Below are 50565 nucleotides of genomic sequence, written 5' to 3'. Positions count from 1 at the left end.
TGCACACCACCACGTTTCTCCTGCCAGCTCTGTTTTCTAAAAATCCATCAGGGTGGCAGCATACCTCCCTGCCACCCTGTTTGCCCCATTGTCCAGATGTATCAGCTAGAAGTAGCTGATGCACCTGCACACGGCAGCAGGGGCGTAATGATGGGGGGGCAGGCAGGGCACGTGCCCTGGGCGCCACCCCGGAGGGTCACGTGGGGGCGCGCCAAAAAGTGGCATCCCCCCGCCACCCCTGGATCGCCCACCGAGTGTGGGTGGCGGGCGGTGGTGATTCGGCGGTGGCGGGTGGCAGTGGTGGGTCACCCGCCGAGTGCGGCAGTGACTGGTGGCTGGCGGCGATTGGCTGTAGTGTAGCGGCCCGAGCGGCGGTGGATCGCTCGCCGAGGAGTACAGGCAGAGCAACGCCGAGGCCTGCCGCCTGCTGCCTGGGCCGCTACACTACAGCCAATCGCCGCCAGCCACCAGCCACCGCCACACTCGGTGGGCGACCTGCCGCCCGCCATCGCCGAATCGCCGCCACTGCCGCTGCACTCTGCGGGCGACCCGCCGCCGCCCACAACCGCCAAGTACATCCTAACAACGGGGCAGCAGGGAGGTACTCTGCCGCCCCGATGGACTTTTAGAAAATCGAGTGCCAGCAGGGGAAATGTGTGTGTGTGTGTGTGGGGGGTAAATGCACCCTCCCACGCCTTTAAAGTTATTCCCACCACCACCGTTGAACCAGCATAACCGGTCACGCCGATACCGTGCACATCCCTAGTTCAGCTCAGAGGATGAACTACTACCAGAACAGGCCTCTTCAGGCATGGCTTCAGCAACCTTTTGCTCAAACCTGTGAGTTTGCTGCTCATCTGCATAGTGAAAGCAGAGACTCACTACAGAGTACAGAGTCTGCCGGTGATTCCCTCCACAGGGCAGGGAAGCAAAGCTACCTCTGATCTGATCCAACTCCAGTCCTCGATTCGAGACTCATCATGCCTGCCTGATGCCTGCAATGCACACCAGCATTGGACTCTAGCAATACACACATCCTTTGGCCACGTCCAGATCTGGTAATCATGCCTTTGCTGGAACAACCAGCCTCTGCCTTCTCCTCCTCCCACTAATCCCTGGCACTCTACTATCCTTTGCCTAAAGCCTATCCTTGTTGCTTCCCCTTTCCTCCTCCTCCTCCTCGACTGTCTAGTTAGTTTAACACTTGAGTACACACACACACACACACACACACAACACATTTATTAGTTAGGATCTATGCACTACACTTAGAAACATTATTGACCTGATAGATATGCCTGATTTGCTTGATTGCATTGAAAACCAATTTGCCTTTTAATAAAGCCCATTCAACTATATGAGAGTATCTGTCTGTCTTTCTACCTCCATGTCCAGAACATACATGACTAATGTATCAAGATCTTGAGCCACAAGGTGGCAAGCATGAACAAGCCTCATTCTCATTACAGTATGAGTCAGGCTTGGGTCACAGCATAAGTCACACCACCACCATCACCCCTTTAGGTGTCATTTGGGCAGACATGCAGTTGAAGACATGGCTATGTCACTGTTGCGGGTAGTCTAAGAAATTATCATTCTGAAACATCACTGTTTTAGAGAGGGCTGGCCCTATTATTAGGCAGAATGAGGCAACCCATGTCAGGTAACAGATTTTGCAGAGCAATAATGGGCAACAAGTTGTCAATAATTTCATGTAGTATTCTATTTCTAACACTATTAAGGGTTTCTATTTGCATTTTATGTCTCAGGAACCAGGATGTCTAGGTTGTCTCAAGTTTCTCAATAAATTGGGACAGATCAGTGAGCACTTTTCTGATGCAAAAAAATTAGATTTTATTATTTAGGATTTGGTTGTGATATATCCTCCTGCAGACCTTCGCTTCCAGCACTTATGCATGTATATTCCTCCCACAATCAGTGTGGCCAGAGCCACGGGAATTGCTGCCAAATACCAAGACAAACGAGGCTCTGAAAAAACCAAAAGACAAATAAAACTGTTTTTTCTCCAAATGAAAATCAGCCAAAAAATCAGGTACCAACTTTTGCACAACCAAAATCAAGAAGCAGAGATCTTATTTGCCTCCCCCTTCTCTCTCCCTCACATACAATATTCCACTATCAGGAAGGTCTGGGGACTTTGCTGACTTTACTTCCCCATGGAAGGACATATCACCTAGATTTACATGAAGTTCCTGCGGGCTATTTGGGTAGCATTCCATACATGATTTGTGTTTTTCATTGTGCATTGATGCTTAGCCCAATTAATGGCTAGAAAAATTTACTGTATGTGTGTCAGGTTTCTGGGGCAAATTCAAAATATCTGATATGACCTGTAACATGCAGTAAACCCGGTGTAAAGCCTGCTGTCTGGGGTACCTCCTGGTCACATTTTTAAAAACAAGAAGACATTTCTGTGTTTGCAGAAAGAAATGTAGTTCACATATAGAAGGCTCTATATCCATCTTCAGATAATGTAAGAAGTGTGAACATGGGATGCCATTTCAGCTCCCCAAGAGTGCCCTCTGAAGCCCACCCTCCCCATGGTTCAAGGATTTATCTGAAAAGACAAATGTTTCACTCTTAATCCAATTCTTCCCGTGATACGAACGCTAGATTGCCCCAGGGTTCATGATCATGGGAAGAATCTGACCACAAATACAATGAAAGGAACAGCAGTATTAGCACACAGACTGGTACCTTCTTGCTTGATCTGTACTGCTTGTACATGATGTCCACGAGTATTACTAGCAGCACATATGAAATTTGTATCAAAATCTGCTTCTTCAACAGGGTCAAAAATCAATGGCACCTCAATGTAATTGTCGTAATTTTCTACAAGTTCCCTATAATGTAAAAGAGGAATAGTTTTTCCTAATGCTTCTAAAACATTACAATTCTGGCTATTTAGATTTATCAGTCATAGCACTGTAAGTAAAGTAAAGTTGTGCCGTCAAGTCGGTGTCGACTCCTGGCAACTACAGAACCATGTGGTTGTCTTTGGTAGAATACAGGAGGGGTTCACCATTGCCTTCTCCCACACAGTATGAGATGATGCCTTTCAACATCTTCCTATATTGTTGCTGCCTGATATATAGATGTTTACCACTGGGTAAAAATGTAATTGTGATTGCATCATTTTTGCCTTCATTATGCTGTAGCATACCAAAATTGTTTAATATTTTGTACTCAAAACAGAAGGGAAAATTGAGTTGGCAGAACCTTAATGCTCAAAGCAAAATCTTTTGGAACTTCCTTCATACATTACAGTGCAGCCAAGTTAAAAGGGAGAGCCCCAGATGGCCTTGGGCGCCTTAGAAAGGCTAGGCTCCAATAAACATAACAGGACGAGTAGAGGATTAAGCAGTTAGCAGTTGAAGAAAAGGCCCTTAGCTGCTCAGAAGTGCCAAGAGAGGCCATATATTGCTTTCCCTTTTTACTTCAAGAGCATTAGGATTGCAAAACATGATGATGATGTTCAAAACATTATGAAGTGTTCAACGATTGCAGTTTTAGGATGGTAGTTTGTGGGGGCAAGCTGCAAGGTAGCTGTCACTGAACAACAGGGCGAAACGAGATGTGACCACAGAAAGCCTATTTGTTCGTTCTTATTTGCAACAGACCCATGTTAAGAAGGCACCAATACCTTTTAAACAGAGCTGCACAACAGGCAGAGATTCAAGAGCTAAAGCTTTTTCCACTCTTGAATCCCCATACTGGGGAAAGGTTCCACCTGTTGCATGTTTGTCTGTCATGCCACTCTTAAAGGCTGCCTATAAAAATGTAGCAATTCCGGCCAGTGTCCTTTCATTCTCTGTTTCCACACTTGACATTTATGAGTTCTTCACAAAGATACTTACTGGAAGAAAGTATTGCCTAGTACAGTGATCTTCACTGTTTTTTCAAGAGGAGGCCACTTTGCCCCCACCCCCCCAAAAACCTTCATTGTGAGAGAGTCATATCTCACTGTGCTGACTTACCCACAGTACTGTGCTTTTCTCAGTCCTGCGGGGGCTCTCTTAAGAACTCTATTGGGAAAGTGCTAGAAAGGGCAACACTTCCCAGCAGCACTCTGTACATGCCTTCCAAAATGGTGCAGGGGTTCCAGAGTATGCAGTTTCTCTTGAAAGACCCCTCCCCCAGCCAAAGCTGGGCAAACCACAGCACTGCATAGTGGGAAATATCTCTGGTGCCAGGGGAACTGTGCAGAGTGTTCTGCTTCAGCCAAAGCTTCACACTGGTCCAATAAACCATTAGTCAGAGCACCAAACTTAGGGTTGATGGGGACCACCACTGACCCCCAGGCCTTACATTCAAGAACACTGCCCTAGTATGACATTTCAACAATACTTACTCACGCTTTCCTTCTGTAATTCTACCTGTTGGGTAAATCTCATCAATATAGGTGTTGTTGACTAGCCACCAGACTTCAGTATTGAAATGGCTGCTTTCTCCAACCAACACTTTACATGGGATGGTCAGTCGTGAACCTATTTCACAAAGAATTATGAGCATCCAAAAACACAACAGCATTGAGGTTATGATGAGCAGTGATGAAAACCACCATTCCTTAATTTTAAATATGTTCCACTTTGATCTGACACTCAACAGCCAGGACTAAGCAGATGTTGAGCAATTTTAACAAAGTTGGCTGTTTTGTATTTATTATATTTTAACTATTACCTGCCCAGAGACTTTGGAAGGATGCATGTTATAAATCAAACAAAACAAACTATAAAATAATTCTACCCAGAGAAAAAACCAAGTGTTATTGAATTGCTGTTGAACAGAAAAGGGTGTATTCCTCATATAGCTTCCTCTAAAGTAGCCCTGTTGGCTTCAGCATAGTTAAAGGGTTTTAAGTTTAACAGAATCTAGTTACAACCTACTTTCAATTCCAGTATTGGGGGCTCACACTAGTGGCCAAAATTACAGAGCTAGGGCCAAAGCAGAACCAAACTCCAACTGTGCTCCACAGATGTATCACCAAGACTGCTTGGTTAAGAGAATCAAAGTACATAAAGATCTAATAGGATCCTCACAGTGCAATTCCTACATCCCCTCGAAGCCAAGACGATAAGCCAAAGCCCAAAGTGCAGCCACAGTGCTAAACCAAGGGCAAAAGACAGAACAGGTCAGGAAGTATCCAAAGAGGAAATGACTGGCATTCTGCAAAGCAGAACACCAGTGTTAGGGACCTGCCAGGGTTACTGCACATGTGTCAGAGGCAGCCTCAATGGTGTGGCACAACAGGTCAGTTGGGCAGCCACTTAAAACAGCATCTGTGCAGTTGTGCAATGCTACTTCCATTGGAAGCAAGGACATAGTGCTGTGCAACTGTGTGGACATGGTTTTAAGGAGTTGTGCCAGTGTACTGCTGCACAACACTGTCGGGGCTGCCTTCCATGGGCACCACAGTCCCGGCAGGTCCCTCATGCCAGTGCTCCACTCAACGGCATTGCTAGGGGAGAGGGGGCCTGTGTTTGCCCCTGGCAGCCCCTTGGAGTGAGGGAGATCATGAAGAAAATAGGGACGATTGGAGCTGGGGGGGACCCTCAGGAACTCGGGTGCCCAGGTTCTTTGAACTCATCTGCTCAATTATAGTGACACCCTTGGTTCCGCTGTGTGTCAGCCAATGTTTCCAAGGTCACATTACCTATAGTAGCAGTTGGGAAACAGTGGGTAGCTGGCAACTGGGCTGGGAAAATCAGCATCCAAATTTGAAAATTTGATGGCAGACTGAGTAGTGGTGGACTTGAAAGTCCCCATGTCTCTTATTTGATTTAACTGTGCAGTGTTTGCCCAGACAAACAGAACTAACAAAACAGGGTCAAGTTGACTTAGCTAATCACCATATCCGTTTATATCAGTTAGCAGCACTTGGTTTAACCACATCCTTCTTGAAACAGGCCTGCATTCCAATGCTCCAGAATGCTGTGAGTCAGTGTAATTGTTTGCATCTGGGAATATTTCATTGCTGCAAAACAATCTGTTATGACGTCAGTCTAACCACATTCATCAAGAGGGTTGGCTGGAGTCAGTTCTGGTTAAAACGTCATCAGGTAGGTAGAAAATTACAGTAGCATATTTGCAGGGGGTCTTATAGGTCATAGTGTCCAACCCATAGCTTGATCTAGGAAATGCATGACTAGCACATCCTCGGCACCCTATGCTTGAAGAACTCCAGCAAGGGAGAGGTGTTCTGCACCCTACATAACAGGTTCCATTTTCAAACTATTCTTACCATTAAGAAGCTTATCCTAAAGTTCAAATGACATCTGCTCTCCTGTAACTTAAACCCATTACATTAGACTGGAACAGCGTAATTCTAATATAACCCATGAGAGTATTGACACTTTTAAGAAACCTGAACTGAGTTTAAGTGGAGCATTTGTCCCATATTAATTCTGTTTTCATTCTCTCATTGTGGAAAGGAACAGTTTACATTAAACCAATCACCACTGCGAACCCCCTGCTTTGCTGCTGCTACCGCCACCAGGCCAAACTGCTGATCTTTGCTAGTATGCTAGCCTCCGCCGATCTTTGCCAGTATGCTAGGCCGGGGGGTGGGGGGCAAACCTGAGGAGGCCTCCCCCCATGGCAGGGCAGAGAGGGAACTGCGTCTGGGCTGGCCATCCACCTCAGCGCCGCTTGAGCGGATGGTCAGCCCACCGGCCACTCCTGCTCTGCCCACCACCGCCATGGGGGAAGGCCTGCTCAAGCTCACCCCACCCTTCAGCCACGCACATGGTGGCTAGAATACTTGCAAAGAGCAGTGGTTTGGCCTCGCAGCAGCAAGGGGGGGTTTCATGAGGGTGAAAGGCGCCCCCCGGGCCTTTGGAGGCCTCCCCAGACTCCCCTGGAGGCCACAGGCTTGGGCCCCATGGTCCAGGAGTAAGAGTGCCTCTGTTTATACCACCCTCCATAAGATCTCAGGGCAGTTTACAACTTAACCCAAACAACTAAAACCTAAAAATCACGTAAGCAAACTTTAACACACCATAAACTAAATACCTGATAGGATGATGTAAACCACCCTGAGCCATTTTTGGAAGGGCGGTATATAAATTAAATAAATAAATGATGATGTTGTGCAAAGAAAGGAATGTCTATTCCAGTCTAGTTCTTTACCCCTGCTAACTGAGCAGAGAGGCACCTTTTAAAGTGGCAATTATCTTCTGTTTTGCCAGGGAGAGCAAGTGGCCCATTTCAACCCCATCAAAGCATTCCTCCAGTGGTTGTTGCTGCTGTTTATCTTATGTTTCTCCTTAAATTGCGAGTACTTTGGGGACAAGGAACCATCTTATATATTTCTATTTATTCATTTTTCTACATAAACTGCTTTGAGAACTTTTGTTGAAAAGTGGTATATAAATATTCATAGTCGTCACCTAGCAAAAGATGTTGATACATTGACCACAGGTTGCCCAATGCCTTGCACAAAGGGTTATACAACCATGTATGTGTCCCAGAGAAGAACTTCTACTAGTGGTTACACAATACTGCTTCGTGTGGCTCCACCACCATCTTAAGTGCATGCAACTTATCGCACTGTACTGGTGCAACATTGGTCTGGATGTCAGCCATTGTCACATTGTTTTAAGGAACCACTAAAATAAAGTATTGGCCTTACCGAGAGCTGCTAATGTAATCCTCTGTTTTGGGTAGACAATCACAGGTCTGCTTTTTTTCTCTAGGCCTATGAAAATTCAGAGTGGGGGGGGGAATATTAGATTTCTGAAACAACACTCTACAATCTACAATCACCCAAGATTGCCATTCTTTTCTATTTACTAGAGGAGAAAATACCTCTACAAGTGGACACAACATTATGATCAGAAGTAAAACAGTCACACTTGACTTACAATGGTTAATCCTAGGTAGAATTTTCAGGCATTTTGTCCACATGTTGCTCTGGGTTGAAATCATGTGATATGGTCTCACACAGAAGTGAGTGTGAGAGAGTGTGAGTGTGAGAGTGTGTGTGTGTGTGTGTGTGTGTGTGTGTGTGTGTGTGTGTGAGAGAGAGAGAGAGAGAGAGAGAGAGAGAGAGAGAGAGAGAGAGAATGTGTGTGTGTGGAGATCCTCTGGAAAAGTGTTGTCTTTACTCAGTAAAAGGCTGGCACTGCTTAGCAGAGGAGAGGGAAGCAGTTGGACCTGAACCCTAGAGTCCGAAAGAATGGCATTGATATCCTGGGGAAGGGAGTCATAAAGTGTCAATGAATGTGTATTGGGGAGAGGTGGTCTTCTGAAAAGAGCTATAGAAACACAACACACCACCACAAAACTCCACAGATGAGGTCCTTATAAAATATATGGTGAATATAGCCATGTGATAGTTTTACAGCATGTACATATAACCCCTTGGTAAGTTGTCTGAATTGTCCTGCCAAGAGCTGAGAAGAATTTTACTCCCCCCTTGCTTCACCAGTTTTTCTTATCAGATTGTTAGCACTGTGTGACTCCTAAGTGTTTTACATTTGGAACCATTGTAAAAAGTATCACTCCCTAGGTCAGTAAACTGGGTGAGTTGTGTATGGACACAGTGTGCTTATCCATTCAAGGTTGGAAAAAGAAAAAGAAACACACACCCAACTTTCCCCTCACCCTCAAAACACAGCCAGCGACACAGGCTGTACATATTCTATACATCAGATAGGACTGGGAAATTGGGAAGCAGCTGTCTACTTGTTTCACTGTGCTGGGTCAGAAATAGACTCTGACAAAACACATACTGGGGGTGCAGTCTACCCACCTGCCCCCCCCAGGGTTCTTTAAATTGTGAAATAAATGCCCTTTCACCCTCCCTTATGGGAGGACAAGGGGACTGAGCTCTAAGAAAGTGTTTCTTCTAAGCCTAGTTCCTTATTTTCTCAGTGAAATTCTCACATTTCCTAACTCCTTTAACACAAATTAAAGAAGATAGAACAAAAATGGGTTTGTACTACATTTTAATAGACATATCTGACACACTACCCCCCTCTGCTGACCAACATGTGTACAGACAGGAATCAACATATTAACTAGGTTTATTTATTAGTCCAAATGTGGGCTGAGTTTTTAAAGAGAAAGTGGAATGGATATCTATGTCTATCTTTGCCACTACTAATTAAATATTATGTTTCCCAAGTTGTTTGAAGTTGCTTCCAGCAGCTCTTAAATGGCAACTTATTCAGTGTTGTAGCCAGGGGAATTTAAAGCACAACTGGTCTACCTCCCACAACAGCAGTGAAGTCCCCACACTGCCTTGACTGAGAGTTTAGTTCTTGGTGGCAACTATTTCAGACCATTATCTGAAACAAGTAGCAGGAATTCTGTGCTGGGAAAACTCATGCCTTTGGCAGTTGACAGCTGTAATGCTGAGAAACTAAGTGTTTATTTCCCAGGTCACTGCCAGAATCCATTCTAGGAACACTATTTATAGTCAGCAGTGTGCATTTTGATACACACGGATTATTATACCCCAGAAATTCAGTATTAGTAATCGGCACAAAACCCTACAATCTAAAAATCCCTCTCTCTTTCCCTCTCCTTTGAAATGAAGTACGGTAAGCATCGAGAGAGGTTCCCAAATATGTGACCACTGGCATGTGAAATCTTTGGAGACTCAGAGCGGGACACTTCAGCAGGCCATCATGCCACTATTTCCTGGACAGTTCCTTATCCTTCCCCATATCAAGCCAAGGCAGAACATATTATTCAAAGTTAACAAAATAGTCAGTTTTGCTTGATTTGTCCTGGATGAAATGATCAAGTTTCCTTGATACAGAATTTGGATTAAAATACAGATTATAACAGACTCATTAAAGTTACAAACTCTAGTATCTCAAAGAATAAATGCCTGATTACCAAATATCTGTAGGTGAACGGTTCTGGTGATATTATATTGTGCTCCTTCATGTTCAAAGGATGTTTGACAAGTGTAGTAGCCTGAATCATCTGATGACACAGAATTTACAATAAGATAATCCGTGCCCTTCCGAGCTGTGAACTTTTTATTGTCTATAGCCACAAGTGTGGAGCCCTGAGAAAATAAGATAATCACCAACACATTTTGAGTATACAATAGCAGATGTGATATGAGTATACGAGAGAAGATAAGTAGTGCCTCAGTTCTTGCTTTTCTGGATAATTCGGCCTTTATCCTTGGCTACTTAATGTCATTGAACTTGTTTAATGTCTGTAGAATCAACAGCCATGACCCACTGGAAGGGAGAGACCTAGATGGGACTTTTATGCAAAGCAGGTTTTACCACGAGTTTACAGGGAGGCTTTACTGTGAACTCGAAATTGTCCCAATAAACCACCGCATATAGTGCACCCCCCCCACCCCAGATATAAATCAGGCTACACTCTAATGAGCAATGAAAAACCCAAATTGCGTATGAACTGTTCCCCAATAACGTGCAGGGACTTCGGGGTAAATTTAGCTGGTATGTGAATGCATCCCCTTCATTCCGGAGGAGATGCAAATTAAAGGGCTTCAAAAGCCCCATGTGAAAAGCATCCTGGGGGTCTAATTTGTGGCATAATAGGTTTGCTGTAACAAACTTTGTGCTACTTCCAAGCAAAGCAATATCTCAGTTCAGCTTCTTATACTGGAGCTGGGGCGGGCAGTTACAAACCTACTCTGATAAGCCACACACAGCTAAGCCTGGGTAACCACAGGTAGCTGGGCAAAGAGCCACCTTTTAAATGTAGTGGTGGCATTTTATTTTAGCAGGGGGACATTTAGCAGGGGAATAGCGAACATCTCTGTTCAATCCAGCATAGCATTATTCCCATGGCTATTGTGTCTGTTTTCAGACTGTGAATGCTTTTGGGACAATAAACCTTCTTTTCATTCATTTTGGTATATAAACTAGATTGGGAGCTTTGGAAACATAGTATAATAATCTTGATAACTACTACAAGACGACCAGAAACAAAGGGGGAAAGGGATTCTATATCACCAGTAGTCCTATACAAAAGGGAAGTTCCACAGCCCTTTTTCTACATAAGCTGCATCTCATTCCTCCATTAAAGTTACAGAGATCATGTCCTTCTTTACCTGTTGCTACTCTAGGGTTCATGAGCGAAAGCATGTTCTTTTGAAGGCCTTTCTGTTTTATTTGCAGTATGAATGGAGACTTTTTTTTAGTTAGTTATTTGATTTATATACTGACCCTTCCAAAGGTGGCTCAGGGCAGTTTGCATTAAAATACCAAACAATTAAAATAAAAAACCAATTAAAAGCAGATTAAAATTACAATTAAAAGAAGATAACATTAAAACTAAATATCATTAAAAGCCAGTCTAAAAAGATGGGCATGTGATACTGCAAAATTTTCCATTGTGCCTATCAAAGTGAGTCTCTCCATAAGACTTTGGGGCTTTGCTTTCCAATACTAGTGAGTTAATACTACCAACTACTGTGTGTGGTTTGGCGGAACACTGACAATCCCATCACAGGAGAGCAAACTCAAGAGAAACAAATTGTGACTGGGGGATGGGTCTAGCTACAATTGAGCAAGAGGGCACAAATGCCCCTGGGCCCCTGAAGAAAAGTATGTGGGGGGGTCAACCAACTGGATGACAGCTTGCTCTTTGCTTTCCCCATCCCACTGCACCACACTTCTCTGAAAAAGAAAAGGAGGGACAGGAACCCATCTTCACTTTCTGTTCCAAGGCCCCCTGCAACCTTGCTCTGCTCCTCAACAGGGGTCCAAGATTTTTATTATTATTATTATTTCTTGTTTACACAGTCAGACAGGTGTTATTGACTGGTTTGTTTTATCCAGACACCGAGTCCTTCCCAAGGACCTGGGATGGCTGAATTTTATTGTCAATTGTTATAAATATCGTCGCAGAATATAGGCTGTTCCCAGTAAAGCTGATTTTTGTAATTGGCTGATGGTGATTTCTGTGGCCCCTATGGTGTTGAGGTGCTCTTCAAGGTCTTTTGGAACTGAACCCAGGGTGCCAATGACCACTGGGATTATTTTGGTCTTTTTCTGCCACAGCCTTTCAATTTCAATTTGTAGATCTTTGTATTTGGTGATTTTTTTCTATTTCTTTTTCTTCTATTCTGCTATCCCCTGGTATTGCTATGTCAATTATTTTGACTTGTTTTTCTTTCTTCTCAACTACAGTGATATCTGGTGTATTGTGTGGCAGATGTTTGTCTGTTTGTAGTCAGAAGTCCCATAATATTTTTACATCTTCATTTTCTTCAACTTTTTCAATTTTATGGTCCCACCAATGTTTGGCTACAGGTAGCTTGTATTTTTTGCAGATGTTCCAGTGTATCATCCCTGCTACCTTGTCATGCCTTTGTTTGTAGTCAGTCTGTGCGATCTTTTTACAACAGCTGATGAGGTGGTCCACTGTTTCATCTGCTTCTTTACAAAGGCGACACTTGCTGTTTGTGGTGGATTTTTTGACTTTTGCTCTTATTGCATTTGTTCTTAGTGCCTGTTCTTGCGCAGCCAGTATTAAACCCTCTGTTTCTTTCTTCAAGTTGCCATTCTTAAGCCATTGCCAGGTCTTGGTGATGTCTGATTTTCCACTTATATTGTGCAAATATTGACCATGCAGTGGCTTATTTCTCCATTATTCTACTCAATTCTTGACTTGTTCTTTCTTGTAGGCCTGCTTTCTTTCATTGGTGTTGAATAGTTTCTCGTTATTGACCATTTTAAGTGCATCTTCTTCACTGTCCTTTATATATTCTTCAAGGCCTCTTTTCTCCTCCTCTACTGTTTGATGGACTTGCAGCATTCCTCTTCCACCTGAGCTGCGAGGGAGGTATAGTCTATCTACATCACTGCGTGATGTAGAGCATGATTGATGGTCATTATTTTCCTGGTCTTACAATCTAGTGTCTCTAGCTCTGCCTGAGTCCAGTCTATTATTCCTGCAGTGTATCTGATAACAGGTATAGCCCAGGTTTTATGGCTTGTATGGTGTTCCCGCCATTGAGTTTGGACTTGAGGATTTTTCTAACCCTCCTGATGTATTCACTTCCAATTTTTCTTTTAACTTCAGTGTGTGAAATGTTATCAGCCTGGAGAATGCCCAAGTATTTGTAACGTTCTTTCTCTTCCAGATTCTTGATCTTGCTTCCATTGGGCAGTTCTATTCCTTCTGTTTTTGTTATTTTCCCTCTGTTCATTATTAATGCAGCACACTTGTCTAGTCCAAACTCCATTGCTATATACTGAATATACGGACAGTGCTTAGCAGTGATTCGATTTCTGACTGGGACTTTCCATACAACTTCAGATCGTCCATGTACAGCAGATGGTTGATTTTACTTGATGTTTTAGATGTTTGGTATCCGAGGCCTGTTTTGTTGAGTATTTGTGAAAGTGGGGTCATGGCGATTACAAACAACAGAGGGGATAGTGAGTCCCCTTGGAAAATGCCTCTTCTAATGCTGACCTGTCCAAGTGTCTCGCCATTGATTGTTAACTGTGTACTCCACATGCTCATTGCTTTTTTTTATAAATATCTGAATGTTTTTGCTGGCACCAGTTGTTTCTAAACATTTTAGTATCCATGTATGAGGCAATGAATCGAAGGCTTTCTTGTAGTAAATCCATGCAACACTTAGATTGGTTTTTCTTCTCTTGCAGTTTTCTAAAATCATTTTATCAATCAGCAGCTGGTCTTTTGTGCCTCTGGTGTTCGGGCAATTTCCTTTCTTTTCAACTGGAAGCTGTTTGTTAGTTAATAAGTGTTGCATGACTTCATCTGCTATTATTCCAGTTAATAATATGAACATGATTGGCAGGCAGGTTATCGGTCTATACTTGGAACTGCACCATTTGTTGGGTCTTTCATGATGAGATGAGTTTTTCCAGTTGTTAGCCATTGTTCAATATCATCTCCTTGCAAAATGTGATTGAACTGTTTTGATAGTTGTTTATGAAGGCTTGTTAGGTGTTTAAGCCAAAAGCCATGCAGTTCATCGTCGCCTGGCGCAGTCCAATTTTTAATTTTCTTTGCTCTTTCACTTATTAATTCTGGTGTTACCGTATTATTAGATCTTGCATTTGTTGGTTACATTTTTTGACCTCTTTCATCCAGCCTGCTTTTTTATTATAATCTATTGGATTGTCCCATAATTTCCCCCAGAATTGCACTGTTTCTTCTTTATTTTGTGTTTCTACGTTTCTTGCAGTTTCTCCTTCTATGCTTTGGTAGAAACGCCTCTGATTCGACTGGAATTGGAGATTCTGCCTGTATTGTGTAATTCTGGCTTCATACCTGCTAATCTTCTTTGACACTGCTGTTATTTGCTGCTTTATTATTTCCAGGACTTCTCTAATTTTCCTTGAATCTAGGTGGTATTTTTGGATCAGATACTGTTTGGTGTTTTCATTCTTCAGCTTCTTGTCTTTCATATCTTTCAATTTACTAGCATCTGATCTAAGCCTGGAGATTTTATTTTCTAATCTAATCTTCCATTTAGGTGATGTACTGCTTTCTTTTTTTACAGGTCCACTGATCTTATATCCAAGCTCTTGTGTTGTTATTGTTGCTGCACTGTACATTAGTTGGTTTGTTTCTTGAAAATTATTGGTTGTTATCTCTGCAAGTGCAGCATTGACATCTTTTAATGCCTGAGCGAGTTGTTTTCTGGCAACTGTTTTTAGAGCTGGAAGTCGAACCCTGGTGGTTGTTTGGTTCATGTGCTCAGTTATTTTTTGCTTTAGTTCTTGTTGCTTTTCTGTTAAACGGCATTTGGGTTTTTGAGATGAAGGCAAAGGGGTGGTTGCCTGGTTTTGATTTTGAAACAGTTCAGCAACAGTGGCATCCTCGATTTCCAACACCTCCTCCACCTGCACCTGAGCAACTGCTTCAGTTGGTGGTAATTCTTCTTCCATATCTTGAGCCTGTGTTGCTCTTTGCAGTTCTTCCAGCTCAACTCCTGTGAATACTTTATTTCTTATTATGTATCTTCTCTGGTCTGCTAGCCTTTGTTCTGTTATTTCTGTATCTGGATGCTTCTCTTTCCAAATTTGGTACATTCTTTTTAAATAACCTCTTCTAGTTGGACTAGACTTGTAATAGCAGATCATTATTTCCTTGTTGGCAGTTTTCGTATATATCATCATCATCATCGTTATTATTTTTATTCATTATATTTCTATACCGCCCTTCCAAAAATGGCTCAGGGCGATTTACACCAAGAAATAGTAAATGAATAAGATATGGATCCCTGTCCACCAAAGGGCTAACAATCTAAAAAGAAACATAAGAGAGACACCAGCAACAGTCACTGGAAGTACTGTGCTGGGGGTGGATAGGGCCAGTTACTCTCCCCCTGCTAAATAAAAAGAATCACCAAATTAAATGGTGTCTCTTTGCAAAGTTAGCAGGGGTTAATACTGAGCAGGGCTTCAACTCTATAGCATTCCAAGAGGGCTCATTTCCCTAGCTGCTACCTCACAATGTCAAAATGAAAAGCTGCACATATTTATAATGCAACTGAATCCACACATGTAAAAAAAAAGTCTGTTTTGACTTTTGGACAGATGTTTTGGACATCTGGACAGTAGTGGATAGCCTTGATCAAGGGAAAAGTGGATTTTAATGGCAGGAGGGTTTACTAGACAAAGACTTCCAGTCCTTACCATAAGGTTTAGGTGTCAACATTTAAAAACCTTACTGCAGCCCTTCTGGATCAGACCAATGTCCTACCTAAGGCCAGTTGGGTTGGTATGTTTTGACCAGCCCTCCCATGTCTCACTAACATTCTACATTTAATTTTTAATCTTGTGTGAACAATCATTTCTTAAATTTGGATACTGAAATCTCGGTTCAAACATCTGAAAAGCCACGTGGAAATTAGTAGTAATAGTGGAAATTGGTAGTAATAGTTATACCTTGTACCATTTGAGTTCATAGTTTGTATTCATTTGAACAAAACCTTCCAAACTAGGACAAACCACCTTTTCAGCAAGAGATATGAAGGCCTTCTGGGGATAGGCGATTTCATGGGCAGCACTATCCTCTACAACTGCTAGATGAATAGACACATAAACACAGTAGGAAGAATTCCTGCAGAATGAAAGAAAATGGCAGAGGAGGAGAAAGTGGTGTTTGAAATACAACGTTCACAAACAAGAAAGCATTAACATTTCTTTTTAATATTTTGTTTAATAACTTTAAACCAAACATGAACAAAAACTACAGGCTATGTAAACAAAAACCTATCTACCTACCTATCGACTACTGTTGCATGCATTTCCTCACTTCCCTGAAGCCGTGTTCCGACATTGTGTTGTGAATGTACAGATGTCTGTAAACATGTGCACTTTCTTGTGTGACTGACTGCACATGTTAAAAGTGAACCTGGGTACAGGCCATTCAAATGCAAGGCATGGATAGGAAGTGTACTTGTTTTCAAAACAACATTTGACTAACTGTACCTGTGTACACAGTACACTCATTGTATGGGTGTTGAATATAATGTATTGTTCAATTCTTAACAAATTATTATTGTTCAAATAATGTGTGAATAGGCTTTGAGTGGGGCAAAGTTCCAGGAACACAGTGCTTGTTGGATTCTGGCTTCTTCTGGAGGACAAAGCACTGCAGACTAATGATGTCTTTGTCAATAAAATTGTTTATTTACAAATTTGCATGCTGATGAGATTGAAATAGTTGTTACATCACATATAGAGTCTATATCCTGCACCCTGTCTTAAGCCTTTCAGTTTTGACTCACCAGCATTTTTCTACGTACCAGTATTGTAACCTTATGAAAGTATGATTACAGCTTTCAGAGAACATTCTATCAGAGAGATCCCTAGCACTTCTGACATTACTGCTGTCCCCATGGTTCTTTGGGGAAAGTAAGTATTGTTTGTAGGTTTATCTTGGGGAAAGAAAATGACTTCAATTTGCTAAGTTAGGCATGTTTGCACTGTGTTCAGTGAAGTTTACTCCCATGTAAATGTGAATAGGACTGCAGCCCAAGTCTGTGATGCAGATATTCTGATCAAAAAGAACACCTTTTTCCTGCAATTTCTGCTGTGGAATAATTCACATAGATGCAAACTGGACTTTTCATTTGTAATTTTTGCCACGTGTTTGTCCAAAGCATTGCAGCAAAAATTATTTTGCATCAGAATTGAACTCAGTAGCTGGCTTTTTCACTAGGATTTCATTCACATATCTTTATCCTCTGTGGTGAGAGGCATCCTTCCTCAGTCAGTCATAAGTCACATATGAATCAGATTCACAGATTTTGCAGTTGCACCTGGAACTTAAAAGGAAAGTCCTGCATACTGTACTGTTCAATGCATACATTTAAACTGGGCTCAGTGGAGTAATATTTTGATGTTAGGTAACAGAAGGCTGATCACATCCATGCTTTCCTGCACTGCAGCCTTTGCAATATCAATATTCTTGCAACTGTTTTCTGAACATGCAGTTGTGAACATTACATAGAGGATACTGACAGAAGAGGTGTTTCATAATCCAGATGATCTGTGCAATCAAGGCACCTAAATATTACTATTTTTGAAGAAGAAGAAATAAAGTAAATAATGCAATAAATAATGCAACATGTAGCCCAATGGCAGGGAAGTGGATTTTGTATGTGAGGCTCTTCACACCACACCGCCAATATAGATACTGAAACTTAGTCAATCAAAGCATGACTATAATTTAACTTTATTATTATTTTTAAAAATTACAATAAATAATGCAACATGTAGTCCAGTTGCAGGGGGAGGGAGGGAGGCAGAGGCAGAGTGCTGCTTTTCATACCACACTACCAATATAGGAACTGAATCTTCGTCTAAGCAGTGTAAGAGTTAAGGACTTAGGTGCACAGTTAAACCAAAATAATTGTATGAGCATGACTTCAGATATATGGTTTTTACTTTATAGCTACTTACTTCCCAATATGACCCTTCTCGATAGAAAGTACCACAGATTGGTCTCATTTAAAATATATTGCCAGTAAGAGTCTCCAGTGAGCTTTGCATAAAATCAGTGCTGTGTTACATGTTTAGCTTGCCGAACAAGGTTTACCTTTGAATGCAGATATATTCCCCAGCATCCTCCAGAGAGGCTGGTAAGAACCAGAGATCTCCATCTTGCAGAAGAATTCTTGTTTCTCCAATTCCTACAGGGATCATTGCTGTCAAATTATTTTTATACCAGGTGAAATTAAGGTCCAGATCCAAAGTGTCCATATGTTCATATTTGAAAAGAGAGTGGTTTAGAATCAGGGGTTCTCCTGCCAGTGCAAAGGTAGATCTGGAATGGGCGGTGTGATCCTGGCAGTTATCTACATAAAAGAAATAATTACTTGGTGTGTGTGTGGGGGGGGGTGTTTTGTTTTTTAAAAAAAGAAACATAGGAATTGTCTGACCCAGAATTTGACCAAGATTATTACTGATTTCACCTGCAATTTCCACTCGCTGGATTCGGAAAGCAGAAGCATCCAATGTATTTGTGCTTAAAAGACACAGCATCTGGAGCAATATATTCCGTAGAAGACAGCAAAGAGAAACATGAGGAACACCACATTGAAACCTGCAAACGAGAAGGGTGTAGTCAGTCGTTGCCCACTCAATTTGGAGATATCTTTTTGGAGCTCCCAAACAATCACCACCTGAATAAGTTTGGTGTCATCTGGAGATTTTGCCACCTTCATGCTTTATCACAATTTCTAGATTATTATTATTATTACATTTATATCCCGCTCTTCCTCCAAGGAGCCCACTACATACTTGAGTTTCTCTTTCACAACAACCCTGTGAAGTAGGTTAGGCTGAAGAGAAGTGACTGGCCCAGAGTCACTCAGCTAGTTTCATGGCTGAATGGGGATTTGAACTTGGGTCTCCCCGGTCCTAGTCCAGCACTCTTAACTACTACACCACGCTGGCTCCTGGTTAATTAGACAATTATGAACAAATTAAAAAGCACTGATCCTAATAGTTATCAGGGATACCCTACTTCTTTCTTCTCTCCTTTGGGGAAATTTTCAATTTCTTCCTTCCTCTATTTCCTGTCATTTAACCTATCATCAGAAATACACAATTTAACTGGTTATTCATAAATGAACCTGTCCCCTTATCCCATTACTGCTCAGTGTACTCAAGAGCCTTTGGTAAGAGACTTTTGTCAAAAGCTTTTTGGAAGTCCAAGCATCAGTGTCAAATGGGTCACTTCTGTCCACAGGCCCGTTGACACTCTAAAACATTCAGGAGCCAAGTATCTTACCTTTGTAGGATCCATGCTGATTCTCCTTCAGCTAGGCTTGTTCTTCTATATGCACAATAATTTTATCTTTAAATATGCTTTCCATCAGTTTATGATGATGGAGCACCTGAACACATGTTAAGATAACTAGCCTGTAATTTCCTGGATCCCACCCTTCCAAGGATCTCTTTTTAAAAATTGGTGTTACATTGGCTGTTTATCAGCCCTTTAGCAGATAGCCCAGTTTCGATCTAAAAATGCTTAATACGGTACATTAGTCAAACACCAGTTCCCTGCTAGTTCCATTTGTTGTATTTTTGATATGCAAATTAAACTCGACTCATGAGCTCTAAGCAAGGATGTAAGCAAAACTATGAATAAGTGGGCACTTTCCCCCTCTTCGATGTAATCCTCTGAATAAAGCTGACCATGCTTTATATTCTGGATCACATGAACTCTGCTTGTATGCGTCTCTGCATTTAATGAGGAGTAAACCCTATATGTTAATTGGACAACCTAGGTCCCAGAACATGAAAATCTATCTATTATATTAATTCTCCTGGATGTGCCTTGGAATGTGCGTCCCAGAGCCCAGCTGATTGGCTGGGCGGCGGATGTGCCTGATTGGCTGAGGCATACCCAGGAGAATTGGTTGCCGTGGAGGCCAGAGGTGGTGGGCCCGGCCCAGCCACGGAGGCAAGGCCCAGGAGGGGAGAAAGAAAGTGGGGGGGGAGGTTAGAAGTGGCAGTGGGGAGGAGAGGTGGCTGGGCCCATAAGCAGAGACTGGGGCAGAAGTGGGGGGAGAGATAACAACCGGCCCCAAAGAGTGCACAGATGCTCTGTGCGGGGTCAGCTAGTTATATTAATTCTCCTGGGTGTGCCTTGGAATTTGCGTCCCAGAGCCCAGCTGATTGGCTGGGCGGCTGACGCGCCTGATTGGCTGAGAAAGAGCGCACAGATGCTCTGTGCAGGGTCGGCTACTATGTCTTATTTTCTGATACAGGAGACTTTCATGTAAGACAACCCAGTCCACCCAGGTCCCACAGACCATAAGGAAAAGAAAAAAGCCACTCTCCCAATGGGAAACAAGAAGAGCAAAATGAGTGGAATAGTTTGGCACTGGGAAATATTGGAGTGAGAGCTGTTACATGTTCTCTTAGTAATAGGCATGGTTTTTGTTATCATAAATGGCAGCAGAGGTAGGCAGGATCAGGACTATGACATGGGTGAAGTGTCTTTGCCTTTGCCATGGCCCTAAGTAAGATTGGGCCCTTTGTGGCTACTACTGGGCACCAATGGGCATTTCCCTCCTGGAGCAAATCATAGCTGTAGAGAGACTGAGGGCCCCAGTTTTGATTGAGGGTGTAATGAAATGGTGCGGGACCACTTTTATGCAAACGAGCTTAGAACCCTAGAGAGCTATCAATTGTAAGAGTGAGTTAGAGAGACAGTAAAAAGTTCAGATAGAGTGAGGATTTGGGTCTGATTAGGGACAGTGTCAAGGTGGAGATGTTCTGAGACTCAAAGCATACAACCGTCTGAAATAAAGACTAGGTGAAGTACAGTCCTGGGAAGGAATTTGGTTCAAATGTACAAAGCTTTATGTATGGTGTATTAAGGAACAAAGTACTGTGAGAAGTTAAAACAACTTTGTAACCAAGCAATATATCAGGCACAGTGGGGAAATGGCTTGGCTACCAAGCCAGAGGATGGCTGTTCGAATCCCCACTGGTATGTTTCCCAAACTATGGGAAACACCTATGTTGGGCAGCAGTGATAATAGGAAGGTGCTGAAAGGCATCATCTCATACTGTGCGGGAGGAGGCAACGGTAAATCTCTCCTGTATTCTACCAAAGACAACCACAGGGCTCTGTGGTCGCCAGGAGTTGACACTGACTCGATGGCACGCTTTACCTTTTACTAAACAGTAGTGTAAATAAACAAGCAAACCTCAGAAACCAAGTTAAGTAAATATTCTTGTTTTGTTTTAAAAATACATCTAACTGAGTGATTTCTGTCAAAAACCCTTTTCATGTCTGCAAAGCCATGTTATTAGGCTAAAGAAATAAATGAGAGAGAGAGAGAGAGAGAGAGAGAGAGAATTAATGAATATATATGTGTGCCAAAGTAACATCTAAGGGGGAAACAACTGAAAATATACTTCACACACATCCCTGACTCAAACACCTACATGAGGTTCCCTGTAGTTGAGATATAAAATTGAAGAGAGCTGCTTTGGGAAGAAGAATTGATCTTGCAGCAATGAGCATAAATTGTCCCCTTTGCTAAACAAGGACTGCCTTGGTTTGCATTTGGGTGGGAGACTACAAATGAACGCTGTAAGATATTCCCCTTAGGAAATGAGGCCATAGCTCAGTGGAAGAGCATCTGTGTGCTTTCATGCAGAAGGTCCCAGGTTCACTTCTTGGCATCTCCAGGTAGGGCTGGAAGAGGCTCCTGTCTGAAACCTTGGAGATGCCACTGCCAGTCAGCATAGACAATACCAAACAGATGGACCAGTGGTCTGCCTAAGTATAAGGCAGCTTCCTATGGTTCTATGAGCACAACAGGAACAAGTGTGTTATTAATGTAATGACAGCGTGGTGTAGTGGTTAGAGTGCTGGACTAGGACCGGGGAGACCCGAGTTCAAATCCCCATTCAGCCATAAAACTAGCTGGGTGACTCTGGGCCAGTCACTTCTCTCTCAGCCTAACCTACTTCACAGGGTTGTTGTGAAAGAGAAACTCTCAAGTATGTAGTGCACCGCTCTGGGCTCCTTGGAGGAAGAGCGGAATATAAATGTTAATAATAATAATAATAATAATAATAATAATAATAATAATAATGTGGAGTTTGATTCTTACCTTTCTCTTGAGATTAACAGCAGGAGTAGAGGGAGGGTGGTGTGGAAAGGGACCAAGCTGCTTCCTAGTCTGCATGTTTTTTTTTTAAATACTATTGCCTGATTCACGCTTTTCAAGATGGGGTGAGCTACAAATGCTAAATAAGCAAGCAGTGCCCACATATTCTCTTTAGGAAAGTGAAAGGCAGTCAGGGCTACTTTTTATACCATGCTGACTTGGGAAATGGGAGACTGAGGGTAAAGGCCAGTTTATTTTTATTTTATTTTTACATTTATATCCCACTTTTCCTCTGAGGAGTTCAGAGTGGTTAAACATGAATATTGACCACTTGGTGAATGTAGCATCAGGTGGCGATTTGCATGCATGAACAAAGCATCCCAAATCAAAACACCACCTTTAAAACTTGTACACCACCTCAAACACTGTTTTTCAACAGAGCTAGCATCATGCAGTTAGTCCAGAATGCAGCGGCAAGATTGGCCTCTGGGTCATCTCAGAGAGACCATACCACTCCTATCTTAAAACAGCTACACTGGCTGCCAGTAAGTTTCCGGGCAGAGTACAAGGTTTTGGTTATAACCTAAAAAGCCCTAAACAGCTTGGACCCTGGGTATTTAAGAGAAAGTCTTCTTCGCTATGAACCACACCGCCCATTGAAATCATCTGGAGAGGTTCGTCTATAGTTGTCACCAGCTCATCTGGTGGCTACTCAGGGACGGGCCTTCTCCATTGTGTGTTCCAAAGTCCTGAGACTTTCCTGCTGAAATAAGAGCCTCTCCATCTCTTACAACTTTTAAAAGGGCAGTAAAGATGCATTTGTTCACCCAGGTTTTTAATTAGATACTGTTTTAATTGTGTTTTAAAAGTTTTAATTTTAATTGTCGAACTGTTTTCTTTTATTGGCTGTTTTTATTGTTTTGTAAAATGCCCGGAGAGCTTGCGTTTGGGGCGGTATAGAAATAAATACATGAATAAATGAATAATGTTTTCACCTGAGGGTCAGCATTGATTTATGCAGATATGTGCAAGTAGGTAGATGCTGTAGAAACAACTGGATGTATTGCTGGGGCTGCTTGAACCTCAGCATCCTGGTGAGTAACTAGAGCAACCTGAAAGCTGTAGCTGCTGTTGAGAGCGTCTGAGAAAGCACAATCAACTGGAGGAAAGCAGCAACATCAGTTCTTCTACTCAGCACTGGGCAGGCTATTGGAGGTGGCACCGCAGTAGCGCCTAAAGCAGGTAAGGGACCCTTGTATGTGTCCCTAAACTATCTGCATTTATACAGCTTCATCAGGTGACAAAAGAGATCAGCAAGTGAACAAACCAAACCAAAACCACCCACTAAATCAATATAGTAGAAATTATGTTTTTTGATAGCATCTGGAAGCACCACTTATTTTCTCAGAAAATGCTATACTAGTTCATCAATCGTGTCCAATAGTGATAGCACATGATCTAATTTCCGCAGGCAATCCTTTGCAATTTGCAGAGGCAATTCAGCCCTCTTCCAATCCAATGGCACCCAACCTATCTCCTGCCAATACCATTGTTGTTCTTGCTGCCGAGGAATTTTTTTTTCTCAAAGCCAGCTCTGTGTCTCAGCATCAGAGCACACAATAAAAATTCCTGATGCTGAAAAGGCTTCCCACTATCTCTGCAGTGAACCCAGAGAAGCCCCAAGAACTGACAGTTCACTACACTTCAAGGTTCCTTGAAATGGCAACAAATGTTGTCAATTTCACCATCTTTAAAAAAACAATTTAATAATAATAATGGCAGCAATTGGGTCTGGAGAGGTGAAATTACACACACCCACACCAACATAACCTTCTCCACCTTATATGAGATAAAATTGCTACAGTAACTTTGCAGCTAAAAGATTCAGCTGCAATTGCTGCAGAATATTGTAAAAATACAATAAATTAGCACTTCGGGGAAAAGAGGTTGTCAATGGGAAAGCTATGGGAAGCCTAAAGATGAGCATCACATGGATTCTCAGGAATACAAAGAGTAAATTAATGGTGTCAATACCAAAGCTACTGTGGAAAGTATCCAGTGAGAGAAGGCTTGTTTGAGGCAGAACTTCATGATGAGGCAAATCTGATGCAGATATTCTTCTAAAATTATACTGGGTAGCATCCAGACTAAATTTGTCACAATCAAGTCTCATTGAAATTAATTAGACTCATGACTAGCTTGTCTCATTCATTCCCATGCTTTGTCATGACTTAAATATCTGGATTCTGCCCACTGAATTTTGCTGAAAGATGAATGCTGGCATCTTTATGTGTAACACCTGCTGTATAATCCTGCTGAGTCCACAACGCAACCACATTACCAGTATAGCTTTTGAAGCAGCTTAACTCTAAAGACAGTCTGAGAAAGGAGACCAGAAAGCTGGAAGTCCACATCTCTGTTTGCAACAGGTTTGCCAATTTATGCCATGCATAATTATTTTCTCTGTCATTCTAACAGTTCATTTAAACAAAAGTAGAATTAGAAAGAGGCATCAACTCTCAGGATTATGTTGACCACACAGAATTGACAAGAATTCTGACATTTGATAGTGTGCTGAAAATTTTCAAATGCCTTTCATAATTAAAAGTGTATTCCATGAGTCTTTCATTCCTTGGCTTAAGTAGCAATTCATATTAATGCTAATTTTTACCTCACTAAACATAGTTCTATGAAGCTCTCAAAATATCTAGCACCTAGTTATTAATCAGTTCCAAAACCCATCAACATTCATTCCCCAATCCATACTCAATTACTAAATTTTTGATAAAACAAATTTGTTGTAGTTAATTATAGAACAGACACACATATCAGGAGGTATATAAGTATGATGATAGATAGGTAGATAGTCATTACTCTAGTTATTTATTCCATTATCTCCCCAAAGAAGTTTTCAAGTGGTTTCTCCTATCCATCCCACATCAAACATAATATTTTCCTACATCTGCTTACCTGTACTTTTGCATTCTTCTGCCTTAGGATTTTTCAATTATCTGTGGAGTACACCATCTATTGAGTAAAGTGGATCTCAGTAGAGAGCTTTATACATACACACACACACACAACACAGAATCCTAAAAAAGAGAATTTCCCTAGGTTGTCCAATCAAAATGTGTTTTGTCAGAAGAGATGTTTTAGGTTCACCTTTTTCATGGCTATGGGAACCATGTGCAAATGTATTGCCCAAAAATATGAGCACATTTCCCCTTTTTGGGTGATGCTGCATTTCCAGTGGGGGAGAACAATTTGCAAATAACCTCAAAACCAGCAGACAACAAGGAAGAAGGTTCCAAGTTCCCTCCCTCACATCTTCAAGATAGGGCTGAGAGAGACTCCTGCCTGAAATCCTGGAGAAGCCACCGCCAGTCTATGTAGACAATACTGAGCTAGATGGACCAGTGGTCTGACTCAGTATAAGCAAGTTTCCTATGTTCCAATGTGCCCTTGGCATTGCCAGCCAGTACTCTACTTCAATAAAGATTTGTTTCTTTATTGTTAATTTTGTATGCTGCCTTTCATCAAAACAATCTCAGTGGTTCACACAGAAAAATTAAAAAAAGACTATAAAAATTACAAAATTAAAATATTAAGCTAGAATATAAAAACATAGATCTGAATAAAAAGATTTAAAATACAAGCACAATATAACCATACAAAATACAAAGCAGCAGTAGCAGGGACAATCATATAAAGCCTGGGTAAAAAGCCAAGACTTCACACACTTTCTAGAAACTGTGATGGAGACCGAGGAGCGAATAGCCACCGGGAGAGCATTCCAGAGTCTAGGGGCAGCAACAGAGAAGGCCCTGTCCCATGTGCATGACAGCCAAGCCTCTCTCATTGTAAGCAGCAGGAGCAGAGCCCCCACAGGTGACCTCGTCAAGAGGGCAGCAACCTTTGGGAGCAAGCAGTCCCTCAGGTATCCAGGGCCAAACCATTAAAGGCTTTAAAGGTCAAAACCAGCACCTTGAATTAGACCTGGAAACAATTTGGCAGCCAGTGCAGCTCTTTCAAAATGGGTGTAATGTGATCCCAGCAGGCAGCCCCAGATAAAATCCTAGCTGCTGCATTTTGCACTAGCTGCAGTTTCTAAATGTTCTTCAAGGGCAGTCCCACATTGAGCGTATTACAATAATCCAGCCGTGACGTGACTATGGCATGGGTAACTGTGGCCAGTTCTGCTTTCTTGAGAAAGGGCACACTAGTTGAAGCCATCCAAAGGCACCCCTGACCACTGCCTCCATCTGAGCTTCCAAAAGTAGAGCCAGGTGCAGCAGTTCTCTCAAGCTGCATACTTGCTCCTTCAAGGGGAGTGCAACTCCATCCAGAACCAGTAGAATCTTCTCATCCCAATTGGCTCTCCTACTGACCAACATTACCTCTGTCTTGTCAGGACGGAGACTCAGTCTCCCTTTATTAGCCCACATCCAACCCATCACAGCCTCCAGCCCCCGATTCAGGACATCCACTGCCTCCCTAGGATCAGGTGACAAGGAGAAATAGAGCTGAGTGTCATCTGCATATTGCTGACAACTCAGTCCAAGTCCCCGGATGACCTCTCCCAGCAGTTGCATGTAGATGTCAAACAATATGGGGGACAAGACCGAACCCTGAGGGACCCCATAGGCCAATGGTTATGGGGCCAAGCAGTAGTGCCCCAGCACCACCTTCTGGACCCTCCCCACAAGGAATGACTGGAGCCACTCCAACCCAGTACCTCCAATTCCCATGCATGAGAGGTAGTCCAGAAGGATACCATGGTCAATGGTATCAAATGCCACTGAGAGGTCCAGCAGAACCAACTGGCACATACTCCCCCTGTCTAGTTCCTGGCGTAGGTCATCCACTAGAGCGACCAAGGCAGTTTCAGTCCCATATCTGGGGCGGAAGCCAGATTGAAAAGGGTCAAGATAATCTGTATCATCCAAGACCCTCTGCAGGTTGAGTATCCCTTATCCAAACTGCTTGGGACCAGAAGTGTTTCGAATTTTAGACTTTTCTGGATTTTGGAGTATTTGTATACTGTAATGAGATATCTTGGGCATGGGATCCAAGTCTCAATACTGTACACAGTATTTTATTTTTTTAGGTTTTATTTAAAGTATAAAAACAAATAAGCATTGAATTTACGATAACTGCAAGTAGCTGTAAATGTAATGAAAACTAATTGTGAGAAAATTTTCAACGCAATAATGTTGCTGGTCATGTTAGACTCAAACATGGCATTTTAGGTGGAGATGAAATTCAAATTTCATGTGAAAATAATGTTTTGTAGGTGCTGCAGGAGCATGCCGTGGTAGTTTCCGGATTTTGGAGCATTCCAGATTTTGGATGTCCGGATTAGGGATACTCAACCTGTATCACCTTGCCCAAAAGGGGATGGTTAGAGACAGGCCTATAGTTGTCTGGGTTGGAGGGCTCAAGGGAGGACTTTTTAAATAATGGTCTTGTAGAAGATGAAGATCCTATGATTCGTAGGGATGTCATCAAGTTGCAGAATCTTCAGTTTATGAGTCAGTTTAAATTTAAATACATCTGCAGATTATCAAAGCCTCAGTGAAGATGCTTTTTGGACCAATTCAAGGAAATGTAAGGTAACATTAATGGAAAGAAATGCCTCAACACTTACAGGCAGGATCTGCAAAATGTTAATTGTGCAGCTTCAAGTGCAAGTATTCCGTATGTCATAACAGAAAGCCACCTTCACCACTTAGAAGAAAAGAAGAGGGCGGGGGTGGGGGGGGAACTCCTGGCCAGTTCTAAAATGCCAAGAGGTCATAACATTATAAGCCAGAACTGAGAGTGGGAGCTTTAAGACTTCCCTAGGAACAAACAGTCATCTGGCTGCCCAGTGAGTCAGGGACCTTTACATTTTAAATGCCTGAAGTGATCATACCCACAGAGTGGATGTATCACATTTATTTTAGATATGTTTCTTGCCTCATCTGTCTCTGGGTATAGTGTGGGAATGGTACTGCTGATTCAGCCTCTCTTTTGCTGTGCATAAACAGCAACTACCTCTGACATTTGGGGTTTATCATAAGCAATCACACTTGTTGGCTGCTTTCTCAGGGAAATGTGGGCATTGTGTCCTAGGCAGAAAGGATCATTGGCAGACACAGCCTGAAGAGGTGGTGGTAGCAGCAGCAGCAGAGTGTACAGCAAACTGCTCAGCACCCCCAGCACCTCCAACAGACACCCTGTGATACATGCACCAACAATAGTCAGGGAGCACCTGTTGCATGTTACACATATATGGACAGTTTCATATATGTGGTGTCTCTCTCATGCGTGCCTGATGAAATAAAGATGGCCACCATTACCAAAAAAAAAAAAAAAAAAAAAGCAAGCCTCATTCTCAGTATGTATTCAAGTCTATTTTGTTGGGTAAACTTGGTTGGAGAGGTATCAATTACAGAACATAGGACAATCTGTGATTACACTGTTTTCATTTTTAGGCAATATAATCCAATGTAGATAATAAGAATTAAAGGTAAAGTGTGCCGTCAAGTCAATTTCAACTCCTGGCGCCCAAAGCCCTGTGGTTTTCTTTGGTAGAATACAGGAGGAGCTTACCATTGCCTCCTCCCGCGCAGTATGAGATGATGCCTTTCAGCTGCCCAATATAGGTGTTTCCCATAGTCTGGGAAACATACCAGCGGGGATTCGAACCACCAAGCTTCTGCTTGTTAGTCAAGCATATCCCCGCTGCGCCACTTAAGGTGGTCTCACAAGCATTACAGGTGGGGAATTATTAAACTGAGTGGTCATAGTTATGACCATTATGCAAGTAATATAAACAATATTTGCCAGTGTTGCTCTTACTTTTTCAAGAAGTCAAAGTGACATGAAATTACTTCCAAAGATATTGGCTTTTGTGCAAACACATGTGAAAGAGAACAAGGGTATCCTGCATACAGGAAGGGACTTTGGCTCAGTCATTGCATTTGCACAGTGGTATCCAGCAGCGCTGTTCTGAGCAGTATATGGCTCCTCCAATTGTGGTGAGCACCCAGTAGCTCTGCAGGCTCCAAAGGTAAAACTCAGGCCTGTGTCTGGGGTGGCTGGTTTGCAAGAAATTGAAGCGTGAACTTTGGTTCTGCTGAGCCAAAGTAATTGAATGGAATTGTTTATTCTGTAGTCAAGGCCTAAGGAGAAGGGAAATTTACCCCGTCCTGCCTTGGAGTTGTTTATGCATTGTGCTATGCTAATGGACCAGCTTGTCCATATTTGATTAAATATGTTAATCATATTTAGAAGGTCTTAGAAAACCACATTTTAGATATCAGTACATACATGCATTTGGAATACATACTTTCACACAGTAAGTGCTGAATTGCTTTTACAGGATATTTCCTGATAACATTTCTTATATGCTATTTTCCAATAACAATTCTTTGCATGCTATCTCTAAATAACATTGAAAACGCCAACGAATTGAAAACGCCAATGAAACTTTGGAACTGACCACAGACCGGTCAAGCCGTGAGTAAACAGGATGGTTGCCATCTGGACTTGTAAATAAGTCAGGCCTGGGACCCATTATGCCAGTGATGGGAGACTGGGGGATTGTTTGCATTAGGATGGCCACTTTAGCAGATTTGATTTGGCTGTTTTTGATTTGAGATACGACAGGAGATTTGGGGAGAGGTTATAAAAGAGGACATGCATACCCCTCCCAGGGTAGAAATGGGAACATACAGAGGAAAGGAGAAGCTGCCAGGGGAAGCTATTGAAACCCAGGGAGCTGGATGTCAGCCTTGACAAGAGAGAGACGTCCCCTGCCCCTTGGATTATTATTATTTTTATTTTTACATTTATATCCCGCTCTTCCTCCAAGGAGCCCAGAGCGGTGTACTACATACTTGAGTTTCTCTTTCACAACAATCCTGTGAAGTAGGTTAGGCTGAGAGAGAAGTGACTGGCCCAGAGTCACCCAGCTAGTTTTTTAATGGCTGAATGGGGATTTGAACTCGGGTCTCCCCGGTCCTAGTCCAGCACTAATTAATCCATTAATCCAGCAGGATTAATGGGTGAACACAGCTTGTGTTCCCTAGCCATTCCTGGGCCTTTCACCTAAGCTGCCTGTACAGTTTCCAGCCCTCTCGGTGTTTTTCTTCAAGGCCTCCTGACCAAGCTACAGATGGTGTGGACAAATTTGTTAGTACCCTTACAGCTCATTGAAAAAGCATTTTATGCCTCCTGAAAAGCGATTAAATGAAAAGCAATTGTCCCATGTATACCTGCATGCCTTTGATATGTCAAAAAAAGCAAGTGGGAAAAGAGATAAAGTATTGCTTATTCTACAAAGATATTCTAAAGTGTCCTGGACACATTTGTTGGTACCCCTAGAAAAGATCATAAATAATTGGATTAGAGTGATTTTTCAAATTAGCTGTTTTCTTTCATTAGTATCACACATGTCTCCAATCCTGCAATCAGTCATTCAGCCTATTGAAATGGAGAAAAGTAGTCACTCTGCTGTTTGGTATCATCATGTGTCCCACAGTGAACATGGAGCAGAGAAAGCAAAGGAGAGAGTTGTCTGAGGAGATCAGAAAGAAAATGATAGACAAGCATGTTAAAGGCAAAGACTATAAGACCATCTCCAAGCAGTTTGATGTTCCTGTGACAACAGCTGCAAATATTATTAAGTTCAAGGTCCATGGGACTGTAGCCAACCTCCCTGGATGCAGCTGCAAGAGGAAAATCAACCCCAGAATGGGCAGAAGGATACGGTAGTGAGAATGGTAGACAAAAAGCCAAGGACAACTTCCAAAGAGATACAAGCTGAACTCCAAGATCAAGGTCCATCAGTGTCTGATCGCACCATCTATCGCTTTTTGAGTGGAGTCCAGGAGGAGTTCAGGAGGACCCCACTGTTGAAAGAAAAACATAAAAAAGCAAGACTGGAATTTGCTAAAATGCATATTGACAAGGCACAATGCTTCTGGGAGAATGTCCTTCTCCCAGATTTGTGGAACAAAATATTAGGTTCAGGGTCCCATCATTTTTGTCCATGCCATTTTCATTTGAGTTATTATTAGAAATATTCTGTTGCATCAAAACTCTAAAGCAAAGTCTGATTTTTGTTAAATGTGGAATAAACAATGATGGGTGCCAATTACTTTTGTCAGTTTCAATATTGCAGAGATAATTGTGGGTTCTTTTTTTGTGGAGGGGTACCAACACATTTGTCCACATGTGTAGCTGTTTCCCCTTCCAGCTGTCCTGCCAGCTCTTCGACCTTGGGGAGAAGTGCCAACTATTTTATTTCATTTCATTTGGGACTAATTTATGTTCATTTCAGGACCAATCTGTCCAGGGCGGCTCAGGAGTTCATAGCGGCCATGACAACTATGGGCCTATCCCCAAGTAGTCTTGGGACCAACACACATTGCTGGTCACACGCTTGATTTGATCTTTCACTCTATTCATGTAGTGTTCCGTGGGTGGGGAATCCTGTGATTTCCACATTGTCATGGGTGGACCACCATATGGTTAAGGTTGGATTCACGGTCACTTCCCACCTTCGCAGGGGTGAGGGACCTATTAGGATGGTACACCCTGGTGGAGAACTGGAACAGCAAACTCACGGGGGCAATAGACATGATTGCTCCTAAGCGTCCTCTCCGACCCACTTCAAAACTGGCCCCTTGGTATATGGAAGAATTATAGGGGCTGAAGCAGCAAGGTAGATGACTGGAGCACAAGTAGAGAAAGATGACTCAAATCCAACAGACTGCAACATAGAGCGCTTTTGAAGATCTATGCTGAGACGATACGTGTGGCAAAGAAGCGATTCTTTTCTGCCCATGTTGCATCCGCAAGTTTACGTCCGGCAGAGTTGTTCAGGGTTGTGAGGGGGTTACTATGTGCCCCTCCTGCCTTGAATTAGAATCTGGAACCATTGATTACCCGCTGTGATGTGTTTAATAAATTCATTGTGGGGGAAATCTCTCATATTCGGGCCGATTTAGACTCTTCAATTACTTCAGTGTCTGATGTGGAGGTGTCCAGTGACTCCTCTTGTGTGGTTCAGTTGGATCAGTTTCAGTTTGTGACTCCTGAGGATGTGGATGAGCTGCTTGAAACGGTGCGGCCTACCACCTGTTCTCTTGACCCTTGCCCAACATGGCTTATATTATCTGTCAGGGGGTTGTTGTAGAAAGCCAGGTAGAGATCATAAATGCTTCCCTGAGGGAAGACAGGATGTCTCCTTGTCTTAAGGAGGCAATTATTAGATCACTTCTGAAGCCTGCCTTGGATCCCTCAGAATTGAGCAACTAAAGGCCTGTTTCCAACTTTCTATGGCTGAGCAAGGTAACTGAGAGGGTGGTGGCCTTCCAGCTCCATGTGGTCTTGGAGGAAACTGATTATCTAGACCAATTTCAGACTGACTTTTGGGTGGGCTATGGGGTGGAGACTGCCTTGGTTGGCCTGATGGATGATCTCCAATAGGGAATTGACAGAGGAAGTGTGACTCTGTTGGTCCTTTTGGACCTCTTGGTGGCTTTCGATACTATCGACCATAGTATCTTTCCGGAGCTTCTGAGGGGGTTGCGAGTGGGAAGCACTGCTTTGTGGTGGTTCCGCTCCTACCTTTCAGGCAGGTTCCAGATGGAATCCCTCGGAGACTACTGTTCTACAAAATTGGAACTTTTGTATGGTGTCTCTCAGGGTTCCATATTGTTTCCGATATTAACATCTACATGAAACCTCTTGGATAGATCATCAAGAGATTTGGTACAGGGTGCTATCAGTATGCTGATGATACCCAAATCTATTTCTCCATGTTAACATCATCGGGAGAGAGCATAACCTCCCTAAATGCCTGCCTGGAGGCAATGATGGGCTGGATGAGTGATAAACTGAGACTGAATCCAGATGCTTATTGTGTGGTGTTGAAACTCAGGAGATGAGTTTAATCTGCCTGTTCTGGATGGGGTCACACTTCCCCAGAAGGAACAGGTACGCAGTCTGTGGTGCTTCTGGATCCAAACCTCTCCCTGGAGTTCCAGGTTGAGGCAGTGGCCAGAAGTACCTTCTATCAGCTTTGGCGGATACGTCAGCTGCATCCATTTTTTGAGATAAACAACCTCAGGACAGTGGTACATATGCTGGTAGCATCCAGAGTGAATTACTGCAATGCGCTCTACATGGGGCTTCATTTGTTTGTAGTCCAGAAACTATAGTTGGTCCAGAATGCGTCAGCCAGGTTTATCTCTGGGTCATCTCGGAGAGATCATGTTACTCCTGTACTGAAAGAGCTACACTGGCTGCCGATAAGTTTCTGGGCAAAATGCAAGGTGCTGATTATAACCTATAAAGTCCTAAATGGCTTGGGCCCTGGGTGTTTAAGAGAACATCTTCTTCATTATGATCCCCACTGCCCATTGAGATCATCAGGAGAGGTCCGTCTGCAGTTGCCACCAGCTCGTCTGGTGGCCACTCAGGGATGGGCCTTCTCCACTGCTGCCCCAAAGCTTTTAAATGTGCTCCCTGCTGAAATCAGAGCCTCCCCATCTCTGACAACTTTAAAAAAGTCTTTAAGGACGCATCTGTTCACCTAGGCTTTTAATTAAACAGTGTTTTAATAGTTTTAACATTAATTGAAAATATTTTAAAATTTTAAATTGTTGTAATGTGACAATCTTTTCTGTTATTTATTTTGTTTTAATTAATCTTTTAACTTTTCTGTCATTTATTCTATTTTAACTAATGTTTTAACCTTTCTGTTGTAAACCTGTTGTAAACCGCCCAGAGACGTGAGTTTGGCCGGTATAGAAATATGCTTGCTAAATTAATTAATTAATTAATCAATCAATCAGATCAGTCACTCCAAAATCACATCATGCCCCAAAGAAGCAGAAGATCTTTCTCAGATTCACATTTACCATATATATTCATTATTCAATAAAATGGACATTTGAAGTTGAATACTACAAAACTGTTCTATTACTTCCCTTTTGCAAGCACATTAATAAAAAATATGATATATATACTTAATTCCTCTATCTGTGCAATCTATGCAAAATGACTTTGCCCACAAAAACAGGCCTTACCTGCTATTTGAATGTACAGGTGGATCTCCTTACTTGTGGATTCTTTATCCGCTGTTTCACGTATCTGTGGTCAGGAAAATGACACCCGACCTCAGCATATGCAGAACCCCCCCTCCTCCTCCACACACACACACAAAATACATTGACCTCTCATATCTGTGGGTCGCACGTGCCAGGAAATGACTGCGGAGGTTATTTTCAGCTGCTATTTTTGGAATCAGAGCTACAAAATGGCCTCCCGTTTTTAAAAAACCCACCCAATTTTTGGCTGATTTTTGGCACTTTGAGGGCACAGCATGACTAGGGGATAGGGGCAGAAGAGCAAGATAAGAAACTCCCCACCACAAAAACTGGCCAATTTTTGGCACAGAGTGTGACTTGGAGAAGCAGCAGACACTAGTAAGGAGCTCCCCCCCATGAAAGTTGACTGATTTTCAGCCTTCTGACATTTTTTGGCCAATGTGGGGGCATTTCTGACCGATTTACAGTCAGTTTAGGGGCACAGTGCAACTTGGGGGGAGCAGCAGCGATTAGTAAGGAGCTCCCCCCCCCGTGAAAATTGCCCAATTTTCAGTAGTTTTTGGCTGAAAATTACCGACCGGGAACCTAACCCCCACGATCCCATAGGGATCAATACTTAAATATTTCTGGTTTCCATATGTGTGGTATAGCTGTGGAACAGAACCACCGTGAATATTTAGGTCCACATATACTGGACAAAAACCCAGATCTCATCGTTGCCCCTGTCTTTAAAATTGTCAGGGAAACACTTTGTATAGCATACAAGTGTATTACTTTGCTTCTGCCACAAAAGCAGGACTACCATGAAGAAAAATGGACATAATTCAGCAAAACCTATACACTTTGTGCAGTAAAAAATTTTTGTTTACCATTGTGGTTTGTTAACCATTGTGGTTTGTTAAGGGACAAGAATAGCAAACCACAGCTTGATCCTGTTCCCCAAATTCAAACATAATGGAGAACTGTTAAGCTCAAAAGTATGCCCGTTCCCAATAATTTAAACCTGATAATAGTCTAACCAGGGCAGTGAGTTCACTTTTGCACAAATGGTTAAAGATAATTTTATATAAGAGAGCCTTTCTGGGAGGAGGTGGATGGGATGAGGTGGTTATGATTCTGTATGATGATGCAGTTTTTTCTACTGATCCATGTAGCCTGGCTCTTTAACGTGGTTTATATAATTTATGCTTGACTGGGACTGATATTTCTAAAGTGACAATGTTTAAGTTTGTTTTAAAGATAAATAAGGTTGTACTACCATTGCTGTTGTAGTGGCGAAAGGGACTTAGCCAACTTATTGTCAGTTATTAAGAGACTTGCATTTTGGGTGGTATACAAATGTGTTAAATAAAATAAATAATAAGTCCCCAAGTTTAACTCTTGCCTTGGCTAGGACGTTGACCTTAGACAATCCACTTACAGACTTAACCCATCTGGAAAATGTAATATTGCCTACCGAACAGGGCTGTTGTAAGACTGCAACAAGATAATGCAGTTTATTTTTATTTATTTATTTAGAATGATCCTCTTTAGCACTGTAGTACAATTACTTAAGAATGGTACTTCCTTGAGCACCTCTGAGAGAATGTATGACTGAGATCACCCAAGCCTTTCTTTTCCACCCCGGCCTTCCTTCTATTCAGTGGCACCCCTGTGATTAAACTCTTGTTTCCTGTTAATCTCCCCCCTCCCCAATCTTCCAACAGTCAGCTCGACGGGAAGCAGCTCCCTTTCCTGAGCTGTCTCACCATTGCGCACCCTTTCAGCTCTGAATCCTGCTCGGCTTCCATTTCAGTACTGCATACATAGACTATATAACATACATCGTAAGACTTCCACACAACATTGATTGCAAAGGATTTTACATTAAGAGTAATTTTAAGGAGCTTAGTTCAGTTCACAAACTGGAAAAGAAAGTTGCAGCTGGTTGGGGGTTGATGAGCCTGCCTTGAACTCTCCGCCTCGCCCCTGGGGCTTCCACCAGGCAGGTCTTCCCCAAGCCCTTCTCCCCACTCCTTCCCCTTCCTCAATGGGTATCTTTTGCCACTGAAGGTTTGTGGCTACTTAACACCAACAGTTGCTCGCTCCTTGCTTCAACACACCAAAGACAAGAGCCAACTGCCTCATGGCCGCACCTACAAGCACGGTTTCTGCAGCTGCAGCAGAATCCGCCTCTCCGGACGAATGGTGATTGGATCTGTTCATGAGCCTCGCCGGACAGGAGGCGGTGTAGAGAGTCTTCGTAGACTCCCAGAATCCACCCTCTTCTCCACTTCTTCACACTGCCGGTGCATGGTTGGATCTGACACAAGACGCCAGCACGTGCTGCTGTGAGACGTTGCGCACTCGCGCTCGTCCACACACTCAGGCGTGCTGCCTGCTATGGCCGGGTGGGGAAGAGTGTGAGACTCGGGCTGCTCCACCTCCCTCTTCTTCTCAGTCTCGCCCCCTGCCTGGCCTCCGCCCAGAGTGACGGTGGACCCAGTGAGCAAACGGCGCTCACTACAGCCACGGCAGCCACAGGATGGCATGTCCTCATTCAGCTCCCGGCGGGTGGGCCACATGTGGCAAAAGAACATTGGGCATGGTTGCTAACAGCACAGCGCGGGTGCGTGCTTATAAACCTAATTCACCTCTGGTCAGTGCCATTTTGGCCACTCCCTTAAACCGGTCATAACACTGGTTCTCTACTGATTGTACTGATTGCAAGAGAAATCTGATTCAGAGGGCGAAATGAGATTAGACTTTTAATGATGAAGTAAACTAGTGGGGAGCAGAGTGTTGGAAACCTTTAGAGAGCATGAAAAAGTTTATCAAGATGTGGTGAGGCTCTGGGCCTCAGCCAGGCCCTATGGGCTCAAGCCCTGAATCTTTTAAGCACCTAACCACCGCTTCTAAAAGGGAAAGGGGAGTGGGGCAAGAAGAATTGTCCATGCAAAATCTGGTATCAGCAAGTATGTTGTTCAGAACTTTTAAAAATATAACATTCAATCCCTCCCTGAGTGTATTTTGGGGTAAAAAGTAGTGCATTCAGCTAATTTAAGTGTCAGGGCAAGGTGGTGGTGGGAAGAGAAAGGGAATGAGAGAGAGCATGGGGAAGGGAAGAAGTGCATTTGTAAATGCACAGCACTATGCTCAAGTTTGCAATCCAGAAGGTCTGAGTGACAACTGTGAGGCAAGGGGCATGTGTTGGGCTTTTAACTTTCCCCCCTTACAAATTCACTATTATTATTATTATTATTATTATTATTATTATTATTATTTTACATTTATATCCTGCTCTTCCTCCAAGGAGCCCAGAGTGGTGTACTACATACTTGAGTTTCTCCTCACAACAACCCTGTGAAGTAGGTTAGGCTGAGAGAGAAGTGACTGGCCCAGAGTCACCCAGCAAGTCTCATGGCTGAATGGGGATTTGAACTCGCGTCTCCCCGGTTCTAGTCCAGCACTCTAACCACTACACCAAGCTAGCTTTTGACCTTTAAAGCCCTTAACAGTTTAGACCCTGGATATCTGAAGCACCCCCCGCTCCCAAGGCTTTCTGTCTGCTTGACAAGATAGCATAGCCTAGGTTTTATTCTGGTCTTTGACCAGCAGAACAGCAAAATCGACAAAAACAGTTCAAACAATCTACTCCTGCAGAATAATAGAGTCTCTATAAAATTACTTAGTATAGTAAGTAGAAGCTAGAAGTTAAAACTATGAACATAAAACGATATATAAAAGTTAATCTACACTAATATCAGAATGACACTGAGTATAAAGGTGGCAGGACAGCAAAATTATGCAATTAATACAGAACGGTGTTAAATCTCCTACCATATTGTATTCTATACTATGTACAGTAGCAACATGTCTAGCGAGCGGAGGCAACATATATATAGGCGTTAAGAGCTTGACCAGCTCATTGGAGGGGGCACTGCTCCGCGTGCCAACAGTGAGAGAGGCTCAGTTGTCAAGCACATGGGACAGGGCCTTCTCGGTAATGGCCCCCAGGCTGTGGAATGCTCTCCTGGCTGGCATCTGCTCCTCAGTCTCATTGACAGTTTTTAGGAAAGAAGTAAAGATGTGGCTCTTCACCCAGGCTTTTGAATGAAATAATTGCCTTTACAGCTGCTGCTTTGTGTTTTATGTATTGCTAGCTGGCCCGGGCACAGAGCATCTGCACCTCGAGTTGTTCCTTTTTTCTCCCCCCTCCTCTTCCACCCCCACTGCTCTCTCCTCCACTCCCGGGGGGCTGCTGCTTCCTTCTCCCCCACTCCCGGCAGATGGTTGGACATGTGCAAAAACCTCACTCACACTATTTACAATTTACATAGTATTTCATCGGTCAGTTTGAATCTGTAATCATATGAAACTTTAAGGGGGGCCCTCACATTCTGATTTGCCCCCAGCCCTGCACCCCCCTAGGGACGGCACTGTCCAGAGATAATCCATTCAGATCTTATTGCTTCAGGCTTTGTTGTTAATTAACCAGCAATGTAACTTGACAAGTGTGTGAAGAAGTGAGATAAACCCGTTTTAACTATACCTTGAATATCCAGCACCTCCATGTTCTCCATGAATACACACACTGTTGTATTCCCCTCCCACCTATTAGTGATAGTGGAAATAGCATGCCACTAAGGAACTCTGTGAAATCTCTTGGGTTCACCTTACATGCAGAAACAAGTCATTCTAGACAATGATATTTTAAAAGCAAACTAGATGACCCCGCACAGAGCATCTTTGCGGTCGTGCACTGAGCATGAGGCATCCCTATCCCCCCCCCCCAACTCTCTCGCTCGCTCTCTCCCCCACACAGGCAACTTTCTCTCTCGCTCCCTCCCCCACACAGGCAACTGTCTTGCTCTCTCTCCCCCCTACACAACTCTCTTGTTCACACTCCCCCCCCGAAACTCTCTCGCTCGCCTGTGTTGACCTGTCATTGTCCAACAATCCTTCAGTCTCCATTTCTCCACCAGCAGGTGTGACAGGCGGGCAATAGCAAAATGTTCTGAGGCGGTCAAACACCAGCCTCCCCCTTCTGCTGAACTTGCTGGCACTTGCTGATGTGGCCCAACGCAAATTCCCTCTGCTCCAACAAACAGCCAACCCCAGCCGGCAAACTTCCTCCTGATGGTGGGTGTGGCAGTCAGGCACTAACAACGGCCTCCCTGCCGCCCAACCACTTTCTGCAGCTCCTTGGCGCATTTTGAGGTGGCGAACCACCACCCACCCCCTTCTTCTGAATTCCCTGGCGCTCTATGTTGCAGCCCTCCACAAACTCTGTCCCCAGTCCCCAAACTCCCTGGCTTTTGCACTCCTCTGGCTGCTGCCGTCTTGCTTTCTGAACTCTTGCCATGCTGTCAGCCAATTGCCTCCCCCACTTCTGTCAGCCAATTGCCTATTTTCTGCCACGTCCCCACGCATGGCCCGTCTTGGAGAATTAATAATATAGATGAGGACAGAATGGACAATTATGCTAGAACTAGCCAACCCTGCACAGTGCATCTGTGCACTTTGGGGCCAGCTGTTTCTCCCTCCCTCTCCCTCCTGCCCCAGCCTCTCCTCTCTCACTCCCTCCCTCCAGCCCCATGCTCTCTATCCCTCTCCCCTTCCGTTCCTTCCCCCTCCCCCCACACAGAGCCTCACTGGGCAGTGGGCAGCCAAAAAGGGCCCCACCGCCGCCATTACTGCCTGTTCCCCACTCACCCCTGCTGGTGCCGCCAGGCCAGTCGGTCCCCATTGCCTCCCACCTCCTCCCAGCCCAGGGTGCGGCTGCAACAGTTGCAACTGCAGCTGGGCTAGGCCTGCGGCTGCCGCTGCCTCCTCACAGAGGCCGGGTCAATGAGCAGCTGGATTGGCTGTGCAGTGGGAGCTCATGTGCGGCTGGGGCTGCCACCTCCTCCTTCTCGCTGTGGCTGCCACCATTTCCACACTCCTCCCTGCAGCAGCTCAACTCAACGGCCTCCTGCCACGTGAGCTCTCGTGCCCAGCCAATCCGCTGGGTTGCAAGGACGCATCCCCACAGAGGCATGTCTGCGAGAATTAATATAATAGATGTTGAGGTTTTTCACAGTATTTTGCCATTTCTTTTCTTTGATAATATTTTGTGCAGCTGGATCTCCTGAAGAGCGCTATTTTCAACTTTCAAGCTACGCACTTTGACAGTCTCTGTTGTCCCAGAAGGCCAGAACAGTCCTGACAGTCCTAATGAGAGTGGACATACTCAGTCCTTTGAAGGTCAGAACAGCTGCTGTCACACAAACAGCAACAGAGTGTGCTTGCTGGGCAAGGCAACTGCTCAGAGGCACACAGCAACCAGTTTTTCTCTGGAAAAAACTGACTGGAAAAGCATTCTTTTTAGGGAGGCTGAAGTGTAATTCCTGAACATAAAAACATTCCTGCTGGATCAGGCTCATGGCCCATCTAGTCCAGCATTCTGTTTTCCATAGATGTCTCTGAGAAGCCACAGACAAGAGGTGAAGGAATACCTTCTCCCTGCCCTGCAACTAGTATTCAGAGGCATCCTGCCACCAGAGGCATCTGAGTCGGGAGGTAATTTTATAGACCTCTAACATGTCTCCCCTCAGTCACATTTTTTTCTAAACTAAGATGACACAAGTGTTATAACCTTGCCTCATAAGGAAGATGCTCTAGACCCCAATCATCCTGGTCACCCTCTTCTTCACCTTTTCCAGTTCTATAATGTCCTTTTTGAGATACAGAGAACGGTACACGGTATTCCAAATGTGGCTGCACCACAGATTTGTATAACAGCATTATAATATTAGCTGTTTTATTTTCAGTCCCTTTCCTAATGATCCTAATTATTCTGAGCATGGAATTTGCCTTTTTCACAGCTGTCACACACTGAATCGACACTTTCAACAAGCCAACCACCACAACACCCAAGATCTGTCTGCAAGTCTCCCTGGATTGAACATCCCCAAGGGCTGTGTGCTCTTCCTGGCCTCTGTATCAGGAAAACCCTAACAAAGGGCCCAAATCATGCTTCAGGAAAAGGTGAGGCAGCAGAGCAGTTAGGACAGACTTTGAAAAGACTGGGAGGCTGAGCTTACTCCACGGGTGAGAGGCATCCTTCATTCAACTCTGAGTATTCTGCCTTGTCCTACAATAGCTGAGATGGAACTCTGAGCACTACAGCTACTGGTTAGTTGTCTGTACCTCCAAGTGTAAGATTGCTTCTCCCACTGCTTGCATCATACACTTGGAGGTATAAACCACACAGGAATTTTTGTAGAGGCAAGAGTCCTATCCACAGACAAATCTGAACACCCTTAGATTAAGGCAAAGAATTTATAGTCTTAATACAAGGGGCAGAACACATAGGAACATAAGAAACTGCCATATACTGAGTCAGACCATTGGTCTATCTAGCTCAGTATTGTCTTCACAGACTGGCAGTGGCTTCTCCAAGGTTGCAGGCAGGAATCTCTCTCAGCCCTATCTTGGAGAAGCCAGGGAGGGAACTTGAAACCTTGAAATGCTCTTCCCAGAGCGGCTTCATCCCCTGAGGGGAATATCTTGCAGTGCTCACACATCAAGTCTCCCATTCATATGCAACCAGGGCAGACCCTGCTTAGCGATGGGGACAAGTCATGCCTACTACAAGACCAGCTCTCCACTCACATACTTCTGTTGCTGACTCAAAAGACAACTGATGGCACCTTCCTTGCCAAATCTTTCAGTCCCTACTCCCTTAGTTCAGGCAAGATTATTATTATTATTTTACATTTTATATCCCGCTTTTCCTCCAAGGAGCCCAGAGTGGTGTACTACATACTTAGGTTTCTCCTCACAATAACTCTGTGAAGTAGGTTAGGCTGAGAGAGAAGTGACTGGCCCAGAGTCACCCAGCTAGTATCATGGCTGAATGGAGATTTGAACTCGGGTCTCCCCGGTCCTAGTCCAGCACTCTAACCACTACACCATGCTGGCTCCAAGATAGTACATTCTTAACAGCACCACTTACTTTAGAGATACACACGACTCTCTTGGCTTTTAAACTGTTATGGAGATTAATAACATAAAACAGCCTTTCTGGATCAGGCCCAAGACCCATCTAGGCCAGAATCCTGTTTCACACAGTGGCCCACCAGATGCCTCTGGGGAGCCCACAGGCAAGAGATATGTGCATGCCCTCTCTCCTGCTGTTGCTCCCCTGCTACTGGTATTGAGAGGCATCATGCCTCTGAGGCAGGAGATGGCCCACAGCCACCAGACTAGTAGCCATTGATAGACCTCTATGAATCTGTCTAAGCCCCTTTTAAACACATCCAAGCTGGTGGCCATCATATCACATGGCAAGGAAGTCCATAGACTAATTATTTGCTGTGTGAAAAAGTACTCCCCTTGTCAGTCATAAGGACATAAGAACAGCCCTGCTGGATCAGGCCCAAGGCCCATCTAGTCCAGCATCCTGTTTCACACAGTGGCCCACCAGGTGCTGCTGGGAAGCCCACAAGCAAGAGCTGAGCGCATGCCCCTTCTCCTGCTTTCCATTACTCAGAAAAAGAGGAAACACTTTTGTTCAAAATCCAAATGTGTGGTTTGTTTTTTTTAAGGGCAATTTCTAATTTTTAATTCAACATGCAAGTTAAAAATGATGACTTCATAAATGCTGTGTTAACTTTGATATTAAGAGATTTTTCAGTGATTTGATAATGTGTCATGTATATTACCAGGATCAGGATGCATCTACAAGTTACACGACAACTATGGTCTTCACATAGACTTGGGCTATATTTTGATGCCACCACACCAGAGATCTATGCTTTCACTGTTCTGCTGGCCATGTTTGTGTTTTTCAGCTAAATTGAATTCACTTTATTCCATTCTCATACGCCCTCTTCCTGCAGCACAGCCCTACCTTGTTTATGCAGAAGCAAGTCCTACTGAATTCAATGCAATTTACCCTCAGGGAGGTGTGCATAAAGTTGTGGCATTTTAAAACATTTATTTTCTCCCACTAAGAAGCAGTTATGCTTATCAGTTCAGACTTGTGCAGGAAAAGCTCCAGGTGATTAATTTTACAGTTGCAATAAGGTTGATTTCAAAACAATTTCCTCCTGCATTTACCTGAATAATATAGTTAAAAACCATCAGTTTTGACTCAAACTCTCACATGCACTCTATTATAATCACCTTGACGCTGTATAGTCATTTTAGTTGTGTTAGCTTTTGTTACTTGCTGGAAGATCTTTCTGAGATCAGTGGGGAAAGCAAAATATTGTGTGTGTGCATGTTCAGAGCACGTACTCTCAACAGTGGTGCAGATGCTGGAGACTTAGCAAGGGTTTCAAAATACTAACATGCTGTAATGGAACAACATGTCTCTGTGTGTTGCCATTACTCAAACGAATTAAGAAACAGCATTTTTACACAATCTTACAACAAATCTTACCAGCACAAAGGTACTATAATTTGCAGAGGATAGGTTTTTAAAAGACTCTTCCAATTGCTAGAAGAGCTGGTGTAAGGACATGAGAAAGGCTCAAAGGCCATTGTGTTCAACAGAAAATAAATAAGCCTGAGAATTGATAGGTCTGCCAAGAAGATCTAAATAAATAAATGACAATTATTGAGAATACTGTACTTAATCCTGGGTAGGGCTGAGGCTATGCTCTAACACCACAGCATAGAAAAGGCATTGTGTGTAATCAGCATGTTTAATTTCATTTCCTGAGAAAAGGACATTGCCCTTGCAACTAATATTCTTGGAAGTGTGTGATCCATTGTTAGCTGAAAGATCATGAATAAAAGCAAACAGGACATTAAGTGGTTGGAGAACAGTCTTCAGAGTCCTTAATAATCACCAAATACAGAATTATGCAAAATAATAAAAATCATGCAACATTTCTTGATTTGTATTCAAGTAACCAGATTTAGCTTTTCTTGGTTCTGAATGAGGGTTGTCTGGGCGCATTTGTTTTGTGTGTGACTACACACAGCTCTTGTGGTGGTCTAGGAAATTGCACAGCTCCACTGCATCGCAGGACCACAAAATACATTTCTTACACCAAATTTTTTGGCTCAGACTCAAAATGCCAAATATCCAGCCAGATTTCTATGATATTTTAAGTTTTTTAAAAAACTAACAAAACCCCCACAGGAATATCATGTGACTATTTCTTTTGAGTGTGTGTGTGTGTGTGTGTGTGTGTGTGTGTGTGTATGTATTTAAAGCCCAGGAGTCTGGCTGGGGCTATTCATTTGGGATAGGGGCATTTTTTTCATGAAACACAGCTCTCAGTTCTTCCTCATGATCTCAGATAAATCCTGCTTTTGAAATCCAATTGTAATTATGTTTTAAAATTTCATTATATTGACATCAGCCAATTATATCTTAATAGATACATCTTACTCCGTCTTCCTGCATGGAGATAGAAAAAGGTTGCATTTCAAGTGGTTCTAGATAATGTGCAAGAGAACTAGTGCCAAGTGCCAAGTGCCAAGAAAAAAAGCATGCAAGGCACACATACAGAACTTGTAACTTGCACATCTTCCCATAGGAGAGCCGCCATTTTTACTTTGCACACTAATCAGAAACTGTCAGCAGCGGGACAAGTCACACATACACTTTTCACTTCTTTTCATGACATAGTCATGAAAATTTCATGACATTCATGAAAACTGCAGGTTGCTTACCTGTAACTGGAGTTCTTCTGTTGGTCATCTGTCCAGTCACACAGTGGGCTTCATCTGTCCAGTCACACAGATGGGCTTCAGAATCCTCACAAGCTAATCTTTTTCTGGTGCTCCACACCATCCTCCTCAGTCGGTAGGTGGGTGGCTGGACAGATGACCACCAGAAGAACTCCAGTTACAGGTAAGCAACGTACAGTTCTTCTAAGTGGCCTCTATCTATCACGCATGATGGCTCCTAATGTCTAGAGCATAATGCTTTACAAAAGATGATGGAGAAGCCCATGTTGCAGCTTGGCAGATGGACTCTAAGAAGTCCCCTATCCAAGGACATGGAAGTGGCAACTGCCTTGGTGGAGTGAGCTTTCAGAGAAGCAGGGGATACCAATCTGGCCACTTAGTATGCCAGTTTGATGCACTGAACAATCCATGCAGAAACTGATTGGGAAGAAGCCCTCTGGCCCTTCCGCACCATAGGTGACAAACAAGGCTCTGGTGGACCGGAAGGGTGCTGTGCGGTGGACATAGAAGGCCAGCGGTCGGATGTCCAAGGTGTGCCATCTACGCTCTAAATCCATAGATGGGTTGGGGAAGCAAACTGGCAAGGAGATAAGGAGAAATCTATGGAACGTGGAGACTACCTTGGGAAGGAATGAAACATCAGCTCTCAAAACAACTTTATCTTCTTGGAACAACAGGAAGGGGGGTCACAATGTAGAGCCCTCAACTCCCCCTTCTGGCTGACGTAATGGCAACCAGACCCACCCTTCTGGCTGACGTAATGGCAACCAGAAAAACCATTTTAAGGGTCAGTAACCTCAAGTCGCACATTGCCATGTGTTCAAATAGCTTACCCATGAGAGTATTCAGGACGCGTGTTAAGTCCCATGGAGGGGCTACCGAAGGTGTGACTGGGTGTGGATGGGCCAAACATTTTAGGAATTGTTTAACCTCCCTTAATGTGAACAAGCAACAACCCAATTGGGGGGCAGTCCGGAAGGCTGAAATGGCAGCCAGGTGGACCCTAACTGAGGATATGGAGACCCCTGACTTTTATAGGCACAGCAATTAGGACAGTATCAGAGGCAGCGGTGCAGTGGTAGGACTGGCTCCATTATGCAATCTTACAAATTCCACAAAGCGTTTCCATTTTGCTTTGTATGATGTCATCGTGGGTTTCCTCCAAGCTGCAAGAACAATCTCTAACTCCAGGGGCCAGACATCTGGATTTGTGAGGCCGTCAGGCATAGTTTTCTGAATGTCTGGATAAAGTATCTGGCCATCATTCAGCGTCAGCAACATCGGCAGCAGGGGAAGCTGGAGGTACTGCCCACAGGAGAGGTGGAGGAGGCAGCGGAACCAGGGCCGGCACGGCCACCAATGTCACTAGGAAGCAGTTCACTGCCTGAAGGACCCTCGGGAGAAGAGGAACTGGGGGGGGGGGGAGACGACGACAACAAGTACAGAAATGTCTCTGGCCAGGACGTTGCGACACCCAATGAATTCTGTCCCAGTCCTGCTCTGGAGTAGTAAATCGGGCAATGATGGTTGAGTTCACTAGCAAAGAGATCTATCCTTGGCGACCGCCACTGTCAGAATGTGTTCCATAATATTCCAGGGTCCACAGTTTCCATCCATGGGACACCACCTGGGTCCGGCTCAACTTGTCCGCTACTGTATTGTCGAGACCCCTGATCAAGTCCCCTGTTGAGACCCACGGCAGCTAGTCGACGGATGCCATGAAGAAGATCCCAGTGCCAGAGACTCAGCGTCAGAGAGAGAAAGGCGTGGGAACCAGTCCATCCATGACCATTTATATAGGCCTTTGTTGTGGTATTGTCCATTATGATTTGGACGTTACAGCACTGAACTTCTTGGAGGAAGCCTCTCAATGCCTTGAAAATGTCCAAGAGCTCCAGATAATTTATATGGCAGAGGACTTCTTCCTCGGTCCAGTGGCCATTTATATGTAGGTCCTGTAGGTGAGCCCCCCAGCCATCTTCGGAGGCATCTGTTATCACCTGCACCTGTGGAGAAGACCTTCTGAAAGGAGCCAACCAAGAGATTTAGAGGTGTGGTCCACCAAGCCAGGGTTCTGCGTACCCAATCTGGAATACACAGCACCTTTGAGTTGTGATCCTTGAGTGACCGTAAATCATTGAAGAACCATCACTGTAACGGGTGTATCCGGAGCCTGGCCGTAGGTAGGACCGCCGCTGTGGAGACCATAAGTCCAAACATGCGTGTTGTGTGAAAAACCCCTTTAGTCAGTAGTCAAGCCAGAGCCAGTGTGGTGTAGTGGTTAGAGTGCTGGACTAGGACCAGGGAGACCCGAATTCAAATCCCCATTCAGCCATGAAACTAGCTGGGTGACTCTGGGCCAGTCACTTCTCTCTCAGCCTAACCTACTTCACAGCGTTGTTATGAAAGAGAAGCTCAAGTATGTAGTACACCGCTCTGGGCTCCTTGGAGGAAGAGCAGGATATAAATGTAAAAAAAAGTAAGAAAAATAAAATAAAATAAAATAATAATAATAGTAGTAGTAGTAGTAGTAGTAGTAGTAGTAAAATAATAATGTCTCGTACTTGCCTGGCCCAGTCATCTGGAAGGTGTACCACGGCCACCCTGGAGTCCAACATGACACCTAGAAATCGTATGTTGCATGTTGGTGTCAATTGAGACCTTTTGACATTGATACTGAGGCCTAAGTCTTTTAAGAGTGAAATAGTCACTTTGAGAACCTTTAGAAGATGCCTCAGAGACCTTGCGGATAGCAACCAGTCTAAGTAGGGGAAAATCTGCATGCCTCTCTCTTGCAAGTTATCAGCTACTACCACCATGCACTTTGTGAAAACCCTCGGTGCAGAGGATTGTCCGAAAGGCATGGCCATGAATTGCAACGCATTTTCGCCTACCTGGAAAGGGAGAGACTTCCTGTGTTGTGGACATATCGATATGTGGTAGTAAGTGTCCTTTAGATCTATGGAGACGAACCACATTTCCCGTGAGAGAAGCACCATAATGTCCGTGATGGTAAGCATCCTGAGCGTGTACTCTACGTAAGTATTGAGAAGTCATAGATCCAGGATGGGTCTCAAGCCACCATCCCTCTTTGGAATTGTGAAGTAAGGGGAGAACCAGCTGTTCCCTAGGTGGGAGGGAACACGCTCAATAGCTCCTTTCTGGAGAAGAGTCTCGATCTCCTCCTGAAGGATGGCACTGTCAGTGGTGATCCTTCTCCCTGAATCTGGTGGTGGTTCCATAAATTCTATGGCGTAGCCTAGGTAAACGATGGTAAGGACCCAGGCATCCATTGTGATACATTCCCAATGATCCAGGTAAGGTCTCAAACGCAATCCCATCCAAGGGTAATAAGGACGTCTTTTGGAAGGTGGTAGACTTAGACTTCGGTTGGCCAGGTTTCATGGTTTGGAATTGTCTCTTCCTATACTGCATATTCAAGTGGGCATTTCGGGGCTGACAAAAGGCATGGTCATAGGGTTGAGATGCAGACAAGCGGGTGTGGAAGGGCTTCTGCGAACAAAAAGACCTATTAAGTCTGGAGCTGGAGGAAAACAATGAGAAACTCATGGACCTGGACAGTTTTCTCATCTTTTGCACCCGTTCCATCGTTTCGTCCGTTTGTGTCCCAAATAAGGCAAGGCCATCAAATGGGAGATCTTCGATTCATGTCCGAGCTTCCGGTTCAGTCCAGAAGACCGGAGCCACGCATGTCTGTGTAAGGAAATAGTCCCTGCTAGCAGCACAGTCAGTGGAATGCCTGGAGGTGTGCTAAAGTTGCTTGCTTTGTTGGCATCCCTCCTTTCACAAGGAAATAATGCCTTCCTTCTGTGGGGAAGGGAGGGTTTCCAGTTGATCTCACCACCTTTCCCCCAAAGGTGGTCGTACCTGGCCATGAAGGCTTGATAGTTAGCGATTTTAATTAGCATGGTCGAACTGGAATAAATGGAGTCTAACCTATAGCCCTCCTGGTCCACGGGAGTGGATAGCATCTTGCTCTTGGACTTGGCCTGAGACGCTTCCACTAGTATTGAGTTCAGAATCAGGTGCTTCTGTAATAACACGGAGCCTTCTGTCAACCCTATACAGACTCTCCACTTATCTGGAAATAGGCGTAACTGATTATGGCTTTCCCCAAAACTCTGGGCAATGTCCAGTAGAGCCTGATTCATTGGAATCGCCACCAACTTAGATGAAGCTCCTTCTAATACGCTGAATAGGGAATCAGAGGAGGATTTGGCCTCTTCCTACAGTTGGATTCCTAGAGATTCAGCCATTTTAGACATATGGGATGAAAAGGATCTTAGGTCCCCCGGAGGAGATGGAGGGATCACACTGAGTTCTTTTCTCCCACGCTTCGAGTTGGGAGTGTCATGGCTAGCCGAGGAAGCACTAGACCCTGGTTCTGAATCTGAAGACTCAAAAATCTTCTCCGATAGCACTAGATGAATAACTTGCAGGTTCAATACTGACCTAGAAGTGTCCGTCTGAGCTGGAGCAACAACAGGTTTAGAAATCTCTGCCTGGGGCAATGGTGCAGGGGTTGGTATGCGAAAGGGATTGAGCTGTCTGGGATGCAGCACCTTGAGAAGGCGCTGGTGAACACCCCCTGGTGCCCCCTTGTCCGGGAGGCAGTTGGATCGACCACATCATTTAGGCATTGGGGACAATGTATCTTTGAAGGGGACCTTCCCCTGGGCCGGGCCAGCAGTCTTGCACCTTGTCTATACAGGGAACAGGACTTTGTAGCATCTACTGCATGTCCTGGAGCGTTCTCTGTAGCTGTTACTTCTGTAAAACTGGTCAAACTCCCAGTGAAAATCACCACTCACATAGTGGCTATAAAAGCGTCCATCAAAGTCGCTCCCGTCTGGGTCGCTCATGTAGATTTCCTCATCCTGGTCATAGTCATAGGAGGGAAAGTATTTGGTGGAGTAGTATAGTGAGGAATCGGTCCCTCCGAGCACGTACAAGTCTGAGTAATCATCCTCCCTGGAATCCCCAGAGTGCCAGGGGTCAGTGTCAGACTCATATTGCAGACTCATGCAGTCGATAAAACTAGCCCTGTCAGATGCCTGTCTGAGGGATCGCTCTGAAGGTTGTGTCTGGTATGCCCCATGGGCCAGGCTAGAGAGGCCTGTAGAAACTCAGGTTGGAGACTGAGTAGGGTTCACTCTCGGTCCCAACCTGCCCTCCTGCTCCACTTGCCACGGCTGCTGCAGTGCTGTGCAGTGTTTTCAACTTAGCTGCCAACTTTGATGGCTTCGGGAATGGCTCTGTCGGTGCCAATGTCTTCGGAGCTTTCAGCACATGCACCTCCTTGGACCAGGATGATTAGCCCGACTTTCAGCTGTCAGCCACTGACAAGCTCTTTTTCTTCTTCAGCTTCAGGGCCAACACATCAGGGGCTTCCTCTTCTTGTGCTTTTTGTGCCCCTGACATGAGAGCTCAGGCTTGACTGAAAGAGCATGACCAGTGGAATTTGGGCCCCCAGAGAGGAGCTTTAATGTTTCACCCGGCCACTCCAAAGCTAGCTTTGGAGGCAGCAGCACAGACAGTGCACGTGGGACTGAGGAGGCAGAGGGGGTCCCCAGAGGAGCCCTAGGCCCTCCTGGTGGCGCAATCACCACTTCTAACAAAGCCAGCCCTTCCACGGAGGTCTTTGCCGGAGCACTGTGGGCTTGCTGCATAGTAGGTGGGGCT

The 50565-nt window shown here is 43.9% G+C and overlaps 1 protein-coding gene across 17 annotated transcripts; it reads right to left on the bottom strand.

Moving 5' to 3' along the window:
• Nucleotides 1-1835: 1835 nt before the first annotated feature.
• Nucleotides 1836-36653, bottom strand: IL1R2 (interleukin 1 receptor type 2). Of its 17 annotated transcripts, none has more exons than XM_053306621.1 (12): nt 36327-36652; nt 34171-34234; nt 30843-30984; nt 19246-19351; nt 18425-18555; nt 18049-18307; nt 15891-16065; nt 9868-10042; nt 7652-7717; nt 4373-4508; nt 2719-2864; nt 1836-1989 (listed from the first exon to the last, which is right to left on the bottom strand). In XM_053306621.1, exons 5-12 carry the CDS (start codon nt 18492-18494, stop codon nt 1862-1864), a joined length of 1155 nt encoding a protein of 384 aa, XP_053162596.1. In that variant the 5' UTR covers nt 18495-18555; nt 19246-19351; nt 30843-30984; nt 34171-34234; nt 36327-36652; the 3' UTR covers nt 1836-1861. The 17 variants fall into 17 exon arrangements, with proteins under 17 accessions (XP_053162596.1, XP_053162595.1, XP_053162598.1 ...); XM_053306620.1 differs by having other exon boundaries at nt 36331-36652; XM_053306623.1 differs by having other exon boundaries at nt 36294-36410.
• Between the last annotated feature and the right edge of the window lie 13912 nt (nt 36654-50565).

Source organism: Hemicordylus capensis, chromosome 3, assembly GCF_027244095.1.
Source record: "Hemicordylus capensis ecotype Gifberg chromosome 3, rHemCap1.1.pri, whole genome shotgun sequence".
NCBI classification, from domain to species: domain Eukaryota; kingdom Metazoa; phylum Chordata; class Lepidosauria; order Squamata; family Cordylidae; genus Hemicordylus; species Hemicordylus capensis.
Note: the sequence above shows the minus strand (reverse complement) of the source record. Positions and strands in the feature narration are given on the sequence as shown.

Coding starts and splice junctions, on each gene's coding strand:
- IL1R2 (XM_053306611.1), bottom strand. Junction 16,066..18,048: donor GAATATATCTGCATTCAAAG/GTAAACCTTGTT, acceptor TTCATTCTGCAG/GAATTCTTCCTACTGTGTTT. Junction 1,990..2,718: donor AGTACAGATCAAGCAAGAAG/GTACCAGTCTGT, acceptor TGGTTTTTTCAG/AGCCTCGTTTGTCTTGGTAT.